The following is a 72,089-nucleotide window of genomic DNA, read 5'->3' as shown; positions in this document are numbered from 1 at the left end:
ACCACATGTTGTGGTTGTTGTACAAGGCAACTGCAAAGGACCTTGAGGAGAATCCGACTGCGAATTGCTTCTCTTTGATGTTTCTCCTCCTTCACCACTTTCTTCTACTTCTTGTGATGAATTCCACAAGTTAAATCCTAAAACAACTACTGATTGTTTCTCCAGATTCGAGTCAGTCTTCCTGATGTGTAGCCGGTATTTCTGAATATAAGAGACAAAGATGGGTTGTTAGTAAAAGCCATTAAAAGAATCAAAGATCTTAACTTGTTTTCTTTTAATATGTACCTGTAAATGACTCTTGACTTCATCATTGGTTAGGCCTTCTTCTTGCATATGCTCTCTGATTTGTTTAGGAGTTGCCACTGTTATCTCAAACAGACACAAAGATTACATGCAGCACATTCTGTTTTAAGTAAACAAAACTTCAAGAACAAGAAGATGGATTTGTCTTTTTATACCTCCAGGACCACCGAGCTGTTGCAACGCATCAACGAAAAGGCGATGTAACTCAGGTGTCCAACACCTTCTTTGCTTCCGCAACGCTTGCTGCTGAAGATAGTGTGGCACAGAGCTAGAGGCAACTAGTTTTCTTCTTCCCTTAACCATCTAGTTAAACCGAGGCCTAAACCGGTTTCCACCTTTTGAGTCGTCATGCGAGGACTTAACAACATATATAAGCTATCGGAAGATTTCTCATCACCTCTCTGCAATAATTGGATCAAAATAAAACACACTCAAATCCTTGTCCCATCTTAAAACATGTTTTTAAGTCTTCAGGGTTCTTAATATTACCTCAATCTCTAGCGTGTCTGAGAATCTCGCGTTGGAGATGTGATCATTTTCTCTCCATAGCTGAAACTTCTTCTCCTTGAAAAGCTCTTCGTCATGTTCTTCTCGAATTGGTTTACTGAGAGAGATGAAATCTTTCAACAATGGCTGAGTATCCGTCTCTGTTTCTGTCTTGAGATACGAAATCGCTGCACGAAAACAAACACAGTCATTCATGATCGAGAGATATATAAAACAAAGTTTGAGCAACCTTCTGATGAATCAGACGAACCATCGTTTAACATCTGCAAACAGAGAGGAAGCTCGAGTTCACTGCCTTGGATCTTCCTCTTCTCTTCTTCGAGCTTCTGAACATGTTCCTCTAGTTTACAACCTTGTTCCACGGCAACATTCATGATCTTGGAAGCTTTTGTCGGAAACCGACAGATCGTTGTCGGAATGGAACTGTGTCTCCTCTGTCCTAGACTAAGTTCATCTCCTAAAGAACCCATTTATTTAGAGATTAGTGTTTTCAACTTTCTAAAGAAAGAGACGAAGAAGATTGATCGAAGGAAGAGGAAAGCTAGAAGATTCGTGTGTGGGGTATCTTTAAAAGACAAAAAAAAACTGTTCGCTTCGTCGCGTATCTCTCACATTCCTTATCCTTCTCACTCGCTTTGTTTCGAGTTCTACACGATACTCGCGAGTTGACTCGCTCTCTTCCTATTCATACGAAATCCCTGATTGTTTTTTTTCATTACTTTTTCTTTTACCATTCACATTCCATGCTTTTACTTTTAAACATTTCACATTCTCTTAGAATTAGTGGGTTAAAACCTGATTACTAGACCAAATTTTCTGGCTTAAATTATTATAGATAATTAAACAAAATATATTATTTTATATTTTTAACTTCTAGCTGATATTACAAACTAGAAAATATTAGATAAACGATTCTAGAACCAATAATTATATCAGCCATATTTTACCGCATTATTCGAGTCAGCTAATGAGATTCAAGCTTGATGGTATGCACCATGATGGAAATCTTTTTGAAACCATTTTCCATAATATTTGAACTTTACACCTACTGAGATTCATTATACTGAAGATTTCTTTGAAACTATTTTCTTTATACCATTCATAATTTGCATTATTTGGGATTTAAGCTTTGGACTTCATGACATATAAAAATTAATGAACTATTAGTTAAACTAGACTAATGAGCCTTCAACTATTATTATATTTAAGAAAAATAAATAAGTTTGAGTATTTTGTAGACGTTTTCATAAGGAAATGTTTTTCTTTTATCTAAATCATGACGTTGTTATTTGAATCATCAATTTATATGCATTGATTGTTGAACCATTTTATTTTCAATAGTAGCATTTTGGTGTGAAATATATCTTTTAACAATTGAAGTTTAGATAAACACTAGTATTTTTTTATGTTTTGTTAGAAATAAATCTTCCCTATATTTCAACTAAAAACCAGAACATATTTTTTCTTGCTACTAAAATTAACATCTTTAAAATTTCTCAACCCAACCAAGATTTGACACATTGATTTATGTGCAACCACACCATCTGTGCCTTTAATTGTTTTTGATAAGAAAGACCACGACATTATTTAGGGTTAGACAAAATATTTTTGAATCTTGATTTGTTTCGTTATTCATATTGATTCAAATCAAGAAAATTAGGATATTCGTAACTTTACAAAGAAATGTAAATATTCATATGTAAAATCTTAAAGAAATGAGGCAAATCACAAATATTTTTATAAGCATGTATCTGATATGATCTGTTATATGCATATATATATATATATATATATGTATTTAAAGAATTACATATTTAATTTATATATTATTATTTTGTAATTTTTATAGTTCTTATTTATTAAATTGATTATTTATTAGTATTATGAATAATAAAAAATCATTATTTATTTTGGATTTCAATTTTTTATTTAATTAATTTTTATTTTATTTGAACGAATCAAATCTGATATTTTATTAAAATATAAAATTTCTGACATCGAATTTTCGGTTAACTACAGATTGAATCAGAACGAATAATTAATAATTGCATCACGAATGCCTCCAAAAGACTGGATATTCCGATTCTGGCACTAGCATCAGTAACAAACATGCCATTTAGATGACAAATGCATATGCAATTAGATTTAATATATCTCAACCCAATAAAGATTTTTTTCCTTTATACACATACTTGACTACAATTTCATGTTGGTTATTACTTATTAGTAATAAGTTAATAACTCATAGCATTATATTTTCAAGTTATTACACTCACCTCTCATATATTTCCTAAATAAATGATTGGTCCAACTAAATTAATTATGATAATATTATTTTCTCTGTTTTAAAAAAAAATGTAAGTTCTAAAATTTTCAAACATATTAAGAAAAGATATTAAGTTTTGATTACTTATGTATTATTTTATGTAATTAAATATTTTGCTGCAATTTTTTTCAATAGAATCTCAATAAACAGAATTATATTTTTAAGTTTATATTTATCATTAAATAATACATTAAAATGTTTCTTTTTGGAACGATCTTTTTTTTTTTTAAAATAAATCTTTTTAAAAAATAGTAGTAATTTTTTTTTTGAGAAAAGGAGTAGTAAATATTTGCTTTAGAGAACAAAATTAAATGGTAATTGTCGGTGAGAGCTTAATTTCAAAGATGTGGTGCGTCAAAGTCAAATTTACCAAAACCACAAAGAAATGTTGTTGTTTCTTCCTCTCTCTTCTTCACTTTCCGCTTCTTAGAGCTTTTGTGAAGTTGAAGATTTTTTTTCCAATGAATAACTTTCGCAAATGCTTCTCTGGCTCGTTCTCCAACCGATTACGGCCATGTGTCCACTAGTATATCATTATGGAGTCATCAATTTACCAAATTTAACAGAACTAGGATATATATAATTTTAGTAAAGTAGATATTTTTTCATGAATTTAAACCCCAAAAAAACTGAAGTCTAAGTATCCATTACAAGCAAATACTATCAAATATATTAAAAACAAAACTATTAAATACTATTAAATACTTAGTATAGATCACATTCTCTACATTTTTAGAAATATCGTATCGAATGTGTGATCTGGTAAAATGTAAAAAATAGCTTTTTGTAAATTTTAATATCAAGAATCCTGTTTCATCTCTAAGGGGATTTGACGTAATTCTATAATTTGTTTTGATTTAATCACGTAAAAATTGATTATTCTTAAATTTAAGTGACTTTTTTTGGAACAACAAAAATGATTCAAATGGGAATAATAATGGCTGGTATATATTTAGGCATATTTTGACTCATCATGTCATGTGCATAGAATAGTGTGGTCTGCCAAACCAAACATGCAAACACATTTTGGTGAAGAATAAAAGTGTGCCAATATATATATTCTTCGAATTTACAAATGCGAGACAAATTTTTTGGAAAGGAAATCTAACTATTTACTTTCTTTCCCACTTAATATGTATGTATTTTATGCTAGTTAGATTATATCAAATGAGAATCTTACCCATCAACCAGTGGTTTGAGGGTGTTTTTCAAAACCAACCCATATTTTCAAGTCAAATCCAAAACCAACCCTTTTTTTTTGTCCATCCTATTCATCAATAAAATTTCCATACTATCCTTATGTTTTTGAATTATTCACAAAATTGCCATTTTTATTATTTTTTTTATTAATTTCGAAATTAACAAAAAACCAAATACGCCCTAACCATTTCTTCTTATTTACAAAAATGCCATCATCATCAATTTTTTCAACCACCATGAACCACCATTTTTGAGCTCTAAAGCTCTAAAATTCAATTTTCAACCACTTTTTTTCTCATTTTAACCCAAAAAACTTAATTTCCTCTCATCTCCTCTACATTTCCATCTAAAAAACTCTCATAACTTTCATTTTCGTAATCACAAACTTCATATTTTCGAGTTTCTTCATTGGTGAATCGTTAAAGATGCTTCTTTTTGCTCATATTTGGAGTTTGGACAGTTGAAAAGGTTGGAAACGAGCTTTACACAGGAAAAAGGTAATTATTTACATGGTTTTCGTTCTTTTTCAGATCTGTGTCGCGACGGTAGACTGTTTTGTATGTCTACGCGTCCGTAGAGACTTACGATGCAGTCTATTTGTCAACGCACGGGTTAGTTTTGCAATTGACCAGACAAATTTTTTTTCTAACGCAGACTTCCCCAGTAGTCTTCGTCTTTACCTTTGATAACAAAAATAAAACTTTCAGTAGACTTACTAAGACGTCTACCTAAAAGAGGTTAGTTTTTCATTTGACCGAACTTTTGACTTTTCAAAATAGACTTCAACGGAAGTCTACAAAATATAGACTGCCAACAAAGTCTATAAAATGTCAGTTTTGCATTTGACCAAAACTTTGACTTCGTGGAATAGGTTAGTTTTGTGTTTGACCAAAAAGTTTAAAAAGCAATCAAAAATTTATTAAATTGTAGACTTCATATGCAGTCTTCTTATCTTAGAAAAAAAAATGTAGACTGCGTATAAAGTCTAATTTTTTATTTTGGTCAAGTGCAAAACCAACCCGTCGGATTTGAGAGTAGACTTCACAAGAAGTCTACACACCCGTAGACGTTCATTTCAATCTACTGATTGGAAGTCAAACTTGGTCAATTGCAAAACTAACCTCTTTAAAAAAAATCAAACATGTAGACTGCATATGAAGTCTAGTTCTGAAAGTCAAATCTTCGATGAATTCTGGTCAATTGCAAAAAGTAACATTTTTAAATTGTAGACTGAATTGAAAGTCTACATGTACAAAATCACAACTTTTATTCAACTATAGAAAGCAACCCGTAAAATGGTCAATTGCAAAAACCAACCCAAAGAGTAGACCTATTTGACAGTCTACGTCTGTAAACTGAAAAGAACGTCTACATCTTCAGAGACTGAATATTAAGTCTGCATAGAAAAATCTATAAAAATGTGAATTTGTGTATTATTCATTAAAGTTTTTCTAGTTTTTTTGACAGTGTGTGTTAGTTAATCCTAATGGGTTTGAGTGATTTTGAAAAGAATTTTTTTTTATAATTATAAAGGTATAATTCATTTGATTTGACAATGTTGTTAGCTAATAATTGTAGACGTATTTGTAAGTCTTCGTTTATAGTTTTGCTAGTAAGGCTGAGCTTGTTTCAAAGCTGAAGTCGGTGGCTGTGGAATATAAATTTACATTTTCAGCATATAAGACAACGAAAACTCTGTATGTGGCTAAGTGTCGTGTTCAAGGATGTGGTTGGAAACTTAGAGCGAGTGTGAAGCATGGGCCAAATACATTTTGGGTGACAAAATATTCGAAAAGGATGAAGAATCGGAAAGGTTGAAGAATGTTTCTTGTGCATGATGGCTGTACACATGGTAAACTTCTTGAAATAACACAAGAAAATTATGATCTGGACAACAAAATTGAGAAGATGGTGCTAACCTATTCCTTACCAAACATCATTTAAAACAAATGACTCCGAATAGGAAATACTCCTCTTATGCCTGTCACGAATAATCGACAAGTACGGAACTTGATCGAGTTATCTAAGACACACTTTGTACGCCTTTGTGTATCAAACCTGCGCCAAATACACTAGAAATTTTTGGATTGACTATATGTTAGATAATAAGTGTAGACGTTTTTGTAAATCTACAAATGTAGACTGCAGTTGAAGTCTACGTCGTAAATTCTATTAAAAGTGTATTTGTGTATTATTCATCATATTTTTTCATGATTTAATTATTTTACAGTGTATGTTAGTAAAATTTTAATGGTCTTGGATGAATTTCACAATTTAATGTGTTATAATTATACACTTGATACTTATTGCAAATTGTTTTGATTAGTGTTACTCTTGAAAATTTTTGGGAAAATTTTGTATAGATTTTCTTCTTCTCACATGTGTGTTAGTTATTATTTTAGCTTATGGTGGTTTTACTTGTTTGGTTGGTTAGATCTTGTGAAAAAATTGATATCTAACAAAAAATTAATAATATCATACAAGTGAAAACAACTAAAAATGAATACAATGTTTATAGATTATGCATTAAAAAAATTTAAAAATTAATATTTTATTATGAAAGTTATTACAGAGCAATATATTAAAAATATTCTTGAGTATGTTTGATTTTTCATAATCTTGATGCCTCAAATAAAGTCTTGGAAAAAGTACCTGCAAAATAAGATAGAGTTATGAGAAAAACATAAGATAAAAAATGAAATCATATTTTAGTAGACTTTTTATTAAGTCTACGTAAAGTTATTGTTTAGTAGACTTTAGTTGAAGTCTACACTAATGTAAAATATTCATATCTAAAAGTGTGCATTTAGAAAATTTGAAAATACTTTGTTCTGAAAATATTTCAAAAATGTTTTTTTGTCATCCTTGTAACAAAGCAAAAAGATAATGTATGAATCTATAAATTTAGTTCATTATAAACATAAATATCTTATAATGAATATATGGAAAGCTTGCATTTTTGGGAAGATGATTTGAAAACATTGGAAGAGAATACCTGTAAAATAAAATAAAATTATGAAAAATAAGATAAAAGTTAAAATCATATTTGAGTAAACTTCTAATGAAATATGCTTAAAAGTCAAGGCTAGTAGACTTCATTTGAAGTCTACCAGCCGTAAGTTTTAAGTAGATTTCAAATGAAGTCTACTCTATAAAAAAAAATAGATTTGAAAAATAAATACATTAAAAATATAAAATAAGTTTAAATCTAAAAAACTTTTAAAAATATGATTAATAGACAAAATAGTAATAAATTAAATACATATTAACATGAATTTTAATATGTAACTTTATTTGAATATAAATACTAGAACACATATTTAAAATCTATAGATGTAAACCTTACATTTCTAGGAGGAGAAGAGAACAATTATGGAAGAAAATACCTGCAAAATAAGATAAAATTATTAAAAAACATAGAAAAAAATTAAAGTCATATTTTTGTAGACTTCCAATGAAGTCTGCTTAAACTTTGTGGTTTAGTAAACTTCATATGAAGTCTACAAGCTTTAGTAAACTTATTTAGAAGTCTACACTGTCTGATAATTTTCAGATCTGAAAAAATCTATATATTTTGAAATGTGAAAATAATTTTAAATCTGAAAATACTTTACATAATAGAATTTATAAGGTAAACTAGTAGCAAATTAATGTAGAGAGCTTGATCTATAAATTTATTTGAATATAAACATGTAAATACATATTTAAAATCTATTAATCTAAAACTTACATTTTTAGAGGAGATGATGAAATCCATGAGTGATAATACCTACCAAAAAAAGATAATATTGTGAGAAATAAAAACATAAAATACACATTTAAAATCTATAGATCTAAAACTTACATTTTTAAAGGAGAAGATGAAAACCATGAATCATAATATCTAAAATGACAAGATAATATTGTGAGAAAGACTTGAGAAAATTTTAGAGAGAAAGAAGATAAATGAGAGAGTTTTAGAAACAATTGAGAGAATTTTAGAGAGAAGAGAGAGAGTTTTAGAGAGAAGGGAGAGAGTTTTAAAAACTTGTGCAGCCACTTTAGAGAGAGACTGTATAAATTTTGTTTATATATGGAGACAAAAATGTAACTAGGTTAAAATTTACGATACTGTAGACTTCGTTTGAAGTCTACTAAAATTAAAATTTTGGAGTAGATCTTACTATAACATAGTAGACCTTTTTGGAAGTCTACTATAATAATTTAATTATTGTTGTTTATTCTTTATTATTTTAATAATTTTAATATATGATTTATTAAATTTATTTTTTTATTTTTTAATAGTTATAGTATATGATTTCACTTTTTTATTCGTAAGGAACTTAACTTAGTTTAAATATAATGATTTTTGTAAAATAAATTGAAAAATATAGACTGAAAAAAACGTCTTCAAATAAATAGACTTTATTGTAGGTCTACAAAACCCTAAACCACAAATCTCAAACCCTAAATGTTTTGCTTGATAATCAAAAAATCTCATTTATACAAAATATAAACTACTAAACATTAATATGCAGATTTAAGTTAATAAAACAAAAAAAAAAACAAAATCTAAAATCTAACCCTATGAAATCAACTACTAAAAGACATAACATGTTAGAACCTTTTGTTTCTAAACTATGAATATTGTCTAACACATGATAACCAAATTAGTATATATTCTTCAAAATTGTTCGATTATATGAAATTTTAATTTATTTACTTCATATTATCCGTTATATTGATGATTAGTTAAAAATATCACAATAATTATTTTTATATATTTTCAAAATTAAATTATTAGATCAAATTAGAGTGTAGACTACAAAAGAAGTCTATAAGGTAGACTTCGTATGAAGTCTATATATATGTAGACTTCTTTTATTACGTGTAGACTTCCAAAGGATAGAAACGTAAAATACATTTATGTTTTTTGTTTGGTCATAAGGGTTAAATAGTACTTTCACTACCCCTTTAGGTTGGTTTTGCATTTGACTGAAAGTGGGATACACTTTTATATTTGACTTGAATATTTGGGTTGGTTTTAGCAAATGTCCCGTGGTTTGAACTTTGAAATGATATACAAAGACCACAGTCTCAAATATAGAAGTTTGGACCTTTGCGTTGGATCCTCATAGATTTCTCCTTTCTCCATTGATTTTGTCGGATAGTCATAGTCCTAAGAATCTACTTTTTCTTATTTGTTAGGATTCATTTGAAAACATTATGTTGCTTCGGCTGCGCTACTTATATTTATGCAAGGGTCCTACTAATTTCATCTACTCTATTAAAAAGGGAATACAAAATTAGATTTACCCTTTAGATTTACCACTTATTTACAATGAACATATCGTTGAAATATATATTGAACCTATATTTAAGTATATTTTCTTTTCCTAATTAAACTATAGATTTCCTTAATCGAATCTTAACCAAAATAGATTTTCCAATAGATTTCCTAATATATTTTGTATTAACGTATTAAATGTGTTTCGATATTTATAAGTAATAAATAATAAAGTAAAAATAACATATCATAATCAATTTATAATATATAAATAAAATATTAAATAATCTATTCATAAATTATTGATATAATGTTATCATATATATTACTAAATTAACTAATTGGACTTATGTATATGAATTATGAAAACATTATACCAATAATTTATGAAACACTCTGATATAATAAACAATTAAAATAACAAAAAATATAATTATTCAAAGTAATAAATAAAATTGTTATATTTTAAAATGTTGTACTAAGAATTAGTTAATACAATTTAATTTACAAATATATTATACCATTTAGTACAAATTGTTTTTTAAAGTGAAAACAAATATTCAGACGATAACATGTCAAACTTTAGGAATAAACAATAATAGTGCAGAATATTTTTTTAACAAAATCATTTCAATAGAAATTATAATTCCAATTTTTTTAAATTTATTTTTATTTATTTTAAGGGGTGCTAAAATTTTGAAATTAGAAAGGTTTATGACCCAACCCTATACTGTTTTAGTATGAATAATTGAAATGTATATCATAATATTTTATTAAAATTTTAATTTACTTTTTTTGTTATAACTGCATAGTTTACATTATTTTGTGATATACATTTTTGTTTGTGAAAAATAATTTAAAATATATACTACAAAGCTTTATGGAGTAAGAGCAATAAATATATGATTTTAAAAATTATGAAATTATCTGCAAAAATAGTAGAAGAAGTAAAGGAAGAAGAAGACCATACATGTTGACTATAACATTATTTTGTTCAAAAACCATAAACATTTGAAAATATGGTTAATGTTAAAAATATTTACCATTAAAAATATAGAAAAAAGCTTTTATGTATATAAAAATGAAAACAAACACCCGCGTGGTTATGCGGATCAAGGTCTAGTTTGTTTTTATTGTACTTGTGCAGAAGATACTTTTTAAAGGCTTTCACAAAAATAAATTTTTGTGGTTTTTGACACATACAAACAAGATTGAAATTAAAGACAAAAAGAAAAATAAAGAAAAAACATATAAGCTAAAATCCTAGACCTAGTACCAAAAATAAACTAGAACAAACTGATTTTTTGGGAGAACAAAACCAGAAATCATAACTGATAGGCTTGACGGAACTTTTTCGCCGAAGCAGGTACCACTTCGACTGCAGCCATTCACCGCTGGCCGCGGTTCTCTTGCTGAACAATGTATTGCGTCCGACGAAGAGGCGAATTCTCTGTCTGCAAATAAAGGGGAAGATAAAAACGCAAGGACGCCCTCACTGTAACCACCACCACCTAAGCACGATTTCAAAGCCACCATATTTGAAATAAAAAGAAAAGAAAAGAAAAGAAAAGGAGAAGTGCCGGTAGAGTGAGCTCTACAAGAACAAACCGGTTTTGCCCATTCAGAATTAGCGTTTGGATTGGCCTAGAACGTACTCCACAAACTGACTCACCCCACCACCACTAGAAAGCTTCACCTCAAAACTTCTGTTTGCCATGCTCAAAGCAAATTACAAAAGAGAGAAGATCCCCACAACTGGTTATGTAACGAAAACCTTTTTCGAAGTCTTGCTTCGTCACTAAAAACTATATCCACTTCACTTCTTGACCGAGAGACCCTCAACGCCGTGGGTCTAAAAGGAGAACTAGAGCAATGCAAGAGGACATATATCCAGTCCTCACATATCTTGACTGTTGAGCCAGACATCCAAAAACCCCCATAACCACCGTGTTAATACAGTGAGGTCAGAGTAAAATGCAGAAATAAACAAGACACACGTTTTTCTCTTTTCGAATTCACTAGAACAAGAAAGTCTTACACCAATATTTTCTATTACAAGAATCCTTTAGGATTACCCCAATCATAAGATAAAGCCCACCTTAGAGTCTACACTTTTGTTTATCAGAATCACCCCAATCCCGAGCTAAACTCCCCCTGAGTCTAGGCTTCAATCTTACAACATTCGGAAGTACTTCAACAACTACTTCAGCACCTAATGGAGAGCAGTGACACCAAAGGTTTGATCACACAAGCACCAAACAATGATCTCACGACTTTTCTTCTTTTAGTAGAGACAAATCTCTTCATAGAGTCACGTCCTCTATGTATACATAACCAGAACTTGCTCCTCGAATTTTTCCAAAAGCAACTTAAGTAACTTTCCTTTTTCTCCTAAGGAATAACTATCTTGCCTTTTTCTTCTTCAAGTAGTATCCTTTACACTTAATGTAAATTCCCAATTAATATATTGCTTCTTCTCCAAGCTTAACAAGCCCACATGCATCACACAACACAAACTCCAACCAAGCCCATCTTCATGACACACGCATGTACTACCTCCTGTAGTATTTCACGAACTGATACAAAATATACATCTTTATTCTCCCATTTTTTGACTATGCATGTGAACTCATCACCTCTGGATAGAAAACCACGTCTTCAATCTCCCCCTATGAGTCACATCATGGTCAAAGTGAGGAGGAAATCCTATCCCACCATCTCCATAGTGATTAAATCTCCTAGACCATTTATTCTTGAGCCCAAATCCTCCATGATTAGCTCCTTGAACAGACCTGAAACAATCATGTCGCATATGCCCTTGAACTCCACAAGAATAACATATAGGACCATGATACTTCATACCATAAGCTTGCTCCATCTGGTTCTTCTCCCTCAATAACTTGAAACACCTTGGCCTAATGTGTCCAACAACACCACAGTGATGACAAACCGGCCGAAACTTTCATTGAGATGCACTCTTCAATCCAGAAACTCTCTACGTAGCAGTCGCCGTAGCAGTACTCGTAGCAGCAGTACGCGTAGCAGTCAAATTCTTCACATCAGTTGCATGCTTCACTGCAGTCTTTCCATTTGTTGCATTCCTAGCAAACCTCTTAACCTCTAGCTTTGTATCAGATGTACCTACATCCTTAGTTTTTCCTGCTGATGCAACAACACCTCTAGCTTTAAAGCATTCTCCTTGATATCCAAGGCCACATCTATCACTTTGCCCAATACTGAGAAGATGATCTAGCTGATCCGTACCATTATTCAGCATCCTCAAACCCTTCTGAGTCTCTGCAAGTTGAGCACCAGCCTGTCGTGCTTCTTCTTCTTTCTCTGAGGCATACTTAAGTGCTTTAGCAATTTGAGCTTCTAGCTTGGCTTTCTCCTTAGCCAAATCTGAATTTGCCTGAACAAGATTGAGCCAGTGCTCATACAACTTTTCATAATACCCAGCAAGATCAAAGCTTCCACCACCATCATCATCACTTCTAGCATCATCATCACCTCCACATGAAGATCCTGACACAGACGCTGAAGCAGAACTCGATGCAGCTCTTGTCTTAGAACCAGACACAAAAGTTGTGAGCGCCACAATATGCTTTAGCTCCTCACCATCATCAGATTCACTTTTGGAATCACTCTTAATTACTGTCTTCTTCTTTCACTTCTGCAGATTTGCACATTCAGCATCTATATGCCCAAAACCTTTGTATTCAAAGCAACGTAGAACCTTCGGAGAATTAGCAAACATTTCTCTTGTTTCTTTCTCCTTCGTGTAATATCCAACCATGAACCTCATATAAGATCTGATTTGCCTATTCCATGAAAAACACTTCTTGAAAGGCAACTTAGCTCTCTCCATCAAACCTCGAGATCTACTTGAAACTCTGTCCTTTTTCCTGAACCAGTTTCTGTCCTCATCCTTCAAGATCACACCAGTAACTTAGGTGACCCGCTCTGATACCAATTGTTAATGCAATGAGGTCAGAGTAAAATGCAGAAATAAACAAGACACAAGTTTTTCTCTTTTCGAATTCACTAGAACAAGAAAGTCTTACACCAATCTTTTCTATCAAGAATCCTTTACGATTACCCCAATCCTAAGCTAAAGCTCACCCTAGAGTCTAGACTTTTGTTTATCAGAATCACCCCGATCCCGAGCTAAACTCCCTTTGAGTCTAGGCTTCAATCTTCCAACACTCAGAAGTACTTCAACAACTAATTTAGCACCTAATGCAGAGCAATGACACCAAAGGCTTGATCACACAATCACCAAACAATGATCTCTCGACTTTTCTTCTTGTAGCAGAGACAACTCTCTTCATAGATGCACGTCCTCTATGTATATATAACCAGAACTTGCTCTTCAAGTTCTTCCAAAACCAACTTAAGCAACTTTCATTTTTCTCTTAAGGAATAACTCTCTTGCCTTTTCCTCTTCAAGTAGTATCCTTTACACTTAATGCAAATCTCCCAATTAATATATTGCTTCTTCTCCAAGCTTAACAAGCCCACGGACATCACACAACACAAGCCTAAGGAATAACTCTTGCCTTTTCCTCTTCAAGTAGTATCCTTTACGCTTAATGTAACTCCCAATTAATATATTGCTTCTTCTCCAAGCTTAACAAGCCCACAGACATCACACAACACGAACTCCAACCAAGCCCATCTTCATGACACCTGCATGTACTACCTCATGTAGTACAATTAATATATTCACTTAATGTAAATCTCCCAATTAATATATTACTTCACGAACTGATACAAAATATATATCTTTAATCTCCCCCTTCTCCTCCTTTTTGACTATGCATGTGAATTCATCACCTTTGGATAGAAAACCACGTCTTCACACTGCAACGACACCGCAGCCGTAACAACCGACACCATGAACACCGATGGACAAATAATTTTTCATACAAAATGAGGCTCAAACATAAGAGGAAGAAAACAAAAGAAAAGTTATCGGTTTATTTTTCATTATTAATCTCAAAAATTATAGGATTCAGGTCAGACTGGCTGGATCAATTTTGGGTAAAGAAGGTTCAAGATCGATCATGCCTTTTTGGGTCTGACTGATAACGAGCTCGGGTTGTAACACCCTCGATCCAGATTAAATTAAATTTAATGAGTTTGTCATGCACCAATTAAACAAGAACATGCACAATGAACTAAAGAACTTTAATCTGATCGGAGATGCTACTATCTGTTCCCAAACATTCGACCCGAGGTTTCAAGATCATGTCCAAAATCCCAAGGTCAAATGCCCAAGAACAGGTGTCTCAGCGGTTCCAAGTTAAGGCTTTGCAACCTAAGTTTGAAACTCTTAGTTGGTCCGTCCCGGACTAATATTATATGAAAACTCAAAGCTTTCACAATCCTTTATTATTCATGTAATACTGTGAAATACATCCAAACGATTTATGTAGACCCGGTCAGTAATTGTAAAACATACATATTACAGTACGTACTTATTTTCAAAAGGCACAAACACTATGCTAGCAGCACTACTCCTTCGCAACCCAAGATACCCATATGGTTACCTGCAAAACAAAGAGTCTAATGAGCAACTAATTTTCTCAGTGAGTCAGGGTTCTCAAACAATTAAATCATTCCCCAAATGCATCAATCATCAAGAAGCAACGATCAACTATTTCATAAAATTATGAAATGCAAAAACAAAGCAATCAAGTAAACAAACATCCACTCTTCTCGAGTGGTTAGATCATTATCGATCATCGAGGCCTGCCTCTCGCCATTGGTTCCAATCTCAATACAAAGTCCATCGCACATCCCTTTTTGCGCCCATTGACTCTAAACACATAGTTTAAAAATCCAATGGCCCAGATCAGACACTTGCCGCATTGTATGCAGCCATACGGTCAAGGGTAGCTAGCCCTATCACCCGTGTCTTTGCGTCTTACCCGGAACTAATTTGGGTAGGGTCCCAGACAAGGCACAGGCCTCGTGTGGATACTAATGACTCTCACGACACTTCACCCAGTGTCGGACCCTCACGGATCATTCCTAATTGGAAGTCTGTGGCTTTATAGGTTTTCCCGTTACGAAATGCTCAAACATGTTAACTATCTGAGTTGAGGCCCAAACAATATAGTTCAATCATACACGTATATGCATTACAATAAAAATATATTACTCTTATGTTATACCTCCCTAGCCGAGGCTCGAACGATATAACCCAATATCTTTCATAAGCATCAATCATTATCAATATTTCTAAACTTGCAGCCTAGCAATGTATGAATCAATACTCATGTTTTTCAGGTGCTAACCGCACACAAAAAAATCATAACCCATAACCGAGACTCACCTGGAAATTATGGTTAGGTGGTCGGGTTAAGTCAGGTAGGTTTAGCTCCTAAAGAAATTTTAGCAGAGTTTCAAATCTCTATACTCAGCTGCTTGCTAGGAAAATTCCTTCTCAGGTTAATTTAATTTCTAAAGTTATGTGGTCCTATGGACGTCCCAAGAGGCCTGACAGACCTATATATACTGTTGGGGTTTCTTCATGGTTGGGTTTTGTTAAGGAAGAGCTGACTGTCCAAAAGCACGAGCTGTCCGAAGGTGGCAGCAACACCACACTCTCTTTAGTCCAAATGAAGACATATGTCCAGCTGTTTCTTCTGAAGCAGGCAGCCTAGCTGCTGAATCAGATATCCTGGTATCACATCAAGACAAAACATATACTATTTTTCCTATCCGGAAGCATCCAGAAAAGCCGAAACTATGTGTGTTCAGATCAGAATGTACCAGGATCTGTCCGAACAGTCGGAGAAATTATTTCTTCAACCAAAACTTAGTTTTTCTCCTTCCAAAAATATTTATAAATTATTCTCAAAGCTATTTCAGCTTAACAGTTTAAGAATAATTTCCGATCATTTTTCCCGTCCAGGTAGGATGTTTTAGGTCAAACCGTCGACATTTCCGATCCACTAAATTTCCCAAGGAACCTTCCCGTTCCATCTAATTTTTTCTAAAATCCAACTTGAAATTATTAGTTCTTTTAAGCATCTCAATTAACACTTGGTTTCTCGCTTCTCACTATTCGTCCATTCACTTGGCATCACTTGCTTCATTTCATACTAACACTCCGTAAGCCCTTGCAAATTGTCTAGAGAAATATCTCGACTAGCTGCACTACAGTGCCGACCATGGCTACTTGTCTATTTCCTTTTTGAGTTAATTTCTCATTCTCTGGCACTTCTTCTTTGGTTCTTGATCTCCTCGATACTTGATGAGTTCTCCGAATACACTAACTCTATTCTCGATCTCTCGACTTCAGCACCATTCACTCGTACCAATTTTGCCCAGATGACTTAGTCATACATATCTCTTTGACCAATACCAACACTTCTCATAAAGGTTGTCTCTGAGTTATTTTCTTGACCATCAATCTTCTTTGCCCGTTCTGCGGATACGTCGCGTCCTTATTCTTATTAAGGGTTATTACACGGGTTGTGCTTCAAACTCTGATACCATGTTAATTTTCATGGACAGCCAAATTTAAAACAGTTACGATAAGTAGGTTGATCAAATTTTTGTATTAGTTACGTCCGAGTAAAATTTCCAATGCTTGAGTTTTATATTCTCACAGAGAGAGCAGTTGCCTTATTGAAGTAAAGAAGTATCTAACAAAAAGTTACATTCCGGGTCAAAAGATCTATGTATGTCACCGAAGTGCTATCTGACAGCGAAGAAGACGACACATAAGACGAAATCAACATATCTCATTTGGAGACATGGGGGAATATTAACTAAGTGTGGCATAAGAGTCAACACCAATTATATGTTGTGTGTTATGTAAGATATTACTTGTGTGGTGGGTAATAAAATATATCAAATATCTAAGAAATATTCCAACAAAATATTTCTTAGGCTTTGTATTATAAATAAGGAGGCTTGGAGTGTGTTATAATCCAAGCGAGTTGAGTGAGTTAAGTCTTAAAGAGTCTCTCAAGTACTTTGTAATATCTTTGAGTGCTCTTAATAAAATAAAAGTCTACTTGTTATGTCGTTAAAAAAAAAGTCCACTTGTTATAAAATAAATTGTGTCATTCCTTAAACACTTTATCAATACACCTTTGATCCTAACTACCTCCTTTGTGGTTGTACCTACTATGTGTTTGTAAATTTGGTATCAGAGCCATGGCAATTTAAGCTAAGGTACTTATCTTTCCTAAGAAGTCTTAGTATCAATAAGATGTTTCCAATCATAAGCTAGTACAAAAAGTGTGCTCTGTGGTTGCCACTTAGTGGATCCTTCCACATCAGAAATCCTACTAAGCTAAAGGAAAAAGAATCAAGTGAAAGATTCATACGTTCATAATGCGCTTTAAAAAAGAGAAATTATATGGCCTCGGTTAAGTAGAAAAACACCTAATGATACTCTTCCCTTTATTCTTAGCACTTAATTCTAATAGAAATAACTTAAGGTTCATTATTACTTCAAAGGATAGATAAAAAGTGTAAGCATTCTGTCTTGGTTCTTTATTTCAGTTACACCATGAAAAGTACTTCTACATTGTCAATCCAACCATCTTTTATAAGAACGACCTCTAGTAAAGTAGATTATCTATATGTAGAATATTATATATATATAGTAAAGTCATAAACTGGTAGACTGAGAATGCAATGACTCAAAACTATCTCTTGAACCAAATTTATAGAAAGGTAACAATCCTAAGCCTTTGTACGAAAGAGATAAACAAAAAAATATCCTCTCTCCTCCAAGAATTCCTCCACCTGGAAACTATTGTTTCCATGCATTTTTCTCTCATGCTACAAAAATAGTCATAGTTAAAATCTCTTAAAGTCTTTTTCTCTTGTGCTCCAAAAAAAGTCATAGTTAAAATCTCTTAATGTCCAGTTACAATCTCTACAGAACCAGCCCAAATGTCATATGATCTCTTCATCCCATATCCAAATCATCAACCATATATGGTTCAAAAAACAACCCCTCTCTTTCTCACAATACTCAAACCATTTTGGATCTTCTTCTTTTTTATCACAAAAAGTGAAACAATCATCTGTTTCTTTAGAGAGGAAAACTCCAAAAGACTTTACACCAGAATCTTCAAAATCTGAAGAGTTATCTGAGAGGAGCGAGCCTCAGTTCATGGTAGAACATGCTAAAAATCCAATTACTACCTTTCTTAAAAAATGCTAAAAAAGAAAGATGGCATGAACAACAAAGAAGGTCCATGGAATCTGAAAATACACAATACAAATCAGACAAAGAAATCCTCATACCAGACTTTATGATATAGAAGAAGTCTTTATTGTCTCAAAAATTCCTCTGGAGAATACTCAACACGCTCAGGGTACCTAGCCCTCGCAGAAGCAAACGCTGAGGTAAACCCCCCATGATCTTACAAACTCAATAGAGTGGCTCCCAAATGTTTGGAATATCAAAGCCGCAGAGAAGATCAAGGTGTTTCTATGGAAATACCTACATGGAGCTCTCCCAGTAGGAGAACAGCTCGCGATCCGAAACATACCGATCTCTACGCTTTGTAAGAGATGCAATGAAGTAGAGTCTGTGACTCATCTCCTCTTCAATTGCCCTTTTGCGGTGAAAGTGTGGAAATTGGCCCCTCTGACAGGAGATCTAAACCCATCTGACTTTGCTACCTTCCATGAGGGATGGAACAAATCCCGAAAGCTCCCTTCCCTCCCTCCGGTGGGTATCGGACCAGGGACGCTTGCAGCTTGGATTGTGTAGTCTTTATGGCGCTCGAGAAACTTACTCCTGTTTGAAAATCGAGCCTCAACCCCTGATGAAACAGCCCAAAAAGCAATCACGGAGGCAAGGGAATGGCTGAATGCGCAACCCATCTCTTGCAACAAACCGTCGATACCTTTGATCAGATTCGAACCAAACCCTAGATCTGCAGGCAATTTCTCGATCTTCACAGATGCCGCCTGGAATCCCTCAACAGTTGATGCAAGATTTGGTTGGATACTTGATGATCTGGTTTCGACATCTCAACATGCAGCGAGTATGACCTCTGTCTCCTCGCCCCTTCTGGCAGAAACCTTGGCCGTCCTAAGAGCCATGAAATTTTCTCTCTCCCGCGGCCTCGATACAATCTTGGTGCTCTCAGACTCTAAAATCCCGATCAACACACTCAACAAGCAGGAGAAGAAGCTAGAGATCTACGGAGCGTTGTGTGATATCTACCTTTGTCGCTTTCATTCAAGTCTATTAACTTCTTTTTTATTCCAAGATCAGAAAACTCTAGAGCAGATTGGGCTGCTAAATAATCCATATGGACTTTAACCCGAAGAAGAAGAAGAAGAAGAAGAAGAAGAAGAAGAAGAAGAAGAAGAAGAAGAAGAGAAGAAGAAGAAGAAGAAGAAGAAGAAGAAGAAGAAGAAGAAGAAGAAGAAGAAGAAGAAGAAGAAGAAGAAGAAGAAGAAGAAGAAGAAGAAGAAGAAGAAGAAGCGAGTCTTCTAACAACCATTTTGATAAAATGGTATCAAAGTTCTACGGCCATTCTCAGACTTTGGTGGATAAGCCTTGGTGAATATTGAAAACTCCAGCCACCAACAATTAACGAGCTGATTGGCCACATCCACAATAAATTACTTGGAACGTGGGATCACTTCACCGTCCAAGCAAGAGAAGAGTATATCAGTACGAAGTGCTACCCCTTTAACAGCAAATAACTCAAAAGACATTATGAAAAAATGTCTTAGAAGAATGTCAAAAATTCAACCTCAAACAAGAATACTTGAATTCTTTTCCGGAACCTTTTTGGCAATGAGACTTCATGTATGATATCTCTCAAAAGTATGACACAATTATGCTTCCTGAGGAGAAATATAGAACTCTCAATTGCAGCCCTCGAAGAAACTGTGCAATCAGCATAAGTTTTTCAAACAATTACAAGAACAAGGGAAGCTTCTTAGGAAAGCATGTTATTGGTGTGAACTCTCAATCAAGTGCAAACAAAAAAGGTGTGGATGCTCATCTAACTTTGGTAAAGAAAAATTCAGAAGCATATGGGAGGACAAATACCCTCAACTAGCTAGTGGAAAGAAATTGAAGTTCTTTAGAAAAAAAAAGGAAAAAAAAGGCTTCAAGAAATAATATAGGTGCTACATATGCAAGACGAAAGGACATTAACCTACTTTGTTATCTAGCCCAGATTGAGGATATTGATAACTCTGATGTTGAATCAATATTTTCTCTCAAATACAAACCACTGCTGGCACTGTACTTGCTATATGAATTGAACAAGGATATGATTTTTCAAAGAATCTGACTCTGAAGAAGAAGAGAGCGATGGAGATGATCAATTTATGCTATTAGATATTTACACGCTTGACGACTGTAAAAGCTGAATTACCAAAAGAAGATAGACTGGCATATGTGTCTCAACCATCTCCAAATGCAAAGATATACATCTTCCGGACCAAGTATGACAAGCCCATACCCTATTTTGACACAAATGCTTCCTCCTTCATCCTCAAGTCGGATATCCTTCCATCTTCCCATTGGAATTCATGCTCAGTACCGTTTAAAGCAGCCAATGCTCTCCTTGGAAAAGACTTTATACTTGGGTTTGATGTCCTCCACAGCCTCAAATGATTATCATACAAATCACCTCTTACTTTGGACAACCATCTCCCATCTCTAGCCAATGGAAATTTTGAATCCTATCAAAGAAGAAACTGCAAAAAAATCATGTGCCGATTCTCACTCGGAATTTCTCACCAAATGCTTTTTACCTCTTTGGAAAAATGAAGACTTCTTTTTATCCGTACCATAAGAAAAATGAAGACATCAACCCAACAAAGGCAAGCCACCCAAGCATGGATCCAGATCACTGCAATCTCGCACTTGAAGAAGTTGATAAACTGCTGAATGAAGATCTCATTGAGAAGACCACTTCACCATGGGCATGTGAAGCTTTTATGTCAACCAAATAACAGAGCAAGTGTATTATCTATGTTAATATCATCTAAATGTGGTATATATTGGCCAAAGAGTCAACACCAACTATATGTAGTGTGTAATGTAAGATATTATTTGTGTGTTGTGTAATGTAAGATATCAAATATCTAAGGAATATTCCACAAAATATTTTTTAGGAATATTCCACAAAATATTTTTTAGGAATATTCCACAAAATATTCTTTAGGAATTACTATTGTAATTCAAACCCAAGTGAGTTGAGTGAGTTAAGTCCCAAAGAGTCTCTCGAGTATTCAATAAAGTCCTTGAATGTTCTTAATAAAATAAAAGTCCCTTTGTTATAAAATAATTTTGTCTTTCCTTGAATACTTTATCAATATACATTTGATCCTAAACACCTCTTTTGTGGTTGTACCTACTTGCTATTGAAATTTAACAAGGAGATGACTCTTTCAAAGAATCTGACACTGAAGAAGAAGAGACCAATGGAGATGATCAATTCATGATATTCGATCTTTACACTTGACACTTGATGTCTGTAAAGCCGAACTGCCAAAAGAAGATAGATAAGCATATGTTTTTCAACCATCTCCAAATGCAAAGATATACATCTTTCCGATCAAGTATGATACTAGTCATAGCCTATTTTGACACTGGTACTACCTCCTCCATCCTCAAGGGAGATCCTTCCATCCTCCCTTTGGAATTCATGTCTGGTACCATTTAAAGTAGCTAATGGTCAGAATTTTACCATCTCCATCATCAGTAACCCTATCTACATTCAACTCTTTCATAGATATATGATTAAAATCAAAGTATATGGGTCGGATCTCCCTGGAAGACTTTATACTTGGGTTTGATGTTCTCGATAGCCTAAAAAGAGTACCATGGCACCTAAAAGAACTTAAAAACAAAAACCACCTCTTACCTTGGACAACCATCTCCCATCTCTACCCCCATGGAGATTCTTAATCCTATCAAATAAGAAATTTCCAAGACATCATGTGTTGCTTCTCACTCGAAATTCCTTACCGAATGCCCTTCACATCTTTGGAAAAATCCAGACTTCTTCTTATCTTTGCGCTTCAAGAAGAATGAAGACATCAAACCAAACAAAGGCAAGCCACCCATGCATGAATCCATATCACAACAATCTTGCACTTGAAGAAGTTGATTAACTACTGAAAGAAGATCTCATTGAGCTTTTTATGTCAACAAAAGAGCAAAGCATATTGGAGGAAAACTGAGACTGGTCATCAACTATCAACCACTAAATCACTTTCTTGCAGATGACAAGTTTCTTTTACCAAAATGAGAAATATTTTTCCAAAGACTACCCCAGAGAAAAGTATTCTCCAAATTTTGTTCAAAAGCGAATTGTTGGCAGTTAGGAATCAAACTAGATGACAAGCATAAAACATGTTTCTGCATTCCAGACCGTTATTACCACTGGAAGGTCATGATATTTGGTCTAAAGATAGCCCTTTCAATATTCCAGAAGGCCATGATAAAGATGTTTGAGCGAATCCTCTCAAATGCCTTAGTATATATTGACGACATTCTGATATTTCTCTAGACATTGACTCTCATACTCGCCTACTAAAAATATCATACAACAATATGGTATCATGCTCTTGGAAAAGAAAATGGTTATTTCCTTGTCATGCATATTTCAGAGTGTCACTCAGCCCCACATTGCAACACAATTTAGTGAGTTTCCAGATAAAAAATTGTCTTTCAAGCAAATTTAGTAATTCCTTGGAATTGTTAACTACATGACGAACTTCATACATCATCTCGCAAAACCTTGGTTAATCCTCTCAGCTAAACTTAAAAAGGACGCTCCTCCATGGAATCAGAAGTATACTGAAGCAGTGAAAGAACTCAAGAAGATTTCAAAGACATTTCCATCACTAAAAATACTGTCCAATGGTAAAAGAATCCTTCAAATGGATGCCAGTGATTGCTATTGGGGTGTTGTCCTACTAGAAGAAGATGAAAAAGGAAACAACACATTTGTGGTTATAAGAGTGGTGTTTTCAAAGAAGAATAAAAACACTATCACTCCAAGTACAAAGAAATTCTTGAAATAAAAAGAGGAAATGAAAAGTTTGAATTTCATATGGTGAACCATCATTTTCTTATTGAAATGGACATGTCATCTTTTCCAAAGATAATACATTTCAAACTGAAGTCTTGAATTACTCAGATGAGTACTGAGTTAAGTCCTAAAGAATCTTTCGAGTTATTTGTAATATACTTGAGTGTTCTTAATAAAATAAAAATTCCTTGTTATAAGATAATTGTTTCCTTTCTTAAAGACTTTATCAACCCCTTTGATCCTAAGCACCTCCTTTGTGGTTATACCTACTAAGTGTTTGTAAATTAGGTTAGAAGTTTAGGATTTAAAGATGTTCAAATAATTCTTTAGGATGAGACCTTTTGATATGTTCATTCTTTTTGAACAACTTGATATGTTCGTTCAGTTAAAGTTTTATTTGTGAGAATGGTATTAACGCCGGCTGGTCCCGGGAGGATTGTTTGGACCAAGCCTAGACACCTCCTAGTTAACAAAATATAAATTATTTGTGGGCCGCGTGTTCTCCACAGATGAGAGAAATGAAGCAGAGGATGAGCATTGGCATGAACTGGCTCGTCCTCAAGTTCATGGTCATGACATTAATTGTGTGGCTATGGTTCAAGGTAAAGGCAACGACCGTTTATCTTTATTGAAGACACTGAACCATTACTTGTGCCTGAGGAGAAGGTAGCCTCCCAGAGGATTTACAAGCAGATGTGCAGGTCCTTGGTGCGAATATGTCTGCTATTGGTTTATCACATAAACCTATCTATCTATATTGTGAGTGGTTGACTCAACATCGTGCCTAACTTCTTCAGGCTCAATTTGCATCCATGGCGGAAATATGGCGATGGGAGGTTGGGACATGGAAAGCTGTTGGTCGTTTGCAGTCTCACAGCTTGGACAGTGACACCCTTGGAGTTCTCTTAAGATTGACATTCTGTGCTTGTGTGTCTCCGGAGATAGTCACTTCTCAGTTTTCTCTATCCAAAGAACAGGTAAAAAGCTTTTAACTTGTAAGCGCTATGGACCTAATTCAAATTTGATCTCTCATAACATCCAAAACTCTCAAGACTTTGTGATTCTTGTTTACAGCGGTTTAGTCTTGAATATTGTCCTCTAAGTCTGTGTCTGTCTTTGTCTTCCTTGATCAACTCTGATAAGACAATGGCGAGGTTAGTCACAAACTCATGGCAAAAGGCTGAAGCACAAAAGAGGTTCATCTGGGCTTGTTCATGGAGACCGTTTGGCCACCAGTTTGAACCTTCATCAAGAGATAAGACTCTGAAGATCTGGCCCTTCGAGAAAGATGCTCGGGTCAAACAGGTTCTTGCTTTGCCTCAATTTGGGAGCAGTGTCACAGCCGTAGGATGGACAAGACTAGACCACAAGGAGAAGAGCAGGGTGCATAGCATTTGGGATGGAGGGTGGAGTTAGAGTTGTGGAAAATAAAGATCAAAGAAACAGAGGAAGCTACAACAGTAACACCATGTCTTGCTCTGAGGCTCGAACTGTGCATGTATCATGTCTATCCCGTGAACCCGTTAAACATGGAGACCAACCGAGAGTAACCAGAACTCTCTTTCCCTATAAGCTATAGCCACTGTACTGGTTATGTAAAATTTTGGTGCCCAAGTTGAAACATGTCATCAAATCAAAACGTTTTCATTGCATCAAGTTGTCTGGTTGATAAAAAGAGAAAAAAAAAAGCTTTCTTAAGTTGTCTCGAGCACTGGTCAGTGTTGTCTGTTGAGAATGTAATCAGCGAGAAACACACCAAAGGAACAAACTTGTCTGAGTCAAGCCCTCTTCATATTCTCTTGTCCACACCCATTACCTTTGGATACGTCCGTTTTCCGGCTGTTACCCTAAGCTCTTCCGACATTTGTTCTGTTTTTCTCATCTCGCTCGGTTGCTGTCTCATAGTCATCTTCCTACTTTCACATCTCTAGGCCCTCCATGGGAGGTTGGCACATGGAAGCCATTACAATCTCACAGCTTGAGAGTGACACAAGTACTCTTATGGACACGACTCTGAAGATCTAGTCCACTGAGAATGGCTCAAATCAAACAGATTATTTCCATGACCAGAAGCGCCACCGCCGCCACAAGGAGAAGAGCACGTGCTTGGTAAATGGGATGCAAAAAAAGCTGGACAGACAGCTGTGGAACATAAAAGATTAGAGAACCAGAGGAAGGTGCGACAACAACATCAGCTATGGCCAATGAAACGGTTAGCGTGGAGAACAACCGAGAACTCATGATACTAACGGGAGGTTGCTATGGTTAACTTCTCGTGGAGATGATATTTGAGTGAGAACTTAAAACACCTCGTGACCAATAGTTTCGTTCTTTATAGCATCACTGTACTATTTATTCAAATTGTAAATCTCATTCTTTCTTGTGTTACTCTGTATTAACCCAAAAACATTATGTCTGAACAAAACATGAATCACTCTCCTTTTCCCTGTTTCCATCTCAAAGATACAAATACATTCCCAAAGAAGAGTACAATTTTCACATGAAACATTGTCAATAAAAAACTAAAGAGAAGAAAACATAACTAATCAACTCTAGGGGCTACAATATAATATTAACCTCATATTATCATATACCTCAACATCTCTGAGATTGAAGAGGTAAGGAAGAAGAAAGCTCCTTTCTATGCCCCAACACACTAAGCCGCGAGGTCTCACATAATCCCCATAATAACCAATCCAAGTGACCCACTTGCCAGTTCCCACCTACAACTAAAGAGATACATCAAACTTAGAAACTAGAGTCATATCTAAACATGTCCATATGTTTACATATATACCTATAGAATGAAGATGCTCATTTTGTTTCCGAACTGTGAGGAGTTGCTGATGTGTTTCTAGTCTTCTTATACCAAAAGAACATGGACCAAAGTGCTCTAAACAATACTCCATTGGCAAAATGCGGAACAAACAAACGCCCCCAGTACGGATAGTACGGTCCAGGAAGCTTAATCAGAGTGAAGAACATCATCATAGCTATCAAATGCCACGGTACTTCCGCTTCCTACAAAAACAAAAAACTCTTATCTCTAAGACCAGAAGGAAGGATTTTGAAATTTGTTACAACAACTGATGATGCACAGACCTTAAGACGAGGAGAGATGTTCAAAGCGGTCCCTTGCAGAATGCCTCCAACAACAATACCAATAACTAAAGGGAAAGGGACTAAAGCAAGCTTCCTCTCATGTGCACAATAAGACATCTCACTAACAGAAGAAACCGCCAACACGGGAACAAACAAGAACTTAACGACTGATATGGCGAGATCAAGAACCAGCTGCACGAAGTTCTCGAACGCTCTGTTCCAAGGGAAGTCCTTGACCGGCTGTGGAGAATCATTCCAAACATCTTTTGTTTTTCTCAAAAGGGTATCGAAAGTAAGCCTCTCTGAGTCCCCTGAATGATCAGATTCCATATGAATCGAGCGGCAGAGGAATCTCTTTGATGCTTTAGCTTCATTTGCACCCTTTAAATCTTTACTCATGTTAGAGTACAACTGCAAACACGACACAACAAGGGAAGCAACAAACTCATCAAGGTAAACCTCAGGAACGCCATTCACATATGAACAGCTGTTCTGTTTAAAACAGAGCTTATGTAATGATTCTAACATCTAAATCACTGTTTCTTGTGGTGAATTGATCTACTTAAATCTCAGAAACGCTATATCTAGGTACAAATATCACTTAGATAATGAAAAGGAGCAACCTTTTCTTTTTATATGTGGAATTGAGATTCGATAAAAGAGAAGAGAAGAGAGGTTTTCGTTACCTGGGTCGGTGAGTGGAGTCGCGGAGCCAATGAAGGTCGAGGAGAAGAAAGGAAGAGATGAGACATGGCCATTTTATCTTCAAACCTGTTGCTTTGGTTTGTGTCTTTCTCACAGAGAGAGAGGAGAGGAGAGGATAAGAACAGAACCTAGAATTCAAACCCTAGTGCGTGGAGGAAGCTGGATCACCTGCGACAAGGACCAGCGTAAGATCACGTGAAATCCACATGCCGGCTATGTTGACAACCCAACTGAATCATGAATTTTTTTTTAACTTAGTTTTAGTTATAATAAGTTCAACCAATTTTTTTTTTGTAATAATAAGTATAGTTATAATTTATCATATCAAAAAATAAAAATAAAATCAACACTTTGTATCTGTAAAAAAAAATGCTAGAATAGAAAAAGCGAAAAGGAATATTTTATTGGAAAAAAAGAATAGTTTGCTATTCTATTAAACGTGATGGTTCGTTTATATTAAAGTAAAAAAGAGAAATTTATTGTGTGCACCGTAATAGTTGGTTTTATGCATTTATTTTCACACGAAAAATGTCGAGATTGTTGGCACAGTTGTGTTTGATGTTATTATATATTTGTTTATTTCACTTTGTAACCAGGGGCTGACCCACCACTATAATGGGTGTGGCACTTGACTCGTGCTCTGTTTTATTTTTTCCTTTTAGTAATTAAAAAAAAAATTCTAGTTTACACCACGGAAAAAATAACATATCTCACCCAACAGAAACTATAATTAACTTTATTAACCCATTAAAATAAAATAGAATGTTCCAGCCCAATAAACAATAATATCAACGTACCATAGCCCACTACAAATAAAACAACTTAACTAGATCTATCCCATAAATTAATTAGCCCAAATATTTTAAAACCCTAGTCACCTGTTACGTTCTCTCTTTAGAAAAAATCTGCAGAATTTTTTTTTTATTTCTTTTCACATTTAACAAAATTTACGTGCTCTGTGCTCATCTTTTACTTTGACTTTTTAACCATTATCGACCATAAGAGCTCTTTTTGGTATCTCTTCAAAGTAAGCATATATACTATATGTAACAATCTGCTATATATTTATTTGATTTTTAGGTTTTTTTTTCATAGTGTGTATTATCGTTTTGAATACTAATATATTTTTTACCAGGTACTATGGAGAGATATTTTAAAAAACAATGTGTCTCGAAGTCGGACACTAGTTCGGAGAATTTGACTTCAAATCCTTTATTATCAGCATCAAAAACTAATGTGAAGGATCCAGCTTCGACATCAAAAATCAATAAGGATTTGCCTTCAGCTTCAAACTCCAATTTGGAAGATTTGCCTTCAGATCCTGCAGATAGAAAAATAATATCAGAATATCATCATAACAAAAGAGATGAGGTAAGACGCAAATATCTTACTAAAGGTCCTTGTCAACCTCGTGGTCATGATTTTCCTAAGACACTAGTAGAGAATAAATATAGAAGATTTAATCCAGCTTGGTTTGATCTCTACGGTAGGTGGTTAGAATATAGTGTAAAAACAAACAAAGCATATTGTTTGTTTTGCTACTTGTTTAGAGACTACACTGAAAATAAAGGTGGAAGTGATGAATTTGTGACAAAAGGCTTTGATACTAGGAAAAATCCAAAGAGGTTGGGAGACCATGTGGGACAAGTGAATAGTTTTCACAACAATGCTATGAAGATGGCTGATAATCTAATAAATCAAGATGAGTCAATCACTCGTGCTTTTTATAAGCAGAACGAAGCAGCAAAAAATGAATACAAGATCAGATTGAATGCTTCAATTGATGTTTGTAGATATTTATTGCGACAAGGACTACCTTTTCGAGGACATGATGAGTCGATGGAATCAGCCAATAAGGGAAACTTTGTTGAGATTTTGAAATATACTGCAACTCAGAATGAGCTTGTAAGTAAGGTTGTGTTGGAGAATGCTCCTAAGAACAATCAGATGGTGTCTCATAAAATTCAGAAAGAACTAGCACATTGCTTTGCAGAGGAAGTTATTCAATCTATTATCCAAGAGCTTGATCATGACGTATTTTGCTTGATGGTGGATGAGTCTGCTGATGTTTCTACTAAATAACAAGTGGCAGTGGTTTTTCATTTTGTAGACAAGAAGGGTATAGTCAAAGAAAGATTTGTTGGTCTTATTCATGTCCAAGAAACTTCTTCTGCATCTCTAAAAAGTGCTATTGATTCACTGTTTGCAAAACGTGGATTAAGCATGAAAAAAGTTAAGAGGACAAGGTTATGATGGAGCTAGTAATATGAAGGGTGAGTTCAACTGGTTGAGATCTCTAATTTTAAGAGAAAACAGTTATGTATATTATGTCCACTGCTTTGCTCATCAGCTTCAGTTGGTTGTCGTTGCAGTTGCTAAAAAACATTTTGAAGTTAGTGATTTTTTTGATAAGATTTCTGTCTTGTAAAATGTGGTTGGAGCTTCTTGTAAGAGACAAGATATGATTCGAGAAGACCAACGTAAGATAATCGAGGAAGGAGTTAGCCATGGTGAAATTAAGACAGGAAAATGATTAAATCAGGAGCATTCAATTCAAAGGCCTGGTACTACTCGTTGGGGTTCTCACTACAAAACTTTGTTGAGATTGGCTGATTTATTCACTTCCATCATTAAAGTGCTTGAGCATGTCGAAAGAGATGGGTCAGATGGTATCAAAAGATGTCAAGCTAATGGTCTCCTCAGATACTTTCACACGTTTGACTTTGTGTTCTACTTACAGTTCATGTTGCTTTTTCTTGGTCTTACAAATAATCTATCAAAGGATTTACAAAGGAAAGATCAGGATATTTTGAATGCGATGTCTTTAGTGAAATCTACCAAGCAACTATTGTACAGGCTCAGGGATAATGGATGGGATTCAATCATTGGAAAGGTGAACTCCTTTTGCGAGAAAAATAAAACAGAGTTACTCATTATGGAAGAAGAGTTTGTTAATCCAAAGAAGCCAAGACAAAGAAGCAACATAACAAACTTGCATCATTACCAAGTTGAATGTTTTTATACAGTATTGGATATGCAAATTCAAGAGTTTAATGATCGTTTTGACGAGATAAACACTGAGCTGCTTGGTTGCACTGCATCTTTGAGCCCCATTGATTCATTCCACCAGTTTCATCAGTCAAAACTTGTAAGATTATCAAAGTTTTATCCTGAATATTTTAGCTCCGTGGAATGGATATCTCTTGAGCATCAACTTGGTATTTACATCGATAATATCTCTGAAAATCAAAGGTTTGCCAATTTGGAGGGTCTTGGAGATATTGCACGTGTGATGGTGGAAACCAAAAAAACATCTTTCACATCCTCTTGTTTATCGACTTTTGAAGCTAGTTTTGACTTTGCATGTTGCCACATACTGTCAAGAGATCTTTCTCTGCGATGAAAATTTTGAAGACTACCTTACGCAACCGAATGGGTGAAGAATTTTTGAATGCTTGTATGGTTTGTTATACTGAAAAGGATCATTTTGACAAAGTGACAAATGAAGCAGTGATAAAAAGATTTCAAGATATGGGAGAGCGAAGAATGACTTTATGAGATTTTTGCATTAATTTTTATTATATTAGAGTTTTTTTGTTTTTACTTACTATTTCAGTTTGATTTTAATTTTCAAGGTATATATCACACATTTAACAAATACGTTTTATCTATTGTTTTATTTATTGTTTTATTTATTATTTTATTTATTACTAATTATTTTATTTATTATAATAAGTAATTATGTGCCACAGTCTATTTTAATTTTTAGGTCCACCCCTGTTTGTAACATTCTCCTTGAAAACCATCACTAATGTTGTTTTGATATTGTGTTTTTGTAGCTTTGTTAAAAATCTTCTAGAAAAATTAAGTAGAAAAATCATAGTATATTAAAAAGTGTACAACCATACAAGTTTTTCCTCGAATGAACATTATGTCATATCATAAATATCTTTGATGAGACATTTTAATGTTATGGACATGTTTTCCGAGTACCAAGGTGGTAAGTGATTTCCTGAAGAGGTCGGCTGCATTGTTGCATGATCAGATTTTTTTTTTTGCTTTGTTCTTCTTGATCTATTGAATATATAAGAAGACTTCGTATGTATATGTTAGTTTTGTCACTTTATTATATCTTTCTAGTTGACCAATTTTTTTATCTTTCCTTGGCTTGGGCAACATATGTTGTCCTATGTTCATATAATATAGTCTCGTCAATCCTAATGTTTGAAAGAATGCGTTGATTTATTGAATTTAGCCACACTTTATCTACTTGCTACATGTAATGCGATAATCTTCTCATGATTCAAAGAGGTGGACACAAGCGTCTATTTCTGAGAACGCCAAAAATATAATTATGCCTCCGATCTTGAATATGAATCATGTTTACAATTGGAATTGGATCTGATATATATCATGCACATGTAAAGCATTCATTTTAATTTTTGAAGATTAGGATAAAATAAACCTAAATCAACGAAAAACATGTTTAATTTCATTTCAATATCTTCACGTGGGAGGTGAGCTAAATCTTGCTAAAATAATAACAACAAATCCCATATCAGGCCGTATACATTTTCCAAGGTACACTAAAGTTCAAACTGCACTTAGATATAGTATTTCAGAACCAAATATCTCTTCATTTCTGAAGATTTTCGAAATAGATTATTTTGAGCTATAAGTAATCTGCTGATCATCGGGGTGTTAAGAGGAGTTGATTTATCTATGTTTGAGCTATAAGTAATCTGCTGATCATCGGGGTGTTAAGTAATCTCCTGAGCTATAAGTTTATCCAAAATAATTTATGATATTTTGGTTGTATTATGTCTCTCAGCTTACTTTTGTTTTCTAGGATTTTAGTTATTAGAGCCAACTGATCTAGCACGCTTCAAACATGTTTTAGACTTATGTGTATCATCTCATTTCCTTGCTCATTTGATATTATAATACAAACAGAAGCGTTTGTAGCTGATATATGAGATTTACTTACCATATTGGCATCCGAAATTATCAGATAGGTATTATTTGCTATATACTTTGCAAATGCATAATTCTCCAAGCTTCTAGTTTTGACTCTTTAGTAGGAGGATCAAGATGGTATACTCCATTTGATATTTTTTTCTACATTTAAACATACAACAATCTCTTGGAATTTCAGTGAAATACCATGTGAAATATCTATGATTTTACACATCATTATGGTATCCGATTGACCGAGTTGATCATGCCAAAATCTGAAATATACTATATTTCATTTTAAAAGATTTGATTCAGTTAAATCAATATCAATATGATGCAATCATTATGCAATCTCGAAGGAAGTAATGTAAAAAATTTCCAATATATTCCTTTAGAAATATTTATCAAAATTTAAATACATGTACCTTTTCCATCATCAGTTTCACACTGAGTATCATATATGTGAAGATGTATGTCTTTGAAACTCAACAAATTATTTTTTGAATTCAGAGAATACAAACAATTTTTTATGAAGAAATTTTTTTTCCATTTGGCGACATAAAGTATTACATGTTCCTTCAATCAAGTCTGCAGGACCTCATATTGCATTGAAAATAATTTTTGTCTGTTTTGTATTAGAAAATATATCTTTGTCTCATAATAGTTTGAGTTGTTCCATTATCTTTTATAAAAATTTCTCGAATCTGTTATTGGATTTTGTTCCACTAGCATTGTGATCCATTTATGTAATTATTACAAACGTCAACAAAGAAAAACGTGAAAATTCATTAAAACAAATTATTAGTCTAAAACTGAAATGACAGTAACTATACATTAATGTGATGTTAAAAACAAAATTATTCTAGTTCGCTTTAGAAGTGGTCTAGTCGAGTTCTTTTGTGAAATCGGGGAATTCAAAGTATGATTTCCCTTCAAGATTCTCCATGAAATTATTTTTTCCATGTTGAATTTTGTGAAATCTGGACATAACTTATATAGATATAAGGGACTACAACATGCACATGACCAATGTCCTTTAGATCCATATATGTAACATACAGTCTCGCACATCTTGTTGATATCCACTTGGGTTCTATCTTTGATATGTTATTCAGATCTAACTCATTTTTAGATCTCCTCCATTTGGGATTATAAGTTTTCTCATTTCTATTATTGAAGCGACGACCACAACCCCAATAAGTTTGACTTTTCCTTTCTGGATTTTTTAGCACCATATCATTTATTCATGGAATGTCTTGGCTTTTGTACATCGGGAATTATGGTTTTTGTTAAGGAGATCATTATTTTTCTCAGCTAACATGAATGTAACAATCAATTGAGAAAATATTATGTACCCACATATGTGATTGATGTAATGTAGTATGCTATACGGAAACTTAAGCTTCTTGATATTTGCCATTTGGTTTTCTATACAGTCATAAAACTTTGTTAGTAACGTACTAATACTATAATTTAAAAAGAACCTTTTACATGAATAATAGAAGTAGTTACAAGAAAAATAACACATAGAAAAGTAAATTTACATTTCTGGTGAACTATTCATGAGCAAATTTTCTGACAAAGAGACAATACGTACAAGGAAAAAGTACAACCACACATTAAAAAAACGAATCATCTTTCTTGCAAGAAAAAAATCGAACAAAAATGATTTGAAAACTATTTGAGATAAGATGAAATGTTTGAATGAAATGAATGACTGAAAAATTAGTGTATTTATAGATGAAAATTAATGCTCACTTCTGTTTGGAAAATATGAAAGTTTTAAAAGACTTTCCTTGTGATCATTTCCATTAAAGAGCTTGAACCAAAAATCTGTTTCAAAATATTATAATAAGTAGTCAATCAAATCTAGTCAATTTCATAAGATTTATATACAGGTGGCCAATAATATTATTATGGTGATAAAAAATTTCATGTTAACTATTAAGTAAATTATGCGCGAGTCAGCCGACCAAAATTTATTGAAAAAAAAATGATATGGGTATCTAGAAACCAAATATAATAACAAGTTGACAAACAGCCCACATTTAAGCGAATAATGGTGCTTAAAATAACCACTACAAAATAATATATATATATATATATATAGTATACCGGCCATTAAATTATGATATTATATATATATATATAATATTTATCGTATCAAAGAGTGATCATGCTGATAACATGTTATAATAATACCTAAAATTTATCATATTTACAAATAAAAACAAAAAATTTATACCACAAAAAGAAGAGGATACATGAATAGAAGAAGAAGGGAAACATAATTTTTTTTTTTTGAAAAAAAGAATGGTGTATTATTACATCATACACAATAGTTCATTTATATAGAAATGAAAAGAAAAAGTTACTGTGTATGCATAGTGATAGTAGATTCCACACACTTATTTTTTCACGAAAAGATAGCAAATTTTTTGGTGCATTATTGTTTGGTGTTATTGCAGTTTTTCTTGATCTTTGTATTAGTTTTCATACTTTATGCCTGAGAATAAAATAAATTACAGACCTATTAAGCTACAATTATAGAAATAATTTTGAGAAATTGCCAAAATACCACATTCATATTACCATTTTTCATATTTACCTTCACCACTTTTACCCTCTTTTTTAAAGAGGTAAAGAGCCATATATAACCCTAGGGTTAACTAATATAGACTTAGGGTTTAGAGTTGAGGGGTGGGGTACGGTTTTTGGAATGTGGAGTTTAGGGTTCTAATAAAAATATAAATAAACATTTTAAAATTTTTTAAAAAAATTTAAATAAATAGTTTCAATCGAATTTCAAAAAGATTTTTTTTTTAAAAAAAAATTAGAAAAAAGTTTACTAAAAAAAATTATAAAACAGTTCGAATTTGAAAAAATACAATTCTAAAACATAAAAAAGTGGTGTAAACGTAAACAAAAATAGAAAATGAGGTCCAAGATGTTCAACTTCGAGATTCTCAATGTCTAATTGAAGAGCAAGCAGCTGCTAATGCTCGATGTGATGCTGAAACCGCACCAGCTAATGCTATACGTGATGCTGAAACCACAACTAGAGCTGCTAAGCAACAAATCCAAATAAATATTTTGAAGATGCTGGTCACCTATATGCAAGGTAAAGACCCAAAATTCTCGGATTTTATGACCGCATCATATCTATCCACAGCAACTACTTATATGCCATAAGTAGTTCATAACTTATAGTTGTTTTTTGTATAAAAGGAAAATCTAAATATTTTGTATTTTGTATTGTAAGCTTTAAGGAATTCAATAGATGTTCCAAAATTAATATAAGACTTGGATTTTATTAATTTTCTAGTTTCAGATTATAATTTTAGCAACTAAACATACAAATAATGTTGTTACAAATTAGTTATTATGACACTAACTACATTGCCACAACATACGAATAACATAGTTGTTAAGTAGTCACTCTATTATGTGTAACTGCAACTACACAAAAAGGAAGTTGCGACTTAGTCATTATGTGTTGTGACGATATTGGAACTCTCAACAAATTCTGTAGTCACAAATCAGTCCCTGTATTTTTTTTAATTATATTGTGTCTACATATAAATATTTTAGTAGAAAGTAGTCACTATACTTTGTAATTTAATTGAGACTACGTAAAATAATGTAGTTGCAAAGCAGTCACTATACTTTGTGACTTATTTGAGACTATATAAAGTAATATAGTTGCTTATATTTCACTAACATTTTTGACTACATTAGGACTGCATAGACTAAAGTAGAAGCAAATTATTGACAAACATTTTGTGAAGTAAGAAAGTTTCTAATTAGTCATGACAATATAGATATTTGCAACCTTTATTTGAGTTGTCGTATAGAGGCTAGTGTACCACTAATTATGTGGTTACAATTTAGTTGCAAACTATCAACAGATTTGCAACCACTTTATTCTGCGACAAAGCTTTTCTATTCATATAACGTAGTCGCAAATGAGTTACAAAATCCATATCTATAACCATTTAGTGACTAATATTGTAGTTGCAAAATCAATGTTTTCTTGTATTGTACCATGTGCATTAGAAATGAGTCAATGTCACACACCTTATAAAGTGTCCATGTGGGCTTTATTTGGTCAACCGCTTCGTATGAGTTTAGCTTCCATCATTGCAAGAACATAGATATCTTCATAGAAGAAGAAATATTAAGAAAATATTTGAGATTAATGGGTTATAAAACAATCTCTTATACATAACTCGAAATATAAGTTTGGTCTAATTTTAAAATTTGAACTAATAACCTGAATAGCATCATAATATAAAAATAGACATAAACTTTGTATATAAACATAATATGGATACAACATCCACATCATATCTTAAATATAATCAATAAGCTTTATATATATCGTAATATTGATACAATATCATGAATATCATACATGCAATACAGTCAATGTGTGAATATTGTGTTATATACTAGTGTGTGGATATGGACGAAAGAGTTGCGGACGGAAAGTTGTGGATGAGCCAATTTTTGGCGGATGAATTGTCAACATATATTTTTCTCGTTTATTTTGTCAAACCCTTTATATATATTTTGTTTATTCTTCCATATTTTTAAAATTGTTTCATCAATTAGTGAAAGGGTTGACGGAAAAAGAATGGACGGAGAAGTGTGGATAAGGGGAGTAGCTACAAAATGATAAAAATGTATGCATGATTCTAATGACAGAGAAAAATTATTGATTCAAATCTAAGGATTTTTATTGAAAATGTATAAAATGAGAAGAAGGGAACAAAATGAATTAATCAAATATTCCATGTTGAATATATGATATAGAACAAGCTCCAAAGTTAAAGAATCACTAGAGTTAAAGAATCACCGGCAACTGAGTAAATAAGGTTAGGATTTTAGTTAAAAAGTCTGAAATAGTCAAATCACCAGCAGCAGAGTGAGGAAGGTAAAGCATTGTTGATGGATTAATTGTGATTTTTTTTTTCCAAATGCTTAAAAAGTTTGAAGGTTTTAAGAGTAAAAATAAATGAAAAAGTTAGACTCGAACTAGATGATGTTATTTGAGACTGGGATAATGAGATAAAATTGAAAAATTTAGTGTAAACCGAATATGTTACTCATATGAGTTTTTGATTTCTGTGGTCAAAAGATAATTTGAGATTTTTACCAGAAGAAATATCTGACATGCATGATATGCCTCACAATGTAAATGTTTTACATAAAAATGCCATCACTATAATTACTGGGGAATTTTCGTATTTACCGCTTTGTTGGTGTCATTATTCATGTTTACCATCACTAAAAAGACATTTTTTAAAATACCTTCTTTATTAAGAGGCAAATGACTCTTATACCTTTAAAATTGTGAAATGGTTTACCTCAAGAAATATCTAGTTCATTTCATTTGGGCAAGCTCGGCAATATAAGAACTACCAACACAATTCTCAAAAAAGCGTTGTTCAACCTGGGACAACTTCCTGTCTAGTTTTTTATAAGCTTGGGCGATCTGCTGAGCCTTTAGATCACTACATGTACCGTCAGCCTTTGTATGTGTCGTTATAAACACTTCTCCAATACTCACATGTCTTCCCAATTCTTCCTACTAAAATCATAAAATAAACGTCAGATAGATAAATATGAAACCTTATAATTGGCTAAGTTACTTTTGGATGTATGTTACCATATTTTGTTGAACCCATAAAAAGGACATTTGTTTTGCAAAGTTCTTGAAAGGAACAAGTCCACTACGGTCAGAGTTCCGACATTTTGATGCAGTTTTACTCTTTTTATTGGCAGCATCAGTGGCCTAGTAGGAGCACATTTTTTTCCATAATGTATCTCTAATCCAAAGTGGTCGTATGCCTTTCCTCTTTTTCTTGACACACAATTCCTTTCATCCGATTTAAACAGATGATATCAACCTCATCTTGTACAAGTGTAGTGATCGAGCTATCCCAATGATGTCCTTGCTACACATAAAAAAATTGTATGTAACTAACTAAGCAAGTTTGAAACAAAAAAGTATGTTAGTTAAAATAAGGATTTTTTTTTTACCGCAAAGTCTTCAAAATATCGACATTCAAATTTAGGGGGCGTTTCTGACCAGCAGTAATAAGGAGAGTTAAATTTTGGTTTCAAGAGCTTTGATATCTTTCAAGCCAGCTTCCCACCATAACGATCAAACCTAGAAGATGAAAAATTAAAGTTGTTACACATTCAACCCATTGAAATAAAGTTAGACAAGAATGCAAATATAAACAAGATAGCACAAAAATCTAACAGTTATGAAGCAAATAAACCATAAACTGATAGAAGAACTAGCTATGGCGGACTTAGGCAAAGTTTACAAGTTATATAGTACAACAAAATGAAATGAAAAAACTTTATGAGAGAATAGAAAACACCAAACTGAGACAAAACATATATATCCACAATCAAGTATAGTGTTCTAAAGCCGATAAAATTAACCAAACACAATCCAAACTCAATATAAATAAAGTGAACTTCTTTACCAAGTAGTACTCGTCTTTTGTAACCGGTGATAAGACTGGAAGATAGTCTCACGTCTAGGAATTGCCAGCAAATCATCAAAAGTCACTGGATTCTGAGGTGGTGGAAGACGTAGGTTTTGATTCGGCATTTGATGAGGATTGTGTTCCGTTGAAAAAGAAGAATCATCACTGGTCGGTGAGGAACCAGGGAAGTGCGGTGGATGACGCTGAGGCTCCGACGTCGGTGAATTCTCTAGGATAGAAGTTTGAGTATGTGCGTATTGTACAGGGAGAGACACTAAATCTCTTGAATTAGAAGTGCTTGGGTTCGAGGCAGAGTAACTTCTTCCGTAAGAGCTATTAACGCCACCAGATTGACTCCCAACGCGACCACTACCGTGACTCGTGCCACAACCACCTGCGCGAACTTTTAGTGATCTACCGAAAACAAACATCAATTTATCTCTGTGAGGAGTGAGATTAGGTCAAGAAGAAAGGAATGATGCTTAAGGGCTTTTTAATATAAATGTGTAATGTGGTCGTATTAGGGTGGGTAAATTGTTTGTTCTGAAACATTAGGCGGGTTAATGTGAAAATTAGACAAAATTTAGGGGTAAATTTTTTGGAGCCCGATTATGAGACTATAAAGCAACTATTTCCAATATATGGTTGCAAATTGGTTACAAATTATAATAAATATCATATTAATTTGAAAATTTGCTACTTAATTATGGTTAATAACATACCTATTAATTTGCAATTTTTATTATATAAAAGATAAACATATGTCATAATGTGTAAAGATAATCTTATTCGAGATTGGGTTGATTAAGGACGACTAAGAAAAAAAAACTTTTATATAGGAGTCACCATATATCGCCGTGCTATATAATCCTACATGGTTAAAATAGTCATAATATTCGCTTCTATATTATTCTGAAATTAGTAATGTCAGGTGTTGATATGTAACTGTTTTTTAAAATGTCTCAAACGTATTTACAATATAGATTTTATTTTGTTCATTAACTTACTAGTAGTGATATTAAACAATAGTACATTTGAAAAAGTGATATTATACAATAGCAAATACATTGAAACTATATGGCAACTACATTATCGCTATTTCTGTGACAAATTAGTGTCAAAATAGTAGCCACCTAACCCCAAACACCCCTAATATATTCCTTAAACAACCATGTAATAGAAGTAACTTAATTACTAAAACACGAGATACTACAAAATAAAATAGTGCTACTCAAATTGATTCAAGCTATAGCTGTTTTTTTTTTGGTTTATTATTTTATTAAGTGCATATGAACAATTAAATTCATATAAATTTAAATAGTATTTGTAACTATATGGCGACTACAATCATTCAAGTAGTTGCATATCGATTACAGAAAATTGTATGTATAAAAAATTACTACGCATTTGCTACTAGGAATTGCAAAACTGAGACAAACATTTAACGCCAATCCCCACAGTAGCTTATAATCATGATGTGTTCCTTCAGTATTAACACACCAAAACAATTTAACCACTAACAAAAGGAACATCATGTTTAATAAGGCTTGCTACATACTATTTATAGAGCAGTTTCTTTCTCTTTCTTTCATTTGGTGGAGAGGCTCGCATCCATTGTATTGGAAACATTCTATGTGCTGACATGAGTTTTTCTCTTCTTGCACTTTGTACGTGGCACTACATCCCAAAACTTATCATTTAGCTGATCATTGAGGATGTCAACTATCATGTTATCAAAATCAGTATATGGTTCAACCTCGACCCATTTCGGATATATATCTTCCAATGGCTTTACAATCATATGTCATACACGAACCTGCATTGTAATGTACAAAAATAGTTAAAAAAAAAATCAGACATTGAGTTGTAAAATCATACACTAGTTAAGATCATACCTTCTAATACTTTTTCTTTTCTTGTGCACATAAGTCTGAGAAATTTATATGAGTACAAGATCACGGCCATGACAAAAGAGGAACATCACCTCCTTCTATATTATTCCCATATTTCTCTTTTAAACCAGGGATGGACTCATAAATCCATATTAAGATCACATGAACACAACCACGAAGTGTGTAACTGTTATTCCCTTCATACATGATTTCAATTTAATGGACTGAACAAGGCTGCTAAATCCAACATTACCCCACAAATATAGCTGGAAAACTTCTGGGTCCATGTAACACTCCCGATCTGGAATAAGTAAAAGTTAATTAGTTTGCCATGCACCAATCAAACAAGAACATGCACGAAGAACTAAAGAACTCTAACCAGATCGAAGATACTACTACCACGTGGCCAAACATTTGACCCGAGGTTCCCGGATCAGATCCGAAATCCCAAGATCATATGTCCAAGAACGGGTTTCCTAGTGATTCCAAGTTAAGGCTTTGCAACCCGAGTTTGAAACTGTTAGTTAATTCGTCCCGGACTAGGACTAGTATCATATTGAATCCAAACATTTCACAACTTTTTCTTATTCATATATCTTTTAAGTTCAACCACATCAAAACTTTATACATGCTCAGCCGATATTGAAAACCATATCTTACATATTACAAAACGTACATGTTTGCAAAAGGTAGCAAATCTACACCAACATCTTTGTGCTCCTCTAATCCCAAATGGAACCTACTACGGGTTACCTGCAAAACAAAGAGTCTAATGAGCAATTATTTTCCTCAGTGAGTCGGGTTTCCTAACAATTATTTATCCCACCATTATGCATCAAACATCTAGCAACAAAGATCAATTATATTAAGAAATATGCAATGCAAAAATAAAGCAATCATGTAAACAAGCATCCACTCTTCACGAGTGGTTAGATCATTATCGATCGTCAAGGACTGCCTCTCACTATTGGTTCCTATCTCGCTACGAAGTCCATAACACATTCCTTCTTGCACCCATTGACTCTAAACACAAATTCTAAAAAGCCGATGGCCCGGATAACACACTTGACGCATTGTCATGCAGCTACACGGTCGAGGGTAGCTAGCCCTATCACACGTGTCTTCGCATCCTGCCCGAAACTAATTTGGGAAGGCCCCGGACAAGGCACGGCCTCGAGTGGAGACCAATGACTCTCACGACACTCCACCCGAGTGTCAGACCCTCACGGATCAAGTCTGCGGATTTACGGGTTTCCCCGTTAAGACATGATCATTCATGTTATATTATCTGAGCCGAGGCCCAAACAATATAATGCAGTGACACAAGTATTTGCAAAAAAAACATCAAGGTATCACACACATGTTATACCTCTCGAGCCGAGGGCCCGACAATATAACTCAATATCTTTCACAAACATCAATGCATCAACCAATACTCTTATTTTGCAGGCGCTAACCGCACACATAACAATCATAACCCATAACCGAGCTCACCTCAACACTTAGATGAATGTTTCAGACTGCAAACGCTCCTCTCTCGCAGTCGGCTTTACTTTGAACTTTTATCGGGAAAACTCTAGAACTTTAGAAATCTAGACACAGGGAGGGTGGGATATGAAAGGAAAAGAAAGAAAAGAAAGCTAATTAAAAAAAAGGATAGCTAAAGACCAAAACGTTACCTTAAGGCTCACGTGTTCTCGGGTGTTCTCGGGTGCCTAGGTCGGGTTTTAAAAGTGGAGAATGAACTAAAGGGGTAGTCTGCTATTTATAAGCTGGAGAATGAGCTAATGGGAGGGTTTTGGTCGTGCATGGCAAGCAGGAGGTGTCTCTGCCTCCCAAACCAACCAATAGGAGACAGCTTGGTGTCTTAGCCACAATTTTGGCCAATAAAACCAAGCTTTGTGTCCAGCCACCAAAGCATCCAATTGAAATGAGACAATAACTGCTTAGATGTGGTCTAGTCAAGGAGAGCACATTTCCAGCTGCTTGAAGGAGGTAAGTAAGAAGCTGCATCTTCCGGAAGCTTTCAAACATGCTTAACACATCGTTAATGGGCTCGAATGGGCAGTATTTAAATCCCAAACATGTTATAAGCTGATCCGAGCTGGCGAGAATGTTTCTCCTTGACAAAAAGCTAGATTTCTTAGACCAAAACATTTCTAAAAAAAATTATAAGGTCATTCCTATCTTAAGGCCCTATAATAAATTATCAATTAATTTTCTAGTCTGACTAGGACGTTCTAGGCCGAACCGCGAGCATTTTCAATTCACTAAATTTCCTGAAGAATTTTTTTTTTTCAGATGGAAAACTATTCTAAGACTTTCTAAATTTTTCTTATGTATCTTGGGATCCACAACCCTCCACAGGAAAAGATCAATCCGACTTCCACTTACTTGAGTAATTTTCTCGCCTGTTACATGATGTTTTCTTGTCTGCGTTTTACTCTTTAAAGAGGGTTATTACAGTCCATCACCCTTTTAACACAATGCAACTAAGTTTCTACTATTGCTTGAAATATCAATTATCCCAATGGATAGTAAACCCAACAAAACAACCATTATTCACTTTTCTTGAGACGAGTTTATGCATTTTTGAAAAATGGCATGCAATTCTTTCAATTTAGGTCCTTCTGAAATTGGAACATTCATCTCTAGCCAAAATATTTCTTGATCCACATCCCAAACATCTTGCTTGTCGAAAGCATCACAATTCAGTCCCGTAATCTCCAAACTCATACAAAGAGAACCGTATTGGCATAATCATACTAACTCATACAATTCAGTCCTATCAACGACCAAATCTCATGACTGCTCTCAATTGATTCCCAATTGATTAGCAAGAAAATAGTGCACTGATTTTGCTGACCAAATATAATCCAACTATTTCAGCTTCACAATCACTCTAATAGTTGATTCCTTCATCTCAGACCAAACGTCTTTCCCAGCAGTTTCTTCCACCATTTGATGGTTCATGCTCCTATTCTGAATTGGAGTTTTTCTAACCTCATACAGACAATGAGGATACTTTCTCAAACCCGAAGAAGAAGCCATACCTGAAAATTAAAGCACAATCGGCAACACACAGTTTCATTTACATAAGATAACTTATTTTTGTTTATACCATTTCAAAAGTTACTTTCGTTTCTACAAAGTAAACATACTTAGTAAAAAGCGTAACCAGAGTTATGGGGAAAAGCAGAACCAAATTAAACTTAAACTTGAATTTAATGTCAAGGTGCTAAAAGAATTGGGAATTAAAGTTTACAAACATAAACATTCAGTCAAAAAATAATCAAACAATAAATCATAACCAAACTTACGAAAATAATAATCAAAGAATGATGAAACTGGGAATTAGGGTTTTCGAAATTTAATAATCAATCAAACAATATATATATATATAATATGTTAAACGTGTAAGAAAAAATTAGATTTGCATCAATTTAGCCCTTACAGTTTCAATTCTCGTCGATTTAAATATGAACCCAAATCAAAGCTTGGGTTTTCGTGTACGACATGGACGATGGCGACTTGAGGAGGACATGATGAAATGGAAGGCGGCTGTGACGGATGAGATGTTGTCGAATATGAATAATGAAGAAGACTCTCGAGAATAGATGACTCTGACTTCGGTTTCCTCGAAGTTGTAAGAGAAGAAAACCCGACAAACAAGGCTTCCCTTTTTCTAATTATTCCCTCTTATGATATTAAGATTTTTTTTTTGTTAATTTTAGTGGCAAACTTGTGGTTAATCAAGTAAAGGATGGGTTTTAGTAAAATTGCTTGTTTCAGGTTTTAATCTAGTAATTACAATTTAATATGAGTTAGTCTAGTGATTCTTAGAATTCTTAGAGTCACTCTAAGTAATTTCTTTATTTTTCACAACATCTTTTCTTTTTCATTTTTAGCACTCCACATCATCTTCTCTTTCTTTTATATAATAATTAAACATACATTTAAATTTATAGACTACAAAGGTATTGTTTCGAGAAATTTAATATCTATTATTTTTTTATTTCATAAAAAATATTTTTTTGTTTTTGTTTTTAAATTAAGTAATAATAGTAAAATATATATATATAAAATTATCAATTTAAATAAAAATAATTACAATGGAAATTGAAATTTATGATATATTTATAAAAGTATTTACAGATAAAAACAAAAAATTATTGAACATTATTAAAAAAATTATAATAAAAGAAAATTTTTGTGTATGCATCCAAATCATAAGATATTAGTCTCTGTTATTTGAACACAAAATAATGATTTTATGTAAAATAATAAAAACTAGGTAATAATACGCGCCTTGTGCAGGATGTGATTATTAGTTTTGTTATTTTTAATAAAAAAACACATTAAATCTGTTTAATATGGATATCGGTTCGGTTTTGAGTTAATTTTTGGTTTTTAATCTCCTAAAATATAAATATTATTTTAAATTAATATTTATTTTGGTTTATTCGGTTAGAATGTTTGATTTTTTAGTTTTTTTTAGGAAAAACCAAAAATTACTATTATTTGTTTATTTTCATGTTACGAATTTTAGATAATCATCATGTCGAACCAATGGTTTCATATCATAGTTTGTAAGCGGATAGCAGTTCAAGAAAAAGAAATAATTATTAAGACAAATCATTTCACTACAATTTGGTCGGTAGTGAAAGAAGCATTAAGAAAAAAATATTTCGACTTCCAAAAAAAATAGAAACTTTAGTGGTGGTAAATACTTAGTTACAAGATGCTCACATCAAGGTGCATATGTATGTATATGTAAAAGTATATAAAAATAGTTGACAAATATATAAAGATATTGTTAATTAATATTAAATAACATTTTTGTTCTAAATAATAAATGAAAGATAAAATTAAAATTAATTAAAAAATAAAAAGGCCTTGACATTAGTGAATTTTTTTCATATAAAGAAAAATCAATTGTATCTGAAAATAGAGGTGAACACAGATCGAATATCTGGATATTTTGAGGCATTCATGTCGATTCAATCTTTAGCCACCTAAATAATCGGTGACTCTGATATCCGAAATAATTTAAAATTTTAAAAAATATCCGATTTGATCCGTAAATAAAATAAAATTTAATAATAATATTTTACTACAAAAAAAATATTATTTAACTTTTTTAATTTTCATACCTAATATAATAAATCCAATTCATAAAAATATTGTAAAAATTATATAAACTATAATATATATATATATATATATATATATATATAATTATGTATATATATGTATATATATGCATATAACAGATCAGATTTGATATTCGTTCCTAAAAATATTGATATTTGTGATTTGCCTTTCTTTATATTGTATTTTAGTAATTGATTTGCTTTGTAGAGTTACAAATATCCATAATTTTTGAGTTCAAATCAAAACGGAAAACGAATCGAATCAAAATTTATAAATATTTTTTCCAACTTTATCCGTGAACAATAAAAATAATATATATATATATTGTTTATTTTTTGATTCGTTATTTCTTTTGATTCGAACCGAAAAATCTAAAGTTTTATTGGAACCATGCATATGTGTTTTATATTAAAAAATATAAAGTATATATTGTGAACACATTTATGAATATAGTGTGAACACGTTAGCATATTTATTATCAAATCATTGTTAGGCTGCTACGTGTCTATTATAGTGTGAATGCATTTATTATAATGATTCTTCTTTAATATATAAGGGATAGGTAATCTAATGTAAATAAATTATATAAAATAATTAAGGTGAATAATAATCCCATTAATATCAACAATAATAACCAAACTAGGTAATAACAGGCGCCTTGCGCGAAATGTGATTATTAATTTCATTATTTTTTAATAAGGAGACATTAATCTATTTAATCTGGATATCTGTTCGGTTTTAGGTTATTTTTTGGTTTTTAATCTCCTAAAATATAACTATCATTTTAAATCAATATTTATTTGGTTTGTTCGGTTAAAATGTTTGATGTTTTTGGTTTTCTTTTTCTTATGATAATCAGAAATTACTATTATTTGTTTGTTTTCATGTTATGAATCTTAGATATTCGTTATGTCGAATCAGTGGTTTCATATTATAGTTTCTAAACGGATAATGGTGAAAAAAAGAACAGAAAATTATTAAGACAAATCATTTTACTACAATTTGGTCGATAGTGAAAGAAGCATTAAAAAAGAATATTTTAACTTCCAAAAAATTAGATATTTCAGTTGTGGTAAATACTTAGTTATAAGGTGCTCACCTCAATGTACACATGTATGTGTATGTAAAAGTATATAAAGATAATTGATAATTATATAAAGATAATGTTAATTAATATAAAATTACAATTGTTTTCAAAATAATCCATGAAGAATAAAATTCTTAAAATGAAATTATTTAAAACAAAAATATTGTAAAATTTATATAACTATAATATATAACTTATATATAATTCTTTAAATATATGTGTATATATATGCATATAACAAATCAAATTGGATATTCGTTTCTATAAATATTGATATTTGTGATTTGCTTTTTTTTTTACGGATATTGCATTTTATTATTTGATTTTCTTCGTAGAGTAACGGATTTCTGGATTTTTTGGTTCGAATCAAAACGGATAACAAATCGAATCAAAATTTATTAATAATTTGTCCAGCTCTATTCGTAAACAGTAAAAATAACGTAAAGAAGAACCATGCATGTGAGTTTTATATTAAAAAACGTAAAGTACATAGTGTGAACATATTTACGTAGAATTTGGCTGAGAAACTCTCTACATGTGACATGTGTCCATTTTAGTGTAACCACATTTATTACAATGCTTCTACACGTGACATGTGTCCAGTTTAGTATAAACGTATTTATTACAATGCTTCTCCTTTAATATATAAGGGTTAACCATCAATATTGTGGATCTTAGTCTTTTAGTTTTCATCCCGTTGAAATTCAACAAAAAATAATACACGTCGTATAATAATTTTTCAATAGGTTTAATGTAAATGTTCAATCATTTAAATAAAAATTCAACACTTTTATTGTAAATAGTCTAAAGCTAAATTGAACATGTTTATTGGCAAAACTGACATTGCATATTTAAATATATATATATATATTCTAAGATTTAAAAGTATAACAGTACGTAACCAACGAAGGAAAAATGATATTTATCTTCTAACCAATCGGATAACCGTAATCGTACTTACTTTGCTTGTGAATTTTGATTGTATTTCAATTTTTCATGTGATATACATACCCATGGACAAAAATGCAAAACTAGAGGAGCTTAAACCTTAAGAGATACCACTGGAAGAACACACCCTCAACCTCTTACTTTAAAGGCTTTCCCCATCAAAATGAGAATGCTTGTAGCTCATTATCTCTTAAATTTAGGGATTTTTATTTAGTCCTATAATTATATATGTTTCACTTTATATGAATAAAAAATTTATCATATTTTAGTACTTAAAATTATATTTTATAATAATTATTTCAATTAAAAAATAATTTATTGACAGTTATTATGTTATTTGTAATTACACTTTTCTCATTCTGATATCATATGTTATATATTTATAGAACTGTAGTGATTAGATTTAACTAATAAATAATATTGAAGACTAAAATGTACCAAGAAGAAGAGGACAATTTCAGTTTGATAAGAAATGGATTGGACAAGTGATATACCATGGATTTTACCTACTTTTAGCTATGGTATATGAGTGTTTTAGAGTATATTATATGGGTTTGGTGTATGTTATAGAGTGTTTTTAGGTTCAGGTACGTTTTGGAGAATTTTGGTATTTTGGGGCCTTTTGGAGCCTTTTGAGTGCAGAACTGCATAGGCGTATCGGATGTTGAGATATGTATGGAGACCTTCCCACGGTGAGATTGAGCCCATATTTTGACACCAGATAAAGTTTTGAGTTAGCTTTCCAATTCCACCAGTTTGAGGTCAATCCAACGGTTAACTCAGAAGTTATATGTGTTTTACTAAATAGTGGTCAGTCTATCTCGCGAGAGAGTGCTGTTAAAGAGATGAAGGAACGCCGAGTATATTTCAAGACCGACTTAAGCCCAGAAGCAACCAAAAATTACGAAAATATACATGGACGATCTAAAACCCTATTTATTTATTTTCTAAGTCATTGTGGCCGACTAAGATTTATTCTATTGTTTCTCGTAAGTTAGGAAATATGGGAGGAATTCCTTCAGAATCCTCCTGAATTCTTTTTTTTTATCTATTGATATTTCATCTATTCTTTCTATGATTTTCTGTGACAACTATCATGTCTGAATAGATCCACCAGTTAGGTTTAGGGTTCAGATAGTCATGAGAGATTAGCCCAAAATATAGAACTGCTGAGTTGTCTGGATATCCATCAATCCTTCTTATAGGAAGGAGATGGTCAATGAACTTCAAAGGGCTTTGGAGGAATTCCAAACTAATAATAATACAACTCAAGATGAAATTGTGGATGTTTCAATGAAACTCAAAGAAGCGTACAAAGATGAGGAAGAATACTGGTAATAGAAGAGTCGGAACATATAGTACACATTAAGGGATCTTAACACCAAATTTTATTACGCTTTAACGAAACAACGTCGGGCTAGGAATAGAATTGTGGTTCTACACGATGACCGTGGACAATGGATAACATAACATAAAAGTGTTGAAAAGTACCAGTGGGATATTTTGAGGATTTACTTAGTTCCACGTGACCTACTGAGTTTGAAGGATTTTACAAGAGGTCCCACTAAGGATTACTCATTAGATGAATCAAAGGTTGAATAGGCCTACATCAGAGGATGAAGTTAGGACATCTTTATTCATGATGCATCCAGAGAAAGCACCTGGTCTATATGGCATGACTGCATTTTCTTTTATGACTAATGACCCATAATAAAGAAGGACCTTCTTAATCTGGTGAATAATTTTATGAGAACAAGAAAACTGGACGCCAGGATGAACATTACAAACATATGTTTGATTCCAAAAATAGAAAGGCCTACAAAGATGACGGAACTGCAACCGATAAGTCTATCTAATGTCGGGTACAAGATCATCTCAAAGGTATTGTTTCAAATGTTAAAGTGTTGTCTCCCGACACTTATTTTGAAAACACAATCGGCTTTTGTGGCAAGCCGTTCTACCTCAGATAACATACTCATTGCTCAGGAAATATTTCATGGTCTTCGAACCAATAATTCTTTCCAAATTAATTTTATGGCAACAAATATGAGTGAAGCGTATGATATGGTGGAATGAGCATTTATTCAGACATTGCTTTACAGAATGGTCTTTGATCCTCAATGGATACAATTGATGATGGAATGCATCACTTCCGTACAATACACAATTTTATTGAATGTACAGACATGGGGGTACATTATCCCAGAAAGAGGATTACGACAGGGAGATCCATTGTCGCCTTATTTATTCATTATGTGCACGGAAGCTTAATTTGCTAACATCAAAAAGGCAGAGAGAGAAGCAGTTGACATGTTTGAAGGTGGCAAGAGCATGTCCATCGATATCCTATCTCCTCTTTGCGGACGATAGCCTATTTTTATGCAAGGTACAAAAAGAAGAATGTCAAACCATTTTAAGGATATTGAAAGACTATGAGGCAGTTTCCAGACAGCAGATTATCTTCCAAAAATGTCTTTTCAATTTGGGCATGTGGTTGAGGAATCAACGAGGAAAGAATTTTGGGATACTTTATGAATTCAAAATTGGTGGTATGAGATCATATTTGGAGATTCCAGAGAGTTTGGACAGGTCAAAGATCCAAGTATTTGGTTTCATTCATGAAAGGCTAAACAATAGAGTGAATGGATGGACTTTTAAGTTCTTCACAAAGGGAGGAAAAGAAGTGATCATTAAGTCAGTGGTTACTGCATTACCAAACCATGTAATGACATGTTTTATAATACCAGAGACAGTGACAAAGAATTTGACGAGTGCAGCTGCCTAGTTTTGTTGGAGCTAGTCGAGAAATGTTAGAGGTATGTATTGGCAATCTTAGGATATATTGTGCCAACACAAGGACAAAAGAGGACTAGGATTCAAAGAACTTATGGATTTTAATATGACCATGCTAGGGAAACAAATTTGGTGATTGATTGAGAAGCCCAACACATTATTTTCTCGAGTTATGAAAGTATGTATTTTAGTAATGTATCACCCTTGGAACCGATCAGATCGTACTCACCATCATATGGATGGCGGAGTATTGTCTCAACTAGATCTCTGGGTAGCAAATGACTAATCAAAAGGATGAGAGTAGGGTCATCCATTTCAGTCTGGAATGATCCTTGGCTCCAACCACTTGCCCAAGACTAGCAAACAAAAATCAACATAATCTTTACCCTGACCTTACAGTGGATTCTCTGAACTATACAACATCACGAACATGGATTTTTCAAGAAAGTAGATATTTGGTCCGGATGACGAAAAATTTAGGAAGTATCCCACTGAGTCGAACCCAGATGTTCGACAAGGATGGATGACACTTTACTAAAAACGAGAAATACACTGTCAAATCTGGTTATCAAGTAGAAAGGGAGTATCCCGACTCGGGGAAGGCGCCTCCTATTTATGGGCTGCATATTACTACTTTAAAGGCTTACTTTTGGAAAATTTGGTGCTCTCCTAAGATCAAGCATTTTCTATGGCAATTAGTTTCAGGCTGTCTATCAGTTAAGAAAAACCTTTGGGCAAGAGGTATTCAATGTGATTCTCAATGTGCGAGATGTGGAGCAAAGGAGAAATCCATAAATCATGTTTATTTGAATGTCCCCCAATCATTCAAACATGGGCCCTATCAAAGATTTATCGAATCCATAGAACTTTCCTTTGCAATAAATTTTTGAAAATATGGACAACTTGTTTTGAAGGACTACATCACATGTAGATAATCATCAGTTTGCATGGATCCTTTGGTATATCTGGAAAGGTTGGAATGATATGGTCTTCAGCAACATAGATACTGATCCAAGAGATACTCTTCAGTTAGCACACATAAAGTCCACACTCTGGATTGAGGTTCATACAACACTAACACAATGGGTTACCCAATCTAGAGAGGAGTTGGCAATCTTTCCTCAAACCTCGGGGCGATGATGTTTCACTAATGGTTCATAGAAGGATAATAATATTTACTTTGGACAAGGTTGGTATAGTACATTAGAAGGTTTTTCTGGGATGATGGGGGCAAGAAATACGAGAGCCAGCATGTCACCCCTTCACTCTGAAATAGAAGCTCTCATCTGGGCAATGACAAATATGAGGAATTTATGACAGTTTCATGTAACATTTGTGATGGACTGTTTTCAATTGTTGAAGATGGTTTAGGAATCAGAAGAATTGTCTACTTGTGCTTCATACTTGGAAGATATACAGCTCCTCAAGGAGAGTTTCACTCACTCTGAGATCATTCATGTACTCCAAACGCAGAATACAAGGCAGATAGTCTTGCACGTAGTGCTCGGAATCAGCCGTCTCCCGTTCTTCATATAGACATCGAGTTTCTAGTTTGGTTCACAGAATCTTAGATGAGTTTGTTAAGACCATCTCCTACAAACATCCTCATTTTGAGAAAACAAAAACAGACCGTTGGAACAACACATATTCAACCATTTAATATTGTTTTTGTTTTCTCGAAATGAAGATGTTTATTGGAGATGGTCTTATAATGGTGAGAAATGGTAGATCTTTGAAACTATCTTTCTAAAATGATTCTATCTTGTTTGAATGTACTGGAGAGTTATCACCAAAAACTATCGAATTAGCTGCAAGTTTCTCTATGTGGAGACTGGTGGAAGCAAAGATAAAGAGAGTTTTGATCATTTTGAGGTATCATGAACTGAGAGTCTGTATACAAGTTTGCATTGATAGATTTGCATAGTTGGTCATTGTGTAACGCTTTTGATAAGGTTTATATGTCAACTAACAGCATAATCTTGACTATTTTTCATGGCAGGCTAGCTCACATGGTCCATATAAAAATCACTTCCCCCAACTAGTCAGACCATTTGAATTCAGGTAACTTAGTTGACATCTCTAACTTAATTATGTCAGCTGGTCTGTTCTACTGAAGTAGACGAAAAAGAAGCAATAGGTACCACATTTGTCATTAGTTGTTTTTTTGGTGGTGGGTGGGGGATTTCTAGAACAAGTGAAAAGATTTACAAATAACATACAACAAAATATGGTGTGAAGTGTGTCAGACAAAAGGTATCTGGAATCTCCTACAAAAAGAGGAGTCAAAGGCTCAAAGATAGTATGATTTCATCACTCTACACCAAAATAATGTATGCTAATGTGGCTTGCGACTTAGGATAAACTTTCTACATGTGATCGAGTAGCAAACTGGAATACCGATAACAATAGATCATGTGTTCTATGTAATGCAGCAGAGGAAACAAGGGATCACTTATTTTTCTCATGCAGCTACTCCAAACAGATTTGTACATGTCTTGCTCAAGGCACACTTGCATCCAGTCCACCACTATTTGGTGAGATATAATTTACATTGTCTCAAATTCTTTGTTGAGTAGAGTAGAAGGATTTATAGTGTAGTATGTGTTATAAGTAATGATTCATAGGTAGTGGAACAGCGAAATGCCCAAAGGCATGATGAACAACCAAATCTCATCAGACATTGTCAACTCGATTGACGAAAAAAAATGAAAAATCAACTGCATCAATCTAGTAGGATGAAAATTATCGAAACGAAACAAGGTACAATTCCAGTTTCCATTTGTTCTTATATGCTTTAACTTTTTTAAATGTAAGCTTTTCTATATTTTGAGTAAATACTCAAAGGTATAAAAATTCAGATCATATTTTCAAATTAATTTAACATTAAAAGAAAACAAAAGCGTGTGGCATACAATAATCGTATATACTTTCGTTAGTACTAATATTATTATTTCAAAATCATCTAACTAAATCACCAGCAAAAAATGTTTAGTTTCAAACAAAAAAACAATGTCTCCGACAAAACATAGTTCCCCCTCGGATTCGAATCATATGAACTCTGGATTCTGTGTGATTCGATCTATACAGTGAAGTGGCTATCTTATATATATTAATAAAGTAGTACAATGCGCTAATTAATTTTGTTGCTTCGCTCGAGGCTTTAGTCATCAGACACGTTACACGTACAACGAACTGGCAACCAAATAAAGATTCCGACAAAAGATATATCTCCCTTCAAAGTCGAATCAGATGTTGTAGTCTTTTGATTTGATTCGATTTATATAGTACACTGACTTTCTTATTAATAGACTACTATGGTACATTAATTTTGATGCTTTGCTTAAGGCTTTAGTTAATGATCCTTTATGATATCAACAAAAATAAAATAATTACGGATGCTTCTGAATTTTTTTTAAGAATAAATCTTTTTGTAGTTAATTACTTTGTGGACCACTGGACCAATATCATTAGTACGGTGCTTTGTTTAAGGTTTAATCGAGGTGTCTTTAATTCAAACTGAAGAGAGGATATTTAATTAAGATTCTCCTTTCATTAGTTAACATGGACTATTATGTGAAATCATTTAAGAAGAATCAATTACTTTCTTTTTATGTTAAATAATGTCCATTACTCAGATAATCCGCGTCCTATAATATGCGTCATGCGCGGAATGAAACTTAAATTTATACAATTACAATAGTTACTTTTTTTCAAAAGTATAAAGATTGTTTGTGTAAATCTTTTTTATTGCTTAAATCTTGTATAAATCTTGAATGGCATATTATAGGGATGGGCACTTTGGTATTTCATCAGTTCAGTTTGGTTAATTAGGTTCTAGAATTTTTTTAACCAAAGTAAACCATAATTACTTTGGTTTTGATTGGTTTCGGTTCGGTTTAGTTTGTGCTCTGGTTCGGTTTAATCGTGTTCCCTTAGTTTAGTTATTTAAAGAGAAATCATGTTTTAAAACAAAAACGCATAGTCATGAAATCATCATGTTGCTGACTATGAAAACCTAAACTATGTAAACTGAATCCAATACAAAACTGAAATAAAAAAAATTTAAAAGCGTAAAATTTTTAAATCAAAGTTTACTAAAGTAAATAAAATTTTAAAAAAACCTCGTTAACAGTGCCTATTAAAAATAAACAATGTAAACTAAATCCAATATAAAACTGAAACAAAAACAATTAAAAGCCACAATAAAGTTTATAAGACCACAATCAAACCAAAAATAACTAAAGCAAATAGAAAATTATAAAAGAAAGCCAAGATCGTTAATAAAGTTAATAGAGGTGTTAGTCTTAGGATGTTAGTGTATTGTATTGCTAGCATGTTTAATTCAAATAATAATTAAACACATTGGTTTCTCAGTTTGGTTCGGTTTAACTCGATTCGGTTTGGAACAGTTTTGGTTTGGTTGGTTCGGGTTGGGAAAATACTAAACTGAACTATTTGATAATAGAGCTTTGGTTTGGTTTGGATCGGTTTCAGTTCGGTTGGTTCGGTTCAGTTTTTTTGGCCCACTCCTAGCAGATTATGTATATTATGTTTGTCTTTCAGTTGTTCGATTTATTAATTTTATAAAAATATTCAAACTAAAAATGTGCTATTTTTTTAATGTGATATAAAATGGGAATGTGTGTTCACTGTCTTTCCAAAAAAAAGATGTTTTTACCATTTATCTGTTTAAAAAGGTTTTGGTTTATCTTGTTTATATCACATATATCTTTATATGTACAATCTATTAAAATAAAATCATAAAGTTGGATCCAACTTGATTCCAGGTAGAATATTAAAAAAAAAACTATACTTTATATATTTCTCTTAACATATTCTATTACTAACTACTAACGTTTAAATATAGCCTAACTAGAGCTACAAATATATGCATTTATGTTTTTTTGAAATAATACGAACATCCATATTTTACTAACTAAAGATTCTCAAAGAACCAATTAGATTTACTTAATCTCTAATATTATATTTCCTAAATCCTATTAAAAACATTTCCAAAATCCGGTCAAAAATATTTACTTCCAAATATTTAGTATATTTTAATTTGAATTTTTTATTGAAGTTTCCTAGCTTCTGTGCATATGATTTTATTAATGTTTGTATATTTGCTGTAACAAAAAAAAATTAAACTTTTAATCACAAAAATTTCAATGTGAGATTTTAAATAGTTTTAGAAATTTATAATCGTTTTAAGAAATTCAATCCAAATTTCAAAATTAAAATATTTAGGTCTCAATACTTTTCAATGCAAATTTCAAAATTAATATATTTATGCATTTTATATGGTATATAGTTTAATTTAAATTATATATATATATAAATTTGGTCTGGATATCTACTAAATGATCATTCATATTCATATGATTTTATGATCATTTGTATATTTTTATAACAAAAAAAAGGTAAAACCATTGTTCACAAAATTTTCATTGTAAGACTTTCAACAATTTTATTAATTTATAGTCGTTTAAAAAAATCAAAATATAATATATAAGAAAACAAATTTATATTTTTTTATTATATGATTAATGTGATTGTTTAATTTTTAATAATATAAATTAAGAAAAAATGATGGAGGATACAAAAGCTATTATAAAATCTTTATTATTCAAAATCATTAATTCCGTATATATGTTAATCATATTAGGTAATTCGGTAGCTTTTATTTAAGAAAAGAATTGAGAATATTCTTTTATGCACTTCTAATCAATTTGATATTTAATTTAATAAAAAAGTATAATATAAATTTAGATGAACCAACCTCTTTTTCTAATGATTCTGACAACCATCCTACACACGTGACTACACTCAAATGTTGTAATGCTCCTCGATTAATATAGAAAGTATCATATCTCTATCAAAATGAAATAATCTGTATAGAAAATATATACAAACTACATGACAGCTTAAGTCGCCAAGCCAGTGAAGCCCATCCTTCCGACCAATATTTTTAACAGGATATTTCGGACACATATTTTTGTTAAATACTGCTTTAATCTAGTGGTATAAGATGCATAAGATAGTATTTGATTGGGCAATATGGATCCGAAAGTGGGGTATCACATGTGTTGTTTTATTTTTATTTTTTGACCACATTATTTTTTTCTTCCGGCCATCTAAAACCTAGGATCCGCTCTCCATAAGTGGATCTTGTGGGAGGTGCTTTAGTAGCTTAGACGGTTTGCTCTGGATGATTTTTTTTTGGTTTTCGTTTTTTTTTTGTAGTAAATATAAAGACTTAAAGCTCAAATAAATATTTGTATTCATTAATATTGTCTATGATTCAAAATAATGTATGTTATAGAGTTTTTACAGTATTTATAAATTATATTATTTTTAATTAAATGCATAAAATTTTGTAATTATTTATTTTCCATAATTCTAAGTCAATAGGAATTCAGTAAATGCAATTAAGTTTTTAGAATTACTCATTATTATTTGATGAACATGCATAAGAAAAATAAAATAAAAATTTTAATTTTTTTTTATAAAATTTGTATTTTTTTAAAACGGAAAAAGTAGCTTTTTTATGCAATAACTACTTTAAAAACTGTAAATACGTGTTTTTACTAGGCAGAGAATATCTCTTTAAATGTGTTTTTACTATACGTGTTTTCATGTTCTGCTCCCGGTGAATTTTCCACTACTATCACAGTACAGAAGATTTCTAACAATACGCACACTATAAAATTTATCTTCCCACTTTGTTTATGAAATGACATGTATAAACCATGTAGACATATTAAAAAAGAAATTATTCTTATATATTTTAAAAACAAAACATCATTAGTTATTTATTTAACCACAATTCAACCAACAAAAAAACAAACTATAAACTAAAATAGTCATATAATATAAAGTACACATTTTTATATCTCTTTCTGAAACAGGTTCAATCAGAGAACTGCAACATACAACAAAGCAAAACTAAGTAGGAGCCATGTGGGTTTCACTGAGGTTGTTCCACCAAGCGGATTTATGATCACTTCATCAATCACAGGTTCACAAACTGAGTAGCTGAGTATTAATGTGTAGAGTTGCTTTATTTCGGTTATATAAATGTATTCGGTATAATTGTATACCGAGACTATAAATGTAACCGAGTGTAACAGAATTAATAACAGAAAATCACTTTCCACTTTCATTTTCTCTCTCGAGCTCAAGCTCAACTAATATAGTATCAGAGCGGTAGGCTCAAACCTCACTCGATTTGAGTTTTTGCTTCGCCTTCAACCTTAGCAATGGTGATCGGAAGAAGAGTTACGCATCGTACGGGAAGAGCGACTTCATCGGCGAGAAGAACTTCGAATTCCAAAGTTTCACCACCAGATTCGCCGATCTCTCCATCAGAATCAATCGACAGCATTCATTCTCCGTTATACCTCACAAATGGCAATAATCTAGGTCTCTCGATCATCTTTGACGTTCTAGATGGTACGAATTATGATGATTGGTATATGCTATGACCATAGCGTTAGATGCATTTATCGATGGATCGTTAGCTAGACCAAGTGATTCTCATCATAGCTTCATGATATTGCCTCGTTGCATTATAATGTTAAATCTTGAATATTAAACTCTGTTTCGAAACAGATTTACAAAAGCATTCTGAGATTCAATGATGCTTCTAAATCTAGAAAGATCTAGCCACAAGGTTTCATATCCAGAATCTTCCACGATCATACAAGCTTTCTCAACAGATTTGGTCTCTACAACAAGGTTCTATGGATTTAGCTACATGCTACACTACCTTGAAGACCTTATGGGATGAGTTGGATGGTGCGAGTTGCGTGGATAATTGTCACATTTGTGATTGCTGTAAAACTATGAACAAGAGGGTTGGACAATCTAAGATTGTTAACTTTCTCGCAGGCCTGAATGAATCTTACACGATCATCATGAGTCAGATAATCATGAAGAAAAATATTCTTGAGGTGTCTGAGATATACAATCTTTTTGATCCAGATTTTAACCAAAGGAATCTCAGCTCGGTTCATAATGCTTCAACCTTTAAATTAGCATCGAGTGTTCAATCTCCTGTAGTGGCTTATGCGGCTCTATCTAACTATCAGCAAAATCAGTGAAAGCCAAATGCACACACTCTGGTTATACTGGCCACACTACATACATGTTACAAGATTCACGGATATCCCATTGACTTCAAACACAAAAATAAGAATAAGACTGAGAAAAACTACAATCAAGTCAAGAACACATGATACACTAAACATGTTGTATCTCAGATAACTCTTGGTGATAACAAAGTCACTGGACAAGAAATTTCAACAATGGTTAATAACTTGACCAAAGATCAAATTCAAGGTGTGATAGCTTATTTCAACTCTAAGCTTCAGCCTTTAAACACCCCACATGTGGCGTCTTCTTCAGGAGCTACGATCACTAGTTTGCCTGGTATGGTTTACTCATCTTCTACTGTGACATTTGTTGCTATACTACAAGCTACTAGCAGTTATTTGGTTCTATCTTGATACCACTCAAATTACCCTAAGGAGTGTTACTCTCATCAAAAGATTCTGATGTAGTACTTAGGGATCGAATCCACAAGGAGCTAGGGAACAATTAAATCTAGTGTTTATTAATTCTAAAGGTTGCAAATGTTTAAATGAAATAGCAATAGTAACAAGCGAGTAAATAATAAATGTAACTTGGTTGGAAATGATATTAGATGCATGGCCACTATTCAGGTGTTGGAGATTATAATACCAATAGATGCCTAACTGTTGCATGCATGATATATTAGAGCTCAATCGCTTAACTCAGTGATCAACTGTCGCATGTTTCACTGGTTAACAGACTAGATCTCGTGTCTCAACAGTTAGTATGTTGACGACGAGAGAGTGTCGATCGATGGTCTATTAAGACATCGACCGATACACCTTTGCCAACGTCGATCGATAGTCAGTTGAGGACATCGATCGACGGGTTCTAGCCAGGCCTATGCGCGAGTATGGTATCCCCTACTAAGATATTAAATTGGCGGTTAGCCCTCTCTAGCAGTCCTAATATGATAGATAGATGTCAGGATGGGATAACAAGGGTGCTTGAGTATGCAATCCTATGATCAAGTTCTAGTTAGCAAGGCTAAAACAAGCAATGAATACAAATCTATCATGAATATCACAACAAGGAAGATCTATAGTTTGGGGATCTATAGTTTGAGGCTAATCCCACAAACCTATCTGAACCCTGGATCTAATAATTGAACTACTCAGACATAGCAAAGCAATTCATAACAATAAAGGAATAGAAACTCATAGTATAGATGAAAAGAAATGAAAACAAGGAGTTCCAATCACAAGTGATATTCTCTCCACAATGAAACTTGTAACAAAACTAGGTCTAGAAAAAACTCTCTGCCGTCAAAACACTTAGGCAGTATATATTCTACTAGGTTAAAAACTTGTCAGGACATTTTGGTAATTTGGCTTGGCCTTGGGTTTTAAGTCTGCTGAGTCTAAAATGTCGCGTGTCTGGTGTCTCGACATCGATCGATGGTACTTGTGTACATCGATCGATATTAATCTTCATCTGTCGAGGCATCTCCTGGTATCGATCGTCAGCACTGATGCGCATCGATCGAGTATTCTTCCTCTCGTCGACCTCTACGTGGTCGGCTCGGGTGAAATGTCATTTAAGCTCCAAAATGCTCCAAAGTCATAGTTTTATTCCGAAATGCACCTGAACCTGAAAACATACATAGAAGAGTAGAAAACATAGATATATATATAGTAAAATACGTATATACCATGGATAAAAATGAGTCAAATCCAAGGTATATCATACCTCCTGATAGTAGATAGTGGTGCAACACACTATGTAACATGTGATCAAATATGTTTTGAATCTTTCTCAGTCACACTGAATGCTTCAATCACTTTACCAACTGGTATTGGTGTGAAAATTGAAGGTGTCAGTTGTGTGAGATTGAGTAATCATCTGGTACTAAACAATGTTATTTATATTCTGGAATTCTGACTCAGTTTGGTGAGTGTGAGTCGGGTAACAAAAAGACTTGGGCTACCCGATTATGTTTGATGAATTGTCTTGTATGATACATGATCATATCAAGGGGCTGATGACTGGACATATTGAAGATATTGAAAACCAGTTGTACTAGACACGAAATCTCTTCATGCTATATCAACCACTGAAGATTTGAAGTTTTGTTCTTATGTTATTGATGATTCTGCTATGTGGCACAATAGACTAAGACATCCTTTTATGTCCAAAATTGAACCTTTAAGTGATGTACTTGGTTTCAAAGAGAAGAATAAAAGTCATCATTGTGTCATTTGTCATCTTGCCAAACAAAAGCATCTTTCGTATAATTCTTACAATAATATATGTGGTTCTGCTTTTGATATGGTACATATGGGGACTGTTTTATGTACCTGCTATTGAAGGGTATATATCAATATTTTCTCACCACTGTAGATGACCACACACAAATTACATGGCTTTATTTACTCAGGTGTAAAGATGAATTTTTTCTATCTTCAGATGATTGAATAGCATTATAAAGCAGTTGTGAAAGGAGTCATAGAAGATGATGCACCAGAACTTCAATTTACAGAGTTATTGAAGAAGAAAGGGATTGTTCCATATCATTCATGTCCTAAGACACCAGAACATAATTCAGTTGTGAAAAGAAAACACCAATATATCCTTAATGTAGCAAGATCATTGATGTTTCAATCCAAAGTTCCACTTGAGTATTGTGGTGAACGTGTTTTAATTGCAGTTTTTCTGATAAATTGATTACCTACTCCTCAGTTGAAGAACAAGTCTCCATTTGAAGTAGTCACTTCTAAGAAAGCAGACTACACGGGGTTAAATGTATTTGGTTGCTTGGCATATATGTCTACGTCAACAAAGAACAACAAGTTTCAACCACGATCCATAGCTTGTGTCTTTCTAGGTTATCCTTCTGGATATAAAAGATACAAGTTAATGGATCTTGAAACCAATAAAATTCATATATCCATAAATGTGGCTTTTCATAAAGACATATTCCCCTTTGCACATAATAAACCAGTTTATTCTGATGATTATTTGTCCTCTGATTAGATGGATATTAATGGTCCTCTTGCTATGTCGAAATAAGTGTTGGTAGACAAGGATGAGACTGTTTCTACATATAAAGACGACACTGTTTCTGCAACCAGAGAGAATTCTAAAAGAACTACCAAACCTCCGGAGTACCTCGGTGAGTATCTTTGTAATTTGACTGACACAGACATACTTTATCCTTTGTCTGCTCATATTTCATATGCAAGAGTATCTGAAGTATATGAGTCATACATATGTTCCTTATCTCAACACATTGAGCCGACTTCATTTCATCACGCCAAAATTTTTTATGAATGGCTGAAGTGATGAATACAGAACTCTTGGCTCTTAAGAGTACTGAGACTTGGATTGTATGTTTCTTACCTCTTGGAAAGCATGATATTGGATGTAAATGGGTTTACAAGATAATACTGAATGCATATAGTACTCTGGAACGGTATAAAGCATGTTTAGTAGCTAAAGGCTACACTCAGCATGAAGGAGTGGACTTCATTGATACTTTTTCAACGGTTGCAAAGATGACAATAGTGAAAACACTTCTAGCAGTCTCACCTGCAAATAATTGGAGTCTTACACAACTTGATATCTCAAATGCTTTTCTGAATGGAGATCTTCAAAAAGAGATTTATATGACATTGCCTCTGGGTTATACACTAGAGAGGGAAACATTGCCACCTAATGCAGTCTGCAGGCTACAAATCTTTGTATGGCTTAAAGCAGGCTTCAAGGCAATGATTTCTCAAGTTCATCTCTATGTTATTATCTCGGGGCTTCTGCAAATCTCATAATGATCACACTATTTTCATCAAGAACACAAGCAGAAAATATGTTGCAGTGTTTGTTTACGTTGATGAAATTATCGTTGCAAGCAATGATGATGAAGTAGTTGATCAGCTCAAACTTGATATTCAAAATGTGTTCAAACTGAGAGATCTTGATCCATTTAAATACTTCTTAGGTCTTGATATTGTGCGGTCTAGCAAAGTCATTTCACTTTGTCAACGGAAGTATGTATTGGGATTATTGGAAGAAACTAGAAAGATGGCTTTCAAATCATCGTCTATACCAATGGATCCAGCTGTTAAACTCTTCTATGATCCTTAACTACCGCTTATAGACGATCCGAGTGTATACAAAAGACTGGTTGGACGATTATACGTCCAAACATTACTTACATTGTCAATAAACTCTGCCAGTTTGTAGCTAATCCACAGAGTATTCACCTTGATGCTCCATATAAGGTATTACATTACCTGAAAGGAACGATTGAACTTGGGTTATTCTTCTCTGCAACTTCTGATTTGGTTTTCAAAATTTATACTGATGCGGACTGGATTCTTGGTTGGATACAAGGCGTTTTACTTCTATTTTTTGTATGTTTTTGGATCTTCTCTCATTTCCTGAAAGTCAGAGAAACAAGATGTCATCTTTCATTCTTCAACCGAATCAGAATACAGGGAAATGTCTGTTGCTGTCATTTGGATTGTGAATTTTCTTGGCGAGCTCCAGGTGCCTCAAACAAAGTTTGTTGCTGTGACTCCGCAGATGTTATTCACATTGATAACAATCCAATTTTTCATGAAAGGAAAAAACATGTTGAGTCGGATTTTCATCAAGTTAGTGATCGCATTGTCAGTGATTTGATCATAACTCCACATTTTGGGACATGCACTCAGATAGATGATGTTCTCACTAAAATTATGTATCCAACTCAGTTCAATATTCTCATAAGTAAGATGTTGTTACGTTCCATTTACTCGCCATCTTGAAAGGGAATATTAATATGTAGAGTTGGTTTATTTTGGTTATGTAAATGTATTCGGTACAATTGTAAACCGAGACTATAAATGTAACCAAGTGTAACATAATCAATAACATAAAATCACTTTTCATTTTCATTTTCTCTTTCAAGCTCAAGCTCAACTAACACTGAGTAACTGAGTAGCTGGTGAAACTTATATGTGTTGCATCTTTTTTTGCTATAAACAGTAACCCAAGCTTCTAATATTTGATGTCATAACCTGTTATGCGTAAACTCTTCAGGATTCCTATCTAAAAAAATTTGGGACTTTAGTTTAACCAACTTATGCTTTTAGTATTTATACATTTTCATTTTCATAATAATTAAATTAATAAAAAAAAATTACAAAAAAATTCATAACGGCATTGTTATAAACATTTTTCCTATGGATGGGACTCGGTTCGGATCTATTCAGATTTCGGATTTTCAGGGTTAAATATTCAGTCCCATTCAGTTATTTACAAATTTCGGTTCACGTTCAGGTCGGATCGTTGCGGATTCGTTCAGGTTCGGATAACCCGTTTAAATTACTTTTAAAATTTAAAATTTATTATGTACTTTAAATTTTTCAAAATTAAAAATAAAATAACATATTACATAGAAATTTGAATAACATATGTCAAAATACCTAAACTTAACATATAAAATTGGGTTGATTTGAATATTTAGATAGATAATCAATAGATATTTCAAGTATTTTTTGGTGTTTTGGTATTGTTTAGTTATTTTAGACATTTACTTTTGACTATTTGTATATATTTTAAGTATTTTAGACAACATAAAAATATCTTATATGTTTTAAATATTTATATTGAACCTAAAAATAATTAATATATTTAGGTATATAAATTTATTTTAGATACACTTGGATACCCAAAATACTTTGGTTCATGCCGAGTTCGGTTTCAGTTCTCTAGATACCAAAATTTTGGACTCATTCAGTTTTTAATTAATTTCGATTCAAATGTGGTACTGTTTTTAGATCAGATTTGGTTCGGTTTTTGGGACTCGGGTTTTTTGCCCTGTCCAAGTTACTTTCTGATTTTCCATTTCTTTTACTATTTTCCATTTTGTTTATGCTGACAAAGGAGAACCAATATACTTTTCATTATAACGAAATGGGCATGTGTCAGCCTTCCACTGCGATGGAGAACATATCACATTTTAATAACAAGTGCCACACATGGAACATATCTGTAGAAATCAAAAATATTATTTTAAAAATGGAAATAAATCAAAGATCAAATCTATGTCCCACTGTCCTTGTGTCGTGACGCATGGTGTAATTTTTAGTTCTGATCCATCCAGATAAAGCAGCAGAATCACGCCAATGCGTATGAACTTTCAATCAGATCTTTTCCATTGCATAATATGATCAGTAACGACAATATTCACGAGGTGGTTTTCACACATGAAAAAGCTGAATAGCAACATTCTTCTCTTAGGTGATATCTTGATTAAATTAATCAAGGGGGGATTTAGGTAATATTTATATTTTATAAAACGTTTCATTTACTATATTCCGATCTTCCAGTGAACTTTATACATTATTCTCTATTCACCTAAAGTCAGACATTTCCCATGGACCAGGACTACAATATACTTTCAAATGGCAATGATATCCTGTTTATTCAATGACTTCCAAAAATTAATACAGGCCGTGGTTTATAAAAAAAATAAAAAATTCCCGTTACAAAAAAGACACATATGCAGTTTATCAATATGAATTGCATACGTGTGATATAAATGATGAATTCTAAACCTCTGGTTTATAAGACATAATTACATTGATTAAGAAAACAATTTCAATTGACAGATCCGGCATGATTTAATTAATTGTTTAGGAGTATTTACGTGATTTAGTTGTACGTTGGGTGGATTTATTTGGTATTCAAGAATCTTTGCTTCTCTCTATACACACACACGTATATATTATATATACAATCTTATATATAAAAAAACGCCCCCTTCGAGTTCGAGTTATTGGCTCTTCGTATAAACCAAAGGCCAACGAAGCATCTTCCAGAGAAAAGAAAAAAAAAACTTGCTAATAATGGCTTGCAAGTTTAATGCCACGTAGTATTTTAAGCGACCAATTGTCATAATCCATTCAAATAAAATAATAATATGGATATTGGTATATAACTCATGTTTTGCATGTAAGACTTGGCAAAGACGAGCAAGATATCCGGAGACGCGGAAAATAGAGAGAATAATCAGAAAGCATATTAAAAGAAACAAAAGTTCTTGGGTTTAGTCTACAATGGTGACTCTAAAGCTTGAGATTTGCATCGAGTTTGTGAAACTAACCGTTGATCTCGTTGCCGCCATGGCAGAATCAATCGAAGTAGCTTTCCGTCACCGTCCTCCGCCGCAGGTTCCATATTCAGCGGGGGTGAACGGTCGGCGGGGTCATTACTCCACCGTTCCCATTCCTCTCGTAGGCTTTCTGTAATTAATGTATTCTCCTCTTATGTTTTTTCTTTCTCTTTGTTCCTCTTGTTCTATCATTAGTGTCTTGCCTTGATCTACGAAGTGACAGAAGTTGTGATTCGTATGGAAGATCAAGAACGTAAAGATCATGACGAGTTTTCATACTCCGTGAATATATAAAAGCTTAGACATTCTCTATCGTATGTTGTATATTATTATTTTGTTTTTGTGTATATAATTTGTTCATTCATAAAATCTATAAAGAAAAATTGCTGTTATATTATTATTCTTTTTTTTTTTTTGAATTATACAGAGGTATTCTGGCCTCACATAAGTGATCCAGACTAGTCACGTGTTGCCACGTATCGGTCCTCTGTCCCTGGTGATGCCGAAATGTTAATTCTCCAGTGGCCAGGATTCGAACTCAGGTGACGGTACTCACAAATGTTATATTATTATTCATTTATAATGAAATTGTGTTCACACTTTCATGGTGTATCTATTTTTGTGGGGGGGAACCTATATTAGGGTGTCTTATCCATGTTTAAGTTCTAGGATTAGTTTGTGTGTGGTCTCCACCAAATAACGTGAGGGATATTTATTTTTGGAATAATTTTTTTATTTGATCTTGACTAATCTTGGTCCATCTCCATCTTTTTTTTTTTTTTTTGGTAATCATGTTAAATTCCACCTCCATCTTTGATCAATCGTCGATACAAAAACGAATAATTAAAGGGCTTTCTTGTGGCAGCACTAACAAATGTTTTCAGACTGATTAAATATAGACCGTAGAAATCAGTCACCGACATTTCAGGTATTGACAATGGCAATGGCCTGACATAAAGGTTGTGATTGACGACCGCGGTGCGGGACGTAATTACACTGTTTTGAGTGCAATTACGCAGATGTTACCAATCGTAAGAAAATTTATTATGCGGGACGTTTTCTTCAAATAACGCACTCAACATGTTTTTTTTGTCTAATTTTTTTTTGTTTGTTCTGATTATGACAAATAACGCACTTGGTCAAATACATCTTCAAATATGGTGCGGTTTTGTATGCGTTTTTTCATAAAGTATTATTTTAGTTAAACTATTCATTTTACTTTATAAAGTTTTTTTTTTGATCAAAACTTTACAAAGTTATTTACCTTTTATCTATAAGTTAAAAGGAAACTATAAACGTAGATCTAATAAAGCTAATAAATTTTTAGATTTAATATGTTCTGAGAATATATTTTATTACAATATGTATTTATTTTTCAAGTACGTGCACTAATTAACGTTTTTCTTGAATTCTGATTTTAACACAAAATATTAATTCCTATTTTCTATATTACTTATTCTCTTCGAGACCAGAAAACTGAACTGAACCAAGCTATTTTTCTCGGTTCGATTCAGGTTTGGATCCTACCAATTATCAGAACAAATCTTATATTTCTAAAACCCAAAACAATCAGAACCAAATTTTATATTTTACATTATTTTTAATATTTATCTAGCAAAACCACAAAATATTTTTTACTTTAAACACATTTTACTTTAAGAATTTTTTTTATTTTGAAATACATTTATTATATTAATACATTATTTATATTTTCCAATATATTTTATATTTTATTTTCTTACCATTATTATTTTATTTATTAAATAATCATTTAATACCGCAAATATATATTGTCACCAATCAAACAACATTCCGCACTGGTTTTTACTTAAAACCGCAATTGTCCCGTACCGCACTTTAATTCCGCACGAACCGCAGTTGCACCGTCCCGCACTTTAATTCTGCACCGCCTTTATTACAAATCCGCCGTCACCATTCGGAACCAAAATATCGTTTAAAATCCAAATTAGCTGCAATATTTTGTTATTACATAAACATATTGTATAATTTCGGAAATAGAGTACATCCCTCGAACAAGGCCCTTCCAATAATTGAACTCGGCCCGTTTAGTTAGAAAGCAATCATACGATAAGCCAGCTTAAAGACAAAAATAGAGTTCCCGATTATATATAAGAATAAAAAGAGACCGAAGACGAGGAAAAGCTTTCACAAACTTACTCTTCACGGCACAAAAGCTAGAGTTTTCACTATTATCATTGTTATTGCCGAATTGATCATCTTTTCATATAAACTCAGTCTTTTCTCTTGTAATTCGTCTCTTGATCAATCAATAAACATTTTTGAAATAATCCAACATCAAATTCGTATACACATCTAGTACATCCCAATTCAGATTAAACGATTGGTGCTGGGTGGAGAATTAAAAACCAATGCCAATAAAGATCAAACATGAGTGGAGACGATCTTACCGGCATAGGGAGAACCATGCTGACTACATATATCGCCACCATGATGGAGATGATGAAACCACGATGGAGTGTCTTCCTCAACAAGACGCGTAAACAAAGCGACAAACGAGCACCTTAGTGTCAATGAACCACCAACCGCGAGGACGCTGATAATGTGACAGCAAGAAGACAGCTCTTTCTCACCAATCAGGGACCAAATCATGCAACAAACCACTAGATCCCCGTTCTTCGAACCACGATGCATGATATCACTTCAAATATCCATAGAGTAACAAGTTTGGCACCTTCATGCATGTCCTTGCTGTAACCATAAAAACTTCATTCGCAAAGGAAATCACCGACATTAAGATCCATCATACGAACAAGCAAAGGATCCCATTCGTCTTAGGAGATCATTTGAATACGTTCAATATAGCCATGGAACGAGCACACTTTGCAGACGAGGAGAAGGATGCCAGATACTGTCAACTGTTTGTAGTCTCAACAGACCGGCTATGACCTGGTTCTCCAGAATGTCTAAGGACTCCATCGATAACTTCTGCAACATATTTAAAAAATTTCTCAAACATTAATAAATGTTCATTCGAGATGGAGCTTGAGAAACCGGCCAATGGAAGATGTCCCAGGGTCAATAGAAAAGACAAAGAGAACTTATGGAGAAATTAAAAAAAAATTGTCTCCAAAGTGCACGTTCCAGATGACATGTCCTCCTTTTGAGCCAACCTGTATATCAACAAAACCATGACATTGGAGGATGTCCTTCATCTTGCAAAAATCTCATCACCATGGAAGAAGACAAATATGCTTTTATGATAAAAATATAATGGATGAAGATGCTAGCAGTAAAATCGGCGGACACTTAGCATGAACCATGACAGTATAATTGCTACGACCAACATGATAAGAAAAATATAATTGTCTATTCTGTCGCCAAGAATGAGCAAGTTGACTCAGATGCAAAAGCACCTCACATGCCGTGGAACATTTGGGACAAACTGGTAAGGGACCAAATCCTCATACCAATGATGGGATCAAATTTTACGATTGTCACAAGGAAAACAGACATACCAAGGAATGCAAGAAACTTCAGGATGCGCTGATGACAATATTCACCAAAGGGAAGGCGTCTCTCAAACCACCAAAACAAAAATCTGCTCTGAACAAATAGAGTTCGAGCAAAAGAAGAAACAAAAACGACAAAATTATCATGACCAATCTCAGATAGACCGTCCCAAAGATCAAGAAGCAACTGCCCCCCCCCCCCCCCCCCCCCCCCCCCACACACACACACACACACACACCCCAGCACCATGAGGATCCAACGAGGAAAGACCACAAAGTTCTTGTTGAATCAATATGGTCATAGTTGAACCATCCTCGTCATCCGAATAAGGTTCACGAGTCCACCATTTACATGACAAACTCAAAAGAAATCCGGCATACATGGATAGCAACATAACATCTGTCGATCTTTGAACAATGATTCCTAACGCCAAGTTTAATCAATTGGACGCCACCAAAGTTCGTACAAAACTCGCCACGGCAAGCATGATGCATTAAATGGCCATGGCACCTCTAATCTAAAGATAGTCATAAATGGTCAAAATATTTCTATATCTCATCTCGAAACAACTAATTTTTGCCGAAAAATGGGCACGAAGACCACTGGTTTGAGGGAAACCTCAAGCAACCTTAACTTATAGATTTGAGGGATAAAATCAATCAGAAAAAAATTATCATGTAGGAGAAGTCTGAGCACCCTTGTCGAATTTGATAGGAGGATTATTTGTGCCTTGGTCGATGCGACATCAACTTGCTCCTTTGGATCTTCTACTCCTTCACCAATAGCCTTCTCTTGAAGATATTTAACCTGGATCGACTCCGCTTTCACCTGTTGGTCAACTCAAGTTCGATCCTGAGTTGGAACTTCGATTGGAGGGTCCTTAACTTAGGACAAACAGAGGACACAGAGTATATCAAGGGACATCACATCAGTGTTCATTTTGAACTCATCTCCAACGACTGTCGAAGGCTTCTCAGCAGTTGGTTCTTGATATCCAATGCAGGATTCTCGACATTCAGGTTACTCACTAGAGGAGAAACAGAAAGGTCATTGTGTTCAATATCATCGACCTCCATGTCATTGATCTCCTTATCATATTTGGCTTCGTCCCGAGCCAGTTTATCCATCACTTCTTTAGGAACCTCCAGACCCTTTGCAATCAACTTCTCATGGCATTTATTTGTACCAGAAACCTGACTACAGAGGAGAAGTTCTGCTGTGCAGCTTCCTATTTGGCCATATAATTACGGAATTATACAACCCAAGCAACACACTTCGCCAACATGGTGGCTTCCACATGTTGCCGCTCCCGGACAACCTTTTATTCATGGGATCTTCTTACTCAGTCTGTCTCTTTCTTAAGAGTAAGGGCAAGATCATCCCTCTTTGAAGTAAGCTCCTCAATTACCGAAGTGGAGGTGTGTTTAATGCTTTCTCAAACTTCACAACCTTCTTGTTTTCCAACTTAATATCGGTGAGGGCACGATTCTTCTCAGCTACAATCTACTTAGCCCTGTCTGACAAAATTTTACGTCCCAGCCTTAACCTTTTAAATTTACTCTGATAAGGCAGTAAATGCCTCATGGGCTTTACCAAGCTCAATGGTTTTCTTTCGGAGCGAAGTCTCATGGTCAGTTATCATGAGATTCATATGAGCTGCGTACTGAGTAAACCAGAAAATTGATACTTGTCAGGGAATGCTAACTCCGAGGCCTCTGGCAAACCAAGCGCCCCACCTCTAATTTGCTAAAGTAGGTTAGCTGTCACGTCAAGATCATTCACCTAGGGAGTTCCCTTGAGTATCAAAACTCAAACCTATCGGAGACTTGAAATTGTGGCCTCTTAGAAGAGGAAGGGCTCATCCTTCTGCGAGCATGCGTTTAGCAGCGCATGGAATGATTGTTTCCATGATTGAATTTTTTGCCGCATTGGCAGTCTCTTCCTTGTTATGAGAAGGACGAGAAAGAGGCTGAACATAATCCTCGATGTTTTTCTATACCTCCTCCTCAGAGGACATGTCTGTGTTCTTTTCTGCAGACTTTTCGATAATTTCCTCGACAGATTTTGCTTATTTCTCTACGGACTTATCTATTCTAGCCTTCGTAGCAAACTTTGCCTTCTTTTTTTTCTTCGACTTGGATGATTCCACAATCAGAACAGTAAAAGTGGGGGCCTGAGATACCATCATGTTAATATTCAGCATCGGATTTGCAAAGCTAGAGTCCACCTCCTCCCTAAGTTGATCGACATAAATGGGGGTGTTATTCTTTACTTTGCTCATGTTTTTCGTTGGTGCCTTAGGTCTCTTTCCATGATCGTTAGAGAAACTAATATTTAAATCCCAGTCATCTGTGCCAGTTCATACGATTAAGTAAAGTGATATTTATAAGTCAAATTAACAAAAGATAAACGAACATGTTACCTTCTACAATACAGTTGAGGCTTTGTCGGATCCTTTTTAATGATCTCTTGCCAAGTTTTGTGGCTAAGAGCTGCGACTTTGAGTAGGTCTTGGAAGAATTTTTAGGTTAAGCAATAGAATATGGATGCCGAACTGCACAACAAATAAAAG

General features: G+C 33.4%; 4 protein-coding genes, 1 long non-coding RNA gene and 2 pseudogenes across 9 annotated transcripts; 3 read left to right on the top strand and 4 right to left on the bottom strand.

The window, feature by feature from the left end:
- LOC106455024 overlaps nt 1–1,504 on the bottom strand; it is a 1,682-nt pseudogene extending 178 nt beyond the window's left edge.
- Nucleotides 1,505–12,234: 10,730 nt separating this feature from the next.
- On the bottom strand, nt 12,235–14,501 carry LOC106453790. Its single transcript, XM_013895996.1, has 4 exons — nt 14,439–14,501; nt 13,339–13,530; nt 12,602–13,167; nt 12,235–12,517 (listed from the first exon to the last, which is right to left on the bottom strand). Exons 1-4 carry the CDS (start codon nt 14,499–14,501, stop codon nt 12,235–12,237), a joined length of 1,104 nt encoding a protein of 367 aa, XP_013751450.1.
- Nucleotides 14,502–23,802: 9,301 nt separating this feature from the next.
- On the top strand, nt 23,803–25,294 carry LOC106451696 (elongator complex protein 2-like). Of its 4 annotated transcripts, none has more exons than XM_048781031.1 (3): nt 23,803–24,255; nt 24,451–24,630; nt 24,797–25,294. In XM_048781031.1, exons 1-3 carry the CDS (start codon nt 24,163–24,165, stop codon nt 25,067–25,069), a joined length of 546 nt encoding a protein of 181 aa, XP_048636988.1. In that variant the 5' UTR covers nt 23,803–24,162; the 3' UTR covers nt 25,070–25,294. The 4 variants fall into 4 exon arrangements, with proteins under 4 accessions (XP_048636988.1, XP_048636987.1, XP_048636990.1 ...); XM_048781030.1 differs by having other exon boundaries at nt 24,728–25,294; XM_048781033.1 differs by having other exon boundaries at nt 23,803–24,354; nt 24,728–25,294.
- Nucleotides 25,295–26,069: 775 nt separating this feature from the next.
- LOC106451695 lies at nt 26,070–27,666 on the bottom strand. Of its 2 annotated transcripts, none has more exons than XM_013893657.3 (4): nt 27,442–27,666; nt 26,756–27,166; nt 26,451–26,674; nt 26,070–26,376 (listed from the first exon to the last, which is right to left on the bottom strand). In XM_013893657.3, the coding sequence occupies exons 1-3, from the start codon at nt 27,511–27,513 to the stop codon at nt 26,468–26,470; spliced, it is 690 nt and encodes a 229-aa protein (XP_013749111.1). In that variant the 5' UTR covers nt 27,514–27,666; the 3' UTR covers nt 26,070–26,376; nt 26,451–26,467. The 2 variants fall into 2 exon arrangements, with proteins under 2 accessions (XP_013749111.1, XP_013749110.1); XM_013893656.3 differs by having other exon boundaries at nt 26,070–26,382; nt 27,442–27,652.
- Nucleotides 27,667–28,508: 842 nt separating this feature from the next.
- On the top strand, nt 28,509–31,583 carry LOC111198480 (annotated as a pseudogene).
- A 6,092-nt stretch (nt 31,584–37,675) lies between these two features.
- Nucleotides 37,676–40,771, bottom strand: LOC125609560. Its single transcript, XR_007339777.1, has 4 exons — nt 38,920–40,771; nt 38,462–38,591; nt 38,088–38,376; nt 37,676–38,009 (listed from the first exon to the last, which is right to left on the bottom strand). It is a non-coding gene; the product is annotated as an uncharacterized LOC125609560 (long non-coding RNA).
- Nucleotides 40,772–65,847: 25,076 nt separating this feature from the next.
- Nucleotides 65,848–66,417, top strand: BNAA05G16130D. Its single transcript, XM_013897087.3, has one exon. The coding sequence runs from the start codon at nt 65,970–65,972 to the stop codon at nt 66,159–66,161; it is 192 nt and encodes a 63-aa protein (XP_013752541.1). The 5' UTR covers nt 65,848–65,969; the 3' UTR covers nt 66,162–66,417.
- Nucleotides 66,418–72,089: the final 5,672 nt, after the last annotated feature.

Source organism: Brassica napus, chromosome A5, assembly GCF_020379485.1.
Source record: "Brassica napus cultivar Da-Ae chromosome A5, Da-Ae, whole genome shotgun sequence".
Classification (NCBI taxonomy): domain Eukaryota; kingdom Viridiplantae; phylum Streptophyta; class Magnoliopsida; order Brassicales; family Brassicaceae; genus Brassica; species Brassica napus.
The sequence above is the reverse complement of the archived record's forward strand: the minus strand, read 5'-3'. Positions and strand labels throughout refer to the sequence as shown.

What these genes read in the sequence shown, in the direction of transcription:
- LOC106453790 (XM_013895996.1), bottom strand. Translation starts at nt 14,501, where the DNA reads ATGGTGTCGGTTGTTACGGCTGCGGTGTCGTTGCAGTGTGAAGACGTG. An exon ending in ACGTGGTTTTCTATCCAAAG is followed by an intron (nt 13,531 to 14,438) that starts GTGATGAATTCA and finishes GTGATCTTGAAG; the next exon opens with GATGAGGACAGAAACTGGTT. An exon ending in TGTTTGCTAATTCTCCGAAG is followed by an intron (nt 13,168 to 13,338) that starts GTTCTACGTTGC and finishes TCTGGTTCTAAG; the next exon opens with ACAAGAGCTGCATCGAGTTC.
- LOC106451696 (XM_048781030.1), top strand. Translation starts at nt 24,163, where the DNA reads ATGAGAGAAATGAAGCAGAGGATGAGCATTGGCATGAACTGGCTCGTC. An exon ending in TTGTGTGGCTATGGTTCAAG is followed by an intron (nt 24,256 to 24,450) that starts GTAAAGGCAACG and finishes TAACTTCTTCAG; the next exon opens with GCTCAATTTGCATCCATGGC. An exon ending in TTTCTCTATCCAAAGAACAG is followed by an intron (nt 24,631 to 24,727) that starts GTAAAAAGCTTT and finishes TCTTGTTTACAG; the next exon opens with CGGTTTAGTCTTGAATATTG.
- LOC106451695 (XM_013893657.3), bottom strand. Translation starts at nt 27,513, where the DNA reads ATGGCCATGTCTCATCTCTTCCTTTCTTCTCCTCGACCTTCATTGGCT. An exon ending in GACTCCACTCACCGACCCAG is followed by an intron (nt 27,167 to 27,441) that starts GTAACGAAAACC and finishes TCGTGTTTGCAG; the next exon opens with TTGTACTCTAACATGAGTAA. An exon ending in ACATCTCTCCTCGTCTTAAG is followed by an intron (nt 26,675 to 26,755) that starts GTCTGTGCATCA and finishes TTGTTTTTGTAG; the next exon opens with GAAGCGGAAGTACCGTGGCA.
- BNAA05G16130D (XM_013897087.3), top strand. Translation starts at nt 65,970, where the DNA reads ATGGTGACTCTAAAGCTTGAGATTTGCATCGAGTTTGTGAAACTAACC.